We start from the raw sequence: 65,940 nt of genomic DNA on the forward strand, positions 1-65,940 counted from the left end.
ACAGGCTTTAGGAAAGGAAAATTGACACTTGCATGTTTTTTTCCCCCCATGTTCCTTAACAGTAACATGCAGCCATGGTTGGAGGAACTGTTGTAGAGTTACTAGCCATATCTCCATAAAATATCTCAAAATTTTTTTCAACTATTCTGGGTTGCAGCGGTGTACACTTGCAAACCTACCAACCCAGGAGGCTGAGGCAGGAGGACCACAAGTTCAAAGACATCCTTAGCAACTTAGTTGCTAAGTTGTGACCCTGTCTTAAAAAAAAATAAAAAGGACTGGGGATGTACTCAGTAAAGTCCCCCTCAGTTCAAAGCTCAGTATCAAAAAAAGAAAAAAAAAAGAGGAGGAGGAAGGAAAAAGAAAAATGTTTTCAACTATAATATTCTGTTCAGCTTTTCAAGAATGATTGATTTAATTCTCAGGCTCCTGGTTTTTTAACTCCCCTGGGAGTAAAGGTTACTAAACAGTTACTGTATCCAATACAGCATGTAAATCATTCCTTCCTGAGAGAGAACAGTTTGTTCATCTCTCCTCTTTTTGCCCAAGACAGAACCCCCAGTGTCTGACTGCCTGCCACAGAATAACACATCAGTATATATGTGTTGTATTATTTTGCTGTATGTTTTCATTTTTAAAAAAAAATTAGATATACAATTTCTTATTTAATTACTCCTGTGACAGAAACACAGGCTTATAAGATGATTTATTAGGGTAAAAGACATACTCAGTATTCATCAGGCAGAATTAAGTTAATTGGCCCCTAGAGAAGTTATTCCCCATAGCACTGTTTGCAAAAGAACAAGATTTTAACCTGCCGACTTATTAATGGAAACACTTATGATTCCACATCACATATAGAATAGCTTTACACAAAACGTCTTATAGTGAGAGATAGGGCTTTTCCTATGGGAGAAGACAAATTTAGGAGTACTTTGATGTTGAACTTCTGACCCAAGATTATCTAGTTTCTTTAGCACTTCTTGGGAAAATATCAGGAAGAAAGAACACATTAACATGAATAGCAAGGTGAATTTTTAAGTTACTGCAAAGTTGAGCTTCTGTAGATTATCACAGGTATATTAGGGAAATCAGAAAATCTACAAGGGATCTCTTTCAATTCCCAGACATCAGGTAGTTAAGTAAAAAAGAAGAATGCTAAAAAGTCAACAATGAAGTAAAATAAGCATTTGGTTTCTGCAACAAATACAAGTAACAACTCCTCTATGTGTCCATACATTGATATGAAAAAACAGCTGAATAAATCTGTGATCTACACTCAGTGTGGTTGCATTTTAACTTATGAAACAGACAATATGTCATTTAAGTGCTGTAACAAAAGACATGTACCAAAGGCTGTGAGAAGGAACCACAGAAAACTATTCTCAGGTTGAAGAAGTTGTTACAGGGATTAATTTGTAAACTAAGAAGCCATTAAGTCCCTTCTTATTTTTCCCTCAAACAGTACTCATCCCTGTTGATCATTAATTTCTATTTACCAACAATCAAAGTGGTTTTTAAATCTTCATGGATACAGACCCCATAATGATCCTGGGTCTGTGCCCATTCACTCTTTCAATGTTCCTGCAATGTTTAGGCCACTTACTCTAACTTCTTGCATGTTTTCCTCCCAGTCCATTTCTTCAGTACACAAACTTCCCAGATTTCTGTCCTTATATTTCTTTTTTACTCCACATTACCACTTGGACTTTTATGTCCTCTGCACCAACAAATATCTTACTCTACACCTCTATTCAACTACCAGATAAGCCTAAATGTGACTCAAGATATGTTTTTGCAAGATTCTTTACATGGAAGGATACAACTGTGTGCCACTTGGATAGATGAAAGGCAAAAATTTTATTACAGCTCCAAATTACAGAAGGCTGCCAGGTAGAACCACCTAGGGATTGCACCTGGGGTCAGGTCAGGTAATAGTAAGCTGGAGCTATAGGGGCAACTCATCCTTGGCAGGCAGAATGGCATTAGCAGTGTCCAAATGGGCTTCCTGTAGATTGGCTCATTTGAATAATTTCTTGAGCTCAGGGACAGTAGCTATCCTAGTTTCCCAGTACATGATCAATTAGGGCAGGTGGATAGTAGCTCAGAGTATGAGAATATGACAGGGAATTGGTTGGGGTACAGACTTAGTCAACTGTCTTAGAAGGGAAACTAGCCAGCCTCTATCAGGGACCTCAAAACATAATCAAGAGAATATTTAAAATTGGGTCATGAGTGGCTAGCAGTCTCCCCCTACCCCATTTAACTATTGCATTTCACGTGAAAGTTATCTCTGTTCTAAGCTATATTTTAAAAGGTTATTCTAACAATTTTGGGGGCTCCATATTTGTTGCTACCACTTCTCAGCACACAGTGTTGTGAAATTCATAATTTTAAAATATAGATCCCATCACAGTTAAACCCCAGCTCCAAAGCCTAGTGTCCCAACAAACTGGAGTGATCGAGGTTCAGCACCTGCCAGTCTGTTTTTCCCTTCTATCATCAGAACACCTCTCCACATTACACCCTGTCCTCTGCCCGGAATGACTCTCCACACACCTCATCTCCTCATGTAGCAAGATTGCCATTCTACCTCCAAATCCCAGCAGAAACCTAAATCAATCAAAACCCTTTTTCAGATTTTCCCACTCAAAAGTAACATTTTGTTTTGGTTTGCCCTGACAACATTTCTAAATTTCTAACATTGTTGAGAGCCACAGCCGAAGGGGCCCCAGCAAACTTCCAGCTGCCAGCAAACTTCCAGCTGCCGGCTGATGATTGGCTCACAGTGACCCCAGCAACATCTAGCTGATTGGCTCCTCTGCGGTGATGCTCATTGGGCTGTTTCCCTGCCCTTTCAGACCACGGAGCTGCTCATTGGGGGACTTTTTTTGTTCTTCTACAGCCTGACCAGTCAACAACACTTCTTCAATTTTGGCAATGATCTGTTCTGCACATGCCCTCTCCTTCTCTAAAATTACCTGGTCCTTGTCTCGCTCTGCATCAAGTTTAGTCAGCTCACTTTCAGCCAAGGTCAGTCCCATACTACGTTTCTGCTGAAAATCTTCCAAATGCCTCTGACATTCTGGGTGGACTCTTTTCTTGCATAGTTTGGATATAGTGGCGATGTAGATCCTCAGGAATAATTCGGGTCTCCTCTTTTCTAGATCTACAGATATTTCATCAGGAACAGAAACCTTCAGGTGTGCAGATGGATCCAGGAAGAACTGATGAAACTCAAGAAAGATGCGATGAGTTTCTTTGGAATTGGTCTGTTTGTACAGGTCTGAATAGGGATAACATAGCAATGTTGCTGGGTCAAACTGTGAAACTACATGGTGTAAGAAAACAGTCAAGTGAGCAGGGCGAGATTTTAGCAACTCAGTGCTCTGGAAACAGCTGCACTGCCCATTGATCTTTTCATGTTCAGTACCAAAATCATCATCCTCTGCTCCAATTATATGAGGTGCAACATGGGTTGAGGGACTCCCAACAAGTGACTGCGTGTCAGTGTCCTGAATTGCTTTTCTCTGGGCTTTCCTCTAGATAAATCCTCTCTTTCATGCCACTCTTGGGACTATCTGCATTGTCACTACTAGGCCGAGATGCATCTCCACTGCTCCAGTCAGTCCTGCCCAGTCCATTTCCAGGTTCCATTTCTGCCTCACTGCCTGTTAAGGCATCACCTAAAGGCCTGGAGGGAGTAACTACAGCTCCATCCTGAGCAGAGCTTGTGGCTTTGGATAACTGCTCTTCAGCTGAGTAATGTGTTTCTTGGCTTCTTGTATCTCTTTTAGCAATCTTTGGGCAGGTGTTCGGCTGTAATCTTCCTGCAATAACTGTAGCCGTTCCTGTTCTTTCTGCAACATTTTTCTGGTTATGAACCACATTACTTTCTTCCCCCATGAGCATAGGAATAGTGATTTGCTCCATAGTCCCAGATGCTCCAGGTGAGTGAGGGGATGTCATGATGGGAGTCTTATGTCCAATGACTGATGGTTCTACTTCAGATTCAGCAAGTGGAATCTGGGGCGACCCAGGAGGGCATCCCTGAACAGTGAGAGCTACATAAGAACCAGATTTGATTAGTTTCACCACCTCCAAATGGTTCGAATGAGTCACCAGAGTTCCATTCACCTTGATGATTCGATCACCTGTCTGTACTCCTGGCCGCATGGCTGCTCCATCTTCTTTCACAGACTGAATGATTGTCTCCACTGACTGTCAGCCCAAATCTACTGTCACCTTTCTGGATGATTACACAACGCTGAACAAGACCTGTGATGCACCGCCTTCAACTTTCTGCTTCTTATCTGTTGGTGACTCTCTGTTCAAAATACTTCCGTGCCTTATAGGTTTTTTGAGGGGAAATCTGTCCGTGATAGTCGACTGTGTGCCACTCATCGGGACCCTTAGCGAGAGGTCCTCCTTTTATCCAACTTGCATTTTACAGTAACACCTCCACCCGACCCCCAGTGCTCTAGGATCAAGCCCCATTCCGGCGGGGACACAAAAGTCCAACTCAAAACTCCAGTCATCTAGAACATCCGATTGATGATGGTCAAGGAAAGGGAATGCGGATTGGAGCAAAACAAGTTATCTCCCAAAGCAAACCTAGAGAGTTAGCGGAAGGCAGTTCTAGAGCTAGGGATAAAATCCTCCAGAAAGCACAAGGGGAAAACAGAGGGAATTCTGCGAGCTGTGGGGAGGGGACCTGAGAATCCCTCCAGGGCTGGGGTGGAACTGGCTCAGGGACCTGCGTTGCCTACTGCTCCTGAGTCGCCGGGCCTCGAACTGCCAGCTGCACCAGGACGGGACCCTCTGGCCCAGGCTCTCTATCTGGGGCAGCCGGCGGCTCGCGGTCGCACTCTTGGCTGAGTCTTGGGCCAGTCTCGCGCAGCCCCATGTCCTCGGGCCCAGGGCCCCTCCGGTCTTCCTCGCCGCCCTCACCAGGCTCCAAAGCGCTGGGTCTAGCCGCGGGTGCTGACGGGAAGGGGGTCCCGCAGCCCCAAGGACCGGGTCTCTCAGCGCCACACGCTGCTCCCCATCCCTTTAAAGCCCAGAATCTTCTGCAGTCTGCACAGGAAGCGGCGGCTCCTCCCAGACGATGTTGAGAGCCACAGCCAAAGGGGCCCCAGCAAACTTCCAGCTGCCAGCAAACTTCCAGCTGCCGGCTGATGATTGGCTCACAGTGGCCCCAGCAACATCTAGCTGATTGGCTCCTCTGCGGTGATGCTCATTGGGCTGTTTCCCTGCCCTTTCAGACCACGGAGCTGCTCATTGGGGGACTTTTTTGGCTCCGCCCACGTGACCCAGCCAATCGGCCTCAAGAGCAGGAGGATTGTGGGAGGTGGAGAGAAGCTTGTGTGGGAGAGAGAGGCTTGTGGAAAGCCGGTGGTGGCAGTTGAGGCTCTGAGGGTTTTTCCTGAGAGGCTGTTTTGTTTGGCGTGTGTGGTTCTAAAAATAAAGTTAGTTTCTTTTGACAAGTGGCTCCTGATTGTGCCCAGCCAGACTGCGGCAAACATAGTATTTATTTATCTATTCAACAACTACAGATATAAAGATATGAACAGTGGTGAAGAAAACAGATAATTCTTAACTTCCCAATAGCCTTAAAACAAATGTTACCGATATTACTAAAATTTTGGCCCAATGGCATCTGAAAGTGAGTGGCTTAAGTTCTTGTCTTTGCACATTGTTTTCTTTTTATCAAAGTGGTCTTACTCTAAGCCTTATTTAGTATATTTGTACTGAGGGTCTGAGAATACATTTTTTAAATGATATTAACTTATACAATTTTCCTAAGGAAAAAAGAGAATATAAATGTATTATACTCACTTCTGTTCTTGTAGTAGGAATGCAAATGATTTATTAAATTGAAAGTATAAAGGATATCAAATAATTTTAATTTCATAACAGGGCAAAGATAAGTTAATTTGCCTATTATTCACTGAGAGTCTTTAAAGATTTTAAGAAATCTCTAAAAATGACATTCTTATATATAGCTTTACCAATCTGAATTATGTTTTAATGATACCTGAATTCATATATAGATACCATTAACTTCCTGAACTGTATCAATCAGAGCATACTTGGCAAAAGAAAACATATGATAGCATACAAGTGTAATGTCAAAAAAGGTTTAGGAATCTACTGTTGGCCTCTACCCTCTTCATAAAATTCATTAGTCAGTGTCACACCTTTCAAGTCCCAGGCCCTGGAAAGACATTGGTAAATAATTGTCTTTTCCTTATGGAATTCACATAAATTTTTGCTTTCTCAACTAGTCTATAATTTCTATTCCTAAAACTACATATACTCAATGCAAAACAAAGTTAAAAATTCATTTAACTTCCAAAAACCATTATGTACAAGAGAAACTAACTCACGGAATATAGCATATAGCTCTTTACAGTAAAATGTGACTTTCACTGTTTTTACAATTCTATGAGGGCAATTTTAAGGATTTGATCAAATACACAAAGTTAAGAAAAATACTTAAAGTCATATTGATATAAGGCCACCTAACTTGCATGTATTTAAAAATTTAGTCAGTATAAGGCAAAACGAGGCACTGTGGAGCCATAACTGATGACATAATTAAAAAGAAACTCTAAATTCACAAAATTATTGTACATAGTAATCAGTTTAATATATTTATGAGGTCATACTATATTTAAAATAAAAGAAATTTAAAACATATATACATACATATGTGTGTATGTATACACACACACACGCACATATAAAAGAACATGGTAGACAACTGGCACAATAAAACTTCATAGTCAGGAGAAATCACTAAAAACCTAGAGAGGGTTTTATAATGTAGTAACACTCAGGCTGGTTTCAATGACTATTCAAAAGTAAGCTGGTCAAGTTCTTTTAGCCAAAGAGATGTAGGACAAAGAGAAATGAGAATTTAGAAAAGGTTTAATAGAAAGATGAGGCAGAAGTTTCTGGATCAGTGCTTAAAGACATCTGTATGTTGTAGGTTCAGGCCAGATTATGAAGAAACTTATTTTGGAGAGGTTTTCAAAGTTCACTGAGAAGAGTAGGGCAATGACAAAAAGGGTTTCAGGAAAGACTTGGCAGTTTCCTGTAATCTGGGTGAAAACCAGGATGATAGGCCAGGTAGATAAAGAGTGACGGATTCCCTAGAGGGTCAAAATGCTTTAGAAAGCTACGATAGTGGAAGAAATGGAGGAGGAGAATATAATAGGGTTGGGGGATTAACATAGTGGTAAAGTGCTTCCCTACCATGCCAGAGGTCCTGGGTTCCATCACCAGCACCACTTAGAGAAAAGGAAAAAGAACACAGAGAAATAGCAGAATCTAGAGAACCATTTCTAGTATTTGTCTAATTAATTAGAGTTATGAAGCCTAGACTATTAATAATAACAATTAAATAAATTTCTGCTTACTACTTTTTTTCTAAACATACATATGAAATGAGCATTATTTACTCCATTTTACAGTTGAAGAAACTGAGACTCATAGTAGCTAGGTCACTTCCCCTTGGTCCCATGCCTCTTAAGTGGTCAAGACATATTTTTTCATCTCAGTCAGCTTTCAGAGTCAATGATAACTCTACTTCTATGACACCAATATTTTTTAAAAAGTTTAAGTTACCTGGAAACTAAAATGCACTTATCAGAAACAGCAATGCTGAAAATACCATTAGTTCCTCTTGACAGATGAATAAAAGGGCTTGTGTGAAGATAGAGGACTGTTAAACTCTCAGAGCTGGCAGGTGGGAAAAGCCGAAGTCAATTCTGTGTGATGCTAAACCGTATTCTCAGTTCACTACTGCATGCTGCTTCTCCTTGTCTCCGTTCCTTTTTAAGTCTAAGATAGTAGCAAAAATTAAAAGATTTCACTATAAATTAAGAAACCATCAGATAAAATTTGAAGCAACTCAGGGAAATCCCAATAAAAGTGCTTTAATTTTGCCATGTTGAACACTATAAAGCAGAGGCAATATTGCCATGTATAGAACTGAAGTAGTTCTCTCCTAGAATCACATTATTTCTAGTTACAATACAGACAGCCACAGAACATAAATCTAATCTCTCGTCCTTATGACAACCCTTCAGATTTTGGAGATACGTAGCATATTTTTGGCAAGCTTCCTTTCTTTATTGTAAAGGTCCTCTGTTCCTTTAATTCCTCTTCCTCCTTATCACCCCTCTTTGCTCTTCTCTGAATGCATTAAAGTCAATCAATATCCTTTGAAGTGTGGAGCAAAGAACAGAATCTAATATTACAGTTATGGTCAGATTTGAGAAAAATACAGCAAACCTTTGCAGTTTTCATTCTGGATGCCATATATTCATTATAAAAGCTTAAATTTATACGTGGTGTATATACAGTAAAGTGTGATAGAATTCTCACACTATGAATTCATAACAAATTTAATTTATCTAACTCTCCAAATCATTCTCATATTAATTTTACCCTGCAGTTTTTCAAAGAAGAGGTATCAAGTATTCAAAGTAATCTATGAACCCATGGAAAGACTATGAAGGTTGAGTGTTTTCTATTTATTTTTTAAAACAATGTAATTTTTAGGACATTACTATACAGTTCTATTTGTGATTTTTTTTTTTCAAATTGAAAAGAGATTTCATGTCAAATTGAGCATGACTGGAATTATTTAAGTGTGAATATATGCTTGTATATAGTACAAATCACTAAAATTATTATTTTTTTATTGGTTGTTCAAAACATTACAAAGCTCTTGACATATCATATTTCATACATTTGATTCAAGTGGGGTTTGAACTCCCAATTTTACCCCAAATACAGATTGCAGAATCACATCGGTTACACATCCACATTTTTACATAATGCCCTATTAGTAACTGTTGTATATAACTAAAATTATTTTGAAATTTACTGGTTCAGATATAAAATTTGTATAATATATATGTAAAAAAATCTTCTTAACAACAGTCTATATTCACAACATATAAATGTTTAAAATTTGCACACCTATAGTGAATTTTAAATAGTAAAACTATGTTATCTTAAGTACTCCATTATTGAGGTAATTTACTAATATTTTATATTTCAGTTTTATAAGAAATCAAAAAATGCAAAAATCCATTAAGAAATATTTTACTACATATTTCTTATGAATTCTCACATGCAACCATGTATTATCATTTACATGAATTCACATTTTATAAACTATTTGCTTTAAAGAATCCATTAAAATTTATGACATGAATGGAACTCAATATAGAAAAAGTGCCTAAATGCTATGTATTGATTCAATGGGTAAATTTATATGACAAAATAAACTATTCAGTTCATGCTTTCTGGAAATATTGGATTCTCCTATCACTTTTTTAAAAAACACAGTTTTAAAATCAAACATACTACATAATATATTCATTCTAGCATAAAGTATTGCTTAAGACTTTTTCCATTTCATACATATTTCACTGTCAAAATGTTCTAATAATAGCACCATTAAACAAAAAAAATGGAAAAATATAAAATTTCATTGGAATTAGAATTTCAGATTAAAACCCACAGCTTTCAGTTTGCTCTGGAGCCCAGTCCCCTCATCTCCTCAAATGTTCTGTCTCTTGTGTGCTCTCTTCTGAGTCATCTATTTCTCTCCACTTGTTCAATCTCATCAGAAGACAGCAATCCCCCATTATTGTCAGCTTCCCATTTTTCATAGTTTCAATTACCTGTGGCCCATCATAGTTTTAAAATATTAAGTGGAAAAATTCCATAATTTAACAATTTATAAACTTTAGGTTGTATGCCATTCTGAGTACCATGATGCAAAGCCCCACTCTGCCCCACTTGGGACATGAATCATCTCTTTGTCCATAGTATCATTACACCCTCCCCTGGATCACTCTGCAGACATCTTTGTTATCAGAAGGATGGTCACAGTAAGACAGTGCTTGTGATCAAGTAAACTTTACTTTATTATAGCTTCAGAGTATAAGAATTATCCATATAATCATCCAAGGATTACAATCAGCAGCAACACTTTAATGAGTTAAAATGAAAGGAATGACTTTCAATTACAATATTTATGGCAAAAAAAAAATCTTCAAATGCTGAAAGTTTCCAATCATCGACATCATCTTCTTCTGCCCTCCAACCACACACATTGTCCCAGCTCAGTTCCAGACTCACCTGAAGCAGATGGTCCTCCTTCACATGTGGCATAACAAGGTTAATGGCACCCTATCACTGCATCACAAGGCATATGTCATCCACCTCATTTCACCTCATCACATAGGCACTGCATCCTCTCACATCATCACAGGAAGAAAGGTGAATATAGTGAAAGATGATATTTTGAGACCGAGAGAGCTCACTTCATATAACTTTCATGACCATATATTGCTTAATTGTTCTGTTTCATTTTTAGGAGTTGTTAATCCATTACCGTTCCTAATTTCTAAACTAATTTATCCACAAATATATATGTGTGTGTATGTGTGTGTATCAGAGTATTATAGGGTTCTGTACTATCTACAGGCATCCAAGGGAGAGGCTTTCAACACACTTCCATTAGATAACGAAGAATACTACTGTAATTTAGTGTCACCCTCTCATTCCCATTCTTCTGATTCCAGTATTGAACTTCTCAAAAAACAATCTATACTCACCTTCTTACCTTCCACAGCTCATTTTTACTCATTTTTGTGTTCTTGTATACCACCTTTAGCCACCTCCTTTCCACTGAACTGGTTCAATCAAGGTTCATGATGATATCAGTGAGTCCAGATCTTGATCATTTTCAGTCTCTATTTTAACACAATGACAGAGTAACATATCGGTTCAAACAATAAAAATAGATTATCTCCTATTCATCAGTTATCTCCTCTGAGCTCCAGAAACATTTTCAACAGCCTGCACTATGTTTGTGTGACATATTAACATATATATATATATATATATATATATATATATATATATATATACTGCATCATATTCATTACAAATAAATCATATACATAAATATTTGAAATGTCCCTTCCTTAGTCTTCCTTGTCTTAGCGAATGACACCATCATTCCACCTATTCCGCAAGTACAACCTGCTCATTCTCCTTGATTTTAGCTTTTCCCTCACATTTAAGCTATCAGCAAATGCTAGCTGCTGTACCAAGGAAATATATCCTGAATCTCTCCTTCTGCTCTCTTCCTAGTACAAGATACTAGGCTCTCTAATTTATACTTCTCCAATGGTTTCTTTTGTCTACTCTTGCATCTAACTCATTTCCTACATAGCAGCCAGAGAGATGATCTTTTTAGCACTAATCAGACCATGGAAAGGGTTCTCATTATGTTATAATAAAACTCCAATTTCTTATCATGTCTGACAAAGCCTCTCAAAATCAGGAATGTGGTCACATTTCCTGTCTCCTACCTCCATCAGTCTCATTCAGTTACCCAGGTTGCCTTTGAATTCTTGAAAAAAAGATGTTTACAACCTTAGTGCTCTATTCCAGTTATCAGTATCTTGAATATATATTTCTCCTTCTCATAATTTAGATGCAAGCTAAAGGAAGAAAATCATTTAAAAGAAAATCACCCAGCAAATGAGGTTAACCCTGCCCACCCAATGTCAACTACAGCCTAATCCTGACACTTTCATCAAACTGATTTATTTCCTGTTTAGAAACACTTAGTATATGACTGCATTAATATTATTATTTATTTATTTCCTTGATTCTAACACTACTCCTTTCCCCATCCTATGCTGCTAAATGTACTTCAGAATGTAAATATTAAATGCAATTAGACTATAATATGGTCCTGTGCTTCATGGATCTGAGATTTGGTGTCTGTCATTAATTTCAAATATTATTCATCATTCTCTATTCAAATATTTTTTTCTGTTTGCTTTAGGTCCCCTCTGTCCATCTTGCCCTTCCTTCTTTCTCTCCCCACTTTTTGCATTCCAATTAGGTGTATACAAACTTTCAAAATTGTCCTTCAATCCTGGTTCTCTATGGATATGAGAAAGGGCGTTAGTTTCCCATTTATTCATTTTCTTTGTTTTAGGGATGGAAGTGACAATTTTGAAGTCCCTTACATGTCTAAGCTAAAACCAGAGGTTCTATTTACTTATGTTTATCTTCTTTAAAATAATGATTATTATATTTTTGTTACATAAACTGATATATGCCTAGAATAAAAAATACATAAAATTCATGTATATATAAAATAATATTTTTATTTTCAGGAAAATTAGAAATTACACAAAGTTCAGTAATATCCTGAGATAATTGTTAACACTGATATGCTTCTGCTATTAAAAAACAAATGTGGGGCTAGGGTTGTGGCTCAGTGGTAAGAACACTTGTCTAGCACATGTGAGGCACTGGGTTTGATCCTTATCATCAAATATAATAAATAAAATAAAGGTTCATTGACAACTAAAAATATTTTTAAAAACAAATGCATGATATTATATATGTTTAATAACTGAGTCATACTGAATATACAGCTCAATGTACTTCTTTGCTTTATATCACAGACATTTCCCTGTATCATTAAGTAATCTTCAATAATTTGATGTTTTGTGGTGTTTTGCAGTTTGGAGTTTTTTAATTTCACATAATGTAAAAAATAATTATTTTAAAGAGGCATTTGATCATAGTTCCTCTTATGACAAGATCTAAAACATTGCATCGCCCCAAAAGAAAATTCCATACCTATTAATCATTTTTAGTCCCCACTTTCCTGAAACCCTGGCAGCTGCCAATCTGCTTTGTGTCTCCATGGACTTACCTATTTGGTATATTTCATGTAAAAGGAATCATGCAATGTTTTCCTTTTGTGTCTGGGTTAATTTAATTTGCATAATGTTTCAAGGTTTATTTATATTGTAACATGAATCATTGCTTCATTACTTTGTATGATTGAATTTTATGTATATGTGGCCATCCCTCAGTGTATGTGGGGTATGATTTCCAGTACACATCCAGATACTGAAATCTGTGAATGTTAAAGTTTCTTATACAAAATGACATAATTTTTGCAATTGTCTGTGTACATTCTCTTGTATACTTGAAATCATCTAGATTATTTGTGCTACTCAATATAATATACTAAATGCTGATAAATAGTTGAGTTCTTCAGGGAATAATAAATGAAACAAAAAGTCTATATATGCTCAATACACACAGCATTTTTTCAATTATTTTCTATTCATATTTTATTTAATCCATAGATGCAGAATCCACAGATACAGAGTATTTCCTGTACCACATTTTGCTTATCCATTCTACTTTAATGAATATTTTCATTGTTTTTGAGTATTGTGAATAGTGGTGCAATGAACTTTCATGTACAAGTATATGAATGCCTTTTTTTCAATTCCTTTGAGTAATACCTAGGAGAGAAATTGCTAGGTCATTTGGTAATTGTGTTTAATTTTTGAAGAACTGCAGCAGCTGTACCATTTTACCATCAATGTATAAGGGTTCCAATTTTCCCACATACTCAGTAACATTGAGTTATTGTTATTTTATGCACAGCTTTTTTTGAATTTTATGAAATACAACTGTTTTCAGTTTCTTGTAGTTGGTTGTCATAACTAACAAAATATTGTCATATCTAAGAATGAAATCCAAGTTCATGATTCACACTTAATATTTTTCTAAGAGTTTTGTCATTTTGGTTCTTGCCCTTGGATCGCTAAAACACTTAGATTTAATTTTAATATACATGTGGTGAGGTAAGAGTCTGAGTTCCTTCTTTCATATGTGGATATTCAGGTGTCCCAACAGTATTGGTTGAAGACAACTTATTCCGCCAATAAATGGTCTTGGCACCAGCATTGAAAATGCACTTTTCGTAGAGGAATGGATTTGTGGATGTTCTCATGCTCTATGTCTCTCCTTAAACCATTACCACATTATTTTGATCATTGTAGTTTTATAGTGTTTTAAAATCAAGAAACATGAGTTTTCTAATTTTGTTCTTATTATCAATATTGGTTTGACTACTTGAGGACCTTAGTAATTCCATATAAATCTCAGGATCAGTTTTATCATTTGGACAAATAAGGACATTGGAATTTTACTAGGATGGCATTGGTTCTGCAGAACACTTGAGCAGTATTATCATCTAACACTATTAATTTGTTCCTATAGGGTCAATAGCAATATTCCCACTTTCATTTTTAATTTTAGTAGTTTAAGTCTTCTTTTTATTTACTTGTCAATTTAGCTATTTTTTCCAACTTCATTAATTTTTTTTTCAAATAACAAACTTTGAGGTTTTTATTCTATGATTTAGCTTTCCTTTAATTTTTTCCAGTGATATCCTGAAGTTTTAGTATGCAAGTCTTTGTACTTCCTTGGTTAAACTTATTGCTAGCTATTTTATTCTTTTTGAGGCTATTAGAAACAGATTTTTTTTCTTAATTTTCTTTCAGATTGTTCATTGCTAGTATATTTTATTTTTGTATATTGATTCTTTGTCCTTTACTTTTGTTGAATTTTTCATTAGTTTTAATAATGTATGTGTGTGTTTTAGAATTCTGCATATGGGAGAACATGTCATCTCTGAATTAAGATATTTTCTTTCCTATTTAGATTATTTTTATTTCTTTTTCTTCTCTAAATTGACTAGGTTTTCCAGTAAACTATTGAATAGAAGTAGCAAAACAAGTGCAATGGTTTGAATAAGTGTTTCCCAAAGGTCAGTGTACCAAAGATTGGGTCCCTGGTCTGTGGCATTATTATGAGGTTGATGGAAACATTGGGAGGTGGGGCTTAGAAGAAGGCAGCTAGGTTAAGGGAATGTTCTTTAAAGAGACCACTGGGACCCAACTTCTTCCTGTTTCTCTTTCTTTTCTTTTCCAACACATTTAGTAGCCTCCTCTGCCATGCACTCCTACTGTGGTGTACTGTGCCACCACAGGCCCAAAGTAACAAGCCCAAGTGATCTTGAATGAAATCTTTACTCCTTTTAAGTTGTTTGTCTCAAGTATTTTGTCATAGAAGATAAAGGCTAACACAGCTGCCAACCTTGTTAGTGACTTAAATTTAGGGAGAAGGCTATTATTGATATTTCATCATTGAACCTGATGTTAGTTATGGGATGCGCTTGAATACCCTTTACATGTAGTGACTTCTATCCCAAGAGATATAAAAATTTATTTTATTCTCTGATACATTTTTTTTATTTCTTTGCATGTACTTTGACATAAGAAACATGAGATATATGGATACTTAGCACCTGAAAGAGCAACTGAAAAATATTACAAAAACTTAATGGTTGTTGGGTAAACAAGGACATAAATTTAGTTAATATCAAGTAGCAAAGGGCTTAAGTTTATGAAGTCTAAAAAGATATTGGACTGTATATTTGTGCCTAGATAATTAGGGAAGTTTTAATTATGTGATAACCAACAGATCAGATAAAAATGTCAATGTAGAACTTAGAAATATTAAGAATTATACATAAATAATAAGTACCAAGAATTATATATAGAATCAAATTAATGCACATTATTTCCATCACATTTTTGATTCTTTGAAATTAACAAATTTATTCTTAGTGAAAATTTTGTTTGGAAGCCAAGAAAGAGAGGATGGAGATATTAGAATAATTTACTGCCAAATAACAAAATAGAAATGGAAACAAAAAAAAATGTATAATTAAAAATAACAATTACTGGCCAGTGAATAAAAAATAGCCAAACATTAGCATTTCAATTACGATATGTGAATTATAACATCATCCCACCGTAAGTATAAACATATAAATAAAAATTAAACCTAGATTTGCAAAGTATTTTATGTTAAAGCAAGTATAAAGGCAGCCACTGTAAATCCATTGCTGGTTGCCTTTGTGCTTCCTGATAATGATCAACAATCCACTGGGCACTGATGCTCACAATTTCAACTGCTTTTGAAGTATTTCAGAAAAGTCAAACCCATTGAACTAGAGAATAGAGTAGTGGTTACCAGAAGCTGGGAATAGGGATTTATAGTAAAAGGAAAGGCTTTGGTCAACAGATGCAAAGTTTCAATTAGATAGAACAGATGAGTTCCTGGTTTTATATGGTATAGCATGGTGACTCTAGTTAATAATAATACATTCTACCCTGTATTTCAAAATAGCAAAATAAGATGATTCTAAATGTTCTCATTACAATGAAATGATAAATACTGGAGGAGGTGGATATGTTAGTTCCCTGATTTGCTCATTACACAACATATGCATGCCTAGAAATTTTGCACATCACCCATGAGTATATACAATTATTATTTGCCAGCTGAAAATAATACATAAAAAACTTAATTAAGTTCAATATGAATAATGTTCCCATTTGTCTCCTTTGAACCAAGACAACATTTTGTTTATCATGTTTTGGGGTTTCTTTGTGCACATTATCAGTGACCTCTACAATCTATTAATAATGGTTCTATACCATATGACCCAGTTATCCCACTCCTTGACATTTAGCCAAAAGATATAAAATCTGCATATTATAGTGATAAATACACACCAATGTTTATAGTAGTGCAATTTATAATACTGATATTTTAGAACTGTCCTACTACTCATCAACAGACAAATGGGTAAAGAAAATGTGGTGTGCATATACAAAGAAGTTTTACTCAGTCACAAAGAAGAATGAAATTATATCATTTCTAGGTAAATGAATGGAAATAGAGAACATGATGCTAAGTGAAATAAACCAGATTCACAAAAGTTGAATGACTTCTCTCATATGTTGAAGCTAGTGAAAGAGGAAAAAAGAAAGAAATATAAAAGGACGATATCACAAATATAGAAATGAGACCAATAGAATAGAGGAAGGGAATCTAGAGGAAGAAAAAGGGAGGGGATGGGGAAGTACTAGGGAATGAAATCTGCTGAATTATGCTTTGTTCATGCACAAACAGACCACAATGAATCATTCATGTACATATATGTATATACACATATATATGTATGCATATATGTGTACAGACATATATACACATATATGAGTATATAAGTTTGTATACATGTATGTTTATGTGTATATATGTATATATACATATATTTTTATACATAATTACAATGTACTAATTAAAATAATAATATCAGTAATAATAATTATAGATGGGAGATCAGTAAAGCAGAGCAAATAGATCGGGAGGAAGTAGAAGGGGAGGAAAAGGGCATGTACTAGGGAATGTGAGTGCTTATGTTATGGTATATGAATAATTAATCCCACTGTTATATAAAATTATAATGTACCAATAATATTTTTAATAATAGTTCAGACATTTTATTAAGTTTTAAGGCAATATTTTGAATAAATACAATAATACTGCATATTAAACTACCTTTTTCCTATTATGAATGTACTATAAATATGTTTAAGATAAATGTTATTTGGGGGAACACTGGGGATTGAAACTAAGGGCACTTAACCACTGAGCTACATTCCCACTGCTTTTTATTTCATTTTTATTTTGAGACAAGTTCTCACTAATCTCACTAAGTTGCTTAGGGCCTTACTAAGTTGCTGAGGCTGACCTCAAACTTGCAATCCTTCTATATCAGCCTCCTGGGTCACTGGGATTATAGGTGTGCATCACTGCACCTGGCTAAAATAAATGTTCAAAGCAAAAAAAAAAAAGAAAGAAAAAAAAGGAAGAATGAAAAAATGAATCTGAATCTATCCACATATTCACATATTAATAATTGTAAGCCTATCTCTAATCTTCCAGCAAATAATGAAGAAAATTATATTTTTCAGAATTGTTTTTAAAAGAATAGCAAATGATTGAAAAGAGTTATTCTGAGAATCTTCTTGAGATAAGAATTCTCATATTACCAAAGGGGATTACTATATAGCTATACATGATAAAAGAAAATTTTCTTTTATTCTCCAAAGAATAAGAAAAGAAAAGGTGTAAGGGTGTCAAAGGTGAGATAAAAGTAGGGAATAAGAGAAATGCCAGAGTGTAATAAGCTCAGAGATGGAAAAGTATGACCACAATCGTCTACATTCTTGACTTGAATGGATTTTGAGCATATAGAAACTTATAAGCATTAGATTTCACATCCAAATTGACATCAAAGAAGTAGAAATGAAACAGGTGGACATAAAATAGCACAGGCAAAGAGGCTGGTAAAAAAAGTAAGCACCACAGTAAGTCAAAGACATCCAAGGAAGGAATTTAGATTTTTCAGGCCATAGAATTGGGGTTCCTATCTGAGTTTATCTATATTATCCAAAAAATGAAATGTCACTGCTAAAATTAAGGTTAGTAACGAAACAATGAAATAGGTATCTTATGAAATAGGCAACCAGCATTCACACCTGCCTTCCCCAAATATGATCAGTTCACAAGAATAAAGTTGTGTCAACACAAATAGAAACCTGGTTTTATCTATGTTAGTAAGAGAAAAAATAAATATTATTTTTGTCTGTACATTTCTTTATTTTTTTCTAAGTCCCTTAGACTTCCAGTGGGCACATCAGGACAATGAAGTAATGGTTAATGCATTGGTTTCTTTTGCATACTATATGGGGGTTTAAGGACAAATAAAGATATATGCTCAAAACTACACTTTAAAATCTTAAGGATCTTCAGATTGACTTTGCTTAACTAACCTGGACTCAAGTCTTTCTGGACTTAGGGCTTCCAGCACTAATTGCATCTTTTTCAAATTTGTTCCCTTTGAAGTCCAGGTTGAAGGAGTGGTGTCAACCTAGATCGTGTTGTGTTCTTCTAATGGCAGATTACATGAGTAGGAGAGAGCAAGCCAAATCCCCCAACTACTATAAAGCTGCTGGTGACACAGCTTCTAATATTGCAGAGGCTAAAATCATCATATAACCAAACCCAATGCCAATAGGGTGGATGAACAACTTGTGTCTGCTTTGTCAGGATGATAAGTTATCTGACATGGAAAATGAAGAATTGGGAAGGATAACTTAATCTACCACAGATCTTTAAGAACAAGGCCTCCACAACACTTTCCATTCTAATTTTTGTTTTGACTGTGAAGGACCATTAGCTTTCTAACAGGAGTGCCAGCAAAATTTAACAGGTGAATCCTGACTTATTCACAGTCTTCTCAATTTGAGCACAATTCTTCAGTCCCAGATGTTTTAAAAATATGTTAATGAAGATTTTACATTTAAAAAATTGAAACATAATATTTGTGTATATTTCTGGGGTACAATATCATAACTTGATTTCTGAAAGTGGGAGGAACTTTCAGTATTCTCGGCTATTTACCCTTATCAACAAGCAATCACTCTCCAACATAAAGACTAAGGAAGTGATTGATACCACCTTTCAGGCTATCACTTCAGAGGGCAAGCATGGGCAAATATGCACAAGTAGTTGCTCAATGGATTTCAACATCCTCTATTTGACAGCATTGGTTTGATGTATGAGATTTAACATATTTGCATATTAATTTGCATATTGATCTCATATTTTTAAATTTATTTTTTTTGAAGTATCACATTAATTTCGTAGGATGATTTGGGGGTTCTCAGGCTTATCTTTTTGTATTTCACTATTAATTTTTACATTTCTAAATGACTGCCAAGTGATCTATTTATTAAGTGCAGGAAATATATAAAGAGTTCACTATGCCTAGCTATTTGTATGAAGAATTAAAGAGCAAACATTTTCCACCTCAAGTCAACCTAAGTAAATGCCAAACTAAAGTTTTGGGGTTTAAAGAAATTCTAGTGATATCTCATGAAGGTTAAATTCAAAAGAATCACATAAAATATTTTTAACATCTGATTTTTTTTAAATTGTGTATATTTTAATGTACATCTATATTTTACATAGATAGTTTTTTATCAGACAGTGGGCATGAGGGATTAATTATTCCTCTCATTGATTCTCTCAGGGACACTACCTGAGAAATTCTTTCTAATCAGTGTCTTAGACATCTGCATTTACTCTGAGCTGAGAGTAAAGTGAAGAGGAAGATCTTCAAAATGAATGCTCTCATTTGTTTTGGGAAATAGATATATCAGCACTATTCACAGGATAAGTAGGAACTCTATTCAAGCTGATTCAACCAATGAAAGTAGTTGTTAGTCTCCTATAACCGAAAAGATCAATAGCAGGTAAGCTTTTAGGCATGAAAGCTGGACTTTGAGTTTCCTGTGCTAATTGCATTTTTTTCATATTTGTCCCCTGGTTCATATTGAATCCTGTTTTCATAGTAGCATCTGGTACACTGGTCTGAGAATCTCCTAACTACCTTTGCTATTAATTGGTTTTATCTTTAGTTTGCCTCTTTTCTTTCTTTCTTGTTTTTTTTTTTGCCATAAATATACTTTATTCTGTCCATTCTTACATTAATTAGGAATTCTCCTCATTGCATATAATAGAGATCCAAACTAATCCCTGTCATATAGAAGACTGGAATCTCAGCTTTAAAACGTTGCAATGAACCAAGTTTCCTTCTGGTTGCTGCGCCATCTCTAGGATATTAACCTTGGCATATGGGTCACTCCATTTCCTTATTTCAGCTAAAAATTTTAACAATATTTTATGATAAAAATTTAAAAGTAACAGGAGAGTAAAGAGAGGTGAACAGAGTCTTCACATTGCAATATTCAAGGAGACCTCATTCAAGTTATAGAGCAGTGAGGCTCAAAATCAATAGAATGCAAGCTACATATGGAATCTAAAATTTTCTATTAAGCACTTGAATATTAACAAGGTTAATTTAATAGATTTTGTTTGATTGGATTTTTGTAGAAAATCATCATCTTGACATATATATCAATTCAAAAATTTAAATATTTTACAGTTTTGTCCTAAGTCCTCAAGATCAGATGTGTATATTGCATTTTCATCATATCCCAAATTGAACACCAAATTTTCATCAAAATTACATTGTTTAATAATTTAATAGAGTTCATAGTTGAAAAATTAGATTTGCAGACCCATATTTCTTCCAAATAATCTTAAATAGTTTTCAATAACTGAATTAAATATCAATTTTTAAAATTAAAATTTCAACTCTTCAATTATACTACCACATTTCAAATCTCAAAAGCCACATCATCTAGGAGTTACTCTTTTGGACACTGCAGTTATGAAACACTGACAGTGAAAGCTGTGTTGTCTACATGCCACATGTGGAAATGCATATTGTTCCTGAACACATCTTTCATTTGCATTAAGTCACAGTCTAGAACTGGCCAGGACTCAGAACTTGGTTACATTTATATTAAAGTTTGTTCAGAAATTTTAGCTTCATTCTGGTCATTCATCCAAGATAAATATTCCCTTTATCACAAAAAAATTGAGAATAGTTATTAAAGGATTACTAGGAATTTCTGCCACATGTATGTCACCCAGATGTTCACGTATACCACTTCCTACCCAGAATTATGTATTGTTGCTGCATTTAGTTCATAGTTAGTGGTCTTAGGGCAATGTGCAGTTCTTTCAAAAGACCCAGTGGCTCTACTTAGTCCATTCACCTATGAATTTAACCTGTAATACAAAAATCAATCAATGTATTTTACCTCTACAAAAAAAAAAAATCAATGTATTTTACCTCTACAAAGTATATTTTTTTCAGTACAAAATGCCAAAATAGAATAACTGAATTTTTAAAAACTAAGAAATAAATTGAAAACATGAGCATTGATTGTTTTTATTTGTTTGTTGTCATTACTCTTCCCTGCAAACTGGACCTGTTTAGGATTCCCTGTTTTGTTTTTGTTTTTTTTTAAGAGAGAGAGAGAGAGAGAGAGAGAGAAGAGAGAATGTTAATATTTATTTTTTAGTTTTCGGCGGACACAACATCTTTGTTTGTATGTGGTGCTGAGGATCGAACCCGGGCCGCATGCATGCCAGGCCAGCACGCTACCGCTTGAGCCACATCCTCAGCCCAATTCCCTGTTTTTCTAACAGTAAATTCCTAGGTTAGTCCAACTGTCAGACCTTGGTCTGGGCTGTTGGAGGAACTCCCTAGCCCAGCATTCTTCCAGCCTATTCCTCTGTATGGTTCTTCATTTTCCTATACTTCATAGAGTCTCAGTTGAATTCCTAACTGAAAGTCATACTCTTATTGAGACCTGTTGAACTTTTTTTGCAGGTGCTGGATTAGATCTCAGCACTTAGGATCTGAAAACTATATATATTGATAGAGCTGGCTTGAGATTTACTTGGCAATATTTTATACTAAAATTTAGATGATTTTGCTTCTGTTTGTTTTAGTCAGCTTCTTAAGCAGCAACCACAGATAGTGATCTCATCTGGGCATAAATCTTATTCCTGAAAATAGCATTATGTTATTTTTGAGTCTCTCTGTGATGACTAACAACCACTCGCAACCTAATGCATGTTCCCTTGAGACCATCCTAACATAATAGGCTTAGACGCAAAGGGAGCACTTCAACATCTTTCACTCTGGGCTCCTTTCCAGTCAGATAGGTAGGAGAAGCTTGCAGCCATTGACTTAGCTCTTTCTAAGGCTTTTTCTTCAAAGTTATTTGATATCTGCATTCTTCTTTCCCTGTTGGGAATAGAAGTAGATGTACCTTTCAATGCCACAAGGTAGTAAATTACCTCAGTTTTATTCAGTTTTTATTTCAGTCTGAAATCAGAGAGAACATATGTTAAAGAACTATATTCCCTTCCATTTCTACTTACTGAAAATGTCAGGGAACAAGGAACACATGAAAACTTTGGGGCGTTTTCCAACTATGTCCCTGAGAGTTATGCACACAGCGAGCACACAGCATCAATGCATTTCACCATGCCATGAATGGGAGCCATCAACTCTCTGCAGTGCAGTATCACTGTACTCCTGCTAGAGCCTGACTGCGAGCCAATCCAACATAGCTTAAGACTTGTATGTGTGCATTTCACACATCACTTTTGATACTTAAATTCTGTGTTACTTCATCTCAGGCTACCATAACAGAGTTCTACAGACTAGGTAGCTTAAACAGCAATCATTTATTTTTTTCACAGTTCCGGAGACTGAAATTTCAAAATTAGCCTCTCTTCCTGACATGCCTGTGACCATCTTCTTCCTGTCTCCTTACCTGAACATTCTTCTATGTAAATTCAGTCAAAAAGAGAGAGGAGGGGAGGGGAGGGCAGGGGGGATAGTAGAGGATAGGAAAGGCAGCAGAATAAAACACAAGAGTCACTAGTATGGCACTATGTAAAAACGTGGATGTGTAACCGATGTGATTCTGCAATCTGTATATGGGGTATAAATGGGAGTTCATAACCCACTTGAATCAAATGTATGAAATATGATATGTCAAGAGCTTTGTAATGTTTTGAACAACCAATAATAAAAAAAATAGAGAGAGATAAGGAAAGAGGGTAGGAAGATAGAGAATGTGAGATCTTGTGTCTCTTTTTTATAACAACACTAAGCTTTTCAGAGAAAGCTTCAGTCACTTGGGGCATTAGGGTTTCTAACATATGAATTTTGAGGGGGATCAATCATTACATTATAACAGAAAACCATAAGAATATAGCTAAAATAAGATGAAAATTATATTTTCCTAGCATAATAAGTGCCCACAAAGTTACTATTGAAGAGAGTAGAAAGGAGCCAGAACAAAATTCGTTTTTGAGTTCACCCTCCCAGAAACTCAGGAGGCTGATGCAGGAGGAACAAAAAGTTTGAGGCCAGCCCCAGCAACTTAGTGAAACCCTGTCCCAAAAAGTAAAAATAAAAATGGCTGGGGATGTAGCTCAGGGTAACACTGAGTTCAATCACCAGTACTGTACCAAAAAAAAAAAAAAATTCTACCCAGATTTTTTTGTGTCCATTTTATTCATGATCCATTGGTCAAGACTATTTTACTTAAAGTTTAAATTAACATTTTTCCTGCAAACAATCTAGTATGCAAGCTTAAAGCACAAAATCAATGTTTAAGAAGAAGAAGAAGAAAAAAACATTAGCATCTTCCTGGTTAAATGACACGAACTAAAAGAGACTCCAAACTTTCCATTATGAATATTTATGAAGATATAGAATGATAGGACATCATTTAGAGTTTTATAAATCACATGGCAAGGAATTTATAAGCTAATATTCAAACTGAACTTCTGCCAATCGAATCATCAGTGGGAAAGCAGGAGGTTCCTAGCCCAGCTCATGGTAATTCATGCTCCACCTTCTCCTGGGAAATGCCGTCCTAAAAGCTAAATCTATTCTGGCCAAATCCTAAGAATAAATGATAAGAAAAAAAAAGTAAGAAAGAAGAATTGAAGTGTTTGTGTGTCATTTACTATTTCTACTTTCCAGCCTCAAAATGTCATTGCTGTCTTTCTCACTTCTATTCTATTTGTCCTTGACATTTTATGCCTTTTAAAATCTCTTTATTTACATTTCAGTGGAGTTTCAGAAAATAGTGAAGTAAACACATGTTCAATCCTACATGTTGAGTTTATACTACATTCAGAAAAATGTATTTATATAAAGAAAATAAGAACATCTATCACTAGGGGCCGAATATTACATGACCAGTTGCCAAATGGTGCATCAATCATTAGTTCCCAATGCTTTTCTATCAAATTTAAAAAGGCAGGAATACATAACAATAAATACGAGAGGTATCTAATCAGTCGGCTAACATATTCAAGAAAACGAGAACCTATTGTACATAAAAGAAGCCAGTAGCATCTGTTCTGCTTTTCTCTTTCTAGCAACCCAAGAAACAGTAAGTTAGAGCAGAGATTAGGAATTTGCATATTGAATAAACAACAAACAACAACAACAAAGCCATTGAAAAAAACCAAAGGAATCACTCTAAAAATCTATTTGCTTGAACTAGCAATTGCTCTATGAGAAAATAAATAATCCAGAATAGAAGTGATTGACAGCGAGCGTGGGTTACTTGGCTTCTTGCAAACATTAGACAACCAACATCTTAAGAAACAGAAAATGTGTCCTTTGAGGGTCATATAATGAGCAAGTCAGTGATAGAAGTGCGCTTTATTAAAGAGATTGAAAGTAGGCATACAGTTTGTTCTATGTCATCATTTATCTAAAGGTAATAAGGCTTTAAGACATTAGAATAAAATAATTATAGCTAGAATGTTGGATTTTCTATAAACACAGAAGGAAATGTGCTTTTTAGAAAAAAAAAATGATGTAAGCAGTTAGGTTTTTCTGATCAAAACTGGTGAAGTTAAAGTAATCAGTGTTATTTACCATAGAGAAAACATCTATTTTGGCACACCCTTCCTGTAGATCAGTGGATTGTCAATTAGATTATCTTCTTGACCTTAGCCAGATCCTCGACAGAATCAGCAGAAACTCTGTTCTGCAACCGAAGCCACAAGCCAAATAAAAGTCAGCTTCCAAATCCATTTGCTCAGCACAGACACAATTTATGTTTTTCCTTTTGCTTAGCCAGCAGTTGTACTAAGAATTTTATCTTGAGAATTTTGGTGGTAATGAAACATTGCTATAATTTAGGATGAGCCAAGCATGTATAAAAATGAGAGAGCAAAAATCTGTCTTTCTTGGCCCACTGAGGCATGTTTTAAAAAACCTACTTAAAATATGTATTATCTGTGCTTCTCTGAGCTCTCTGGTGCTATTCATCATTTTAAAAATCAATAGAGAATATTTTATTTTCAATTAGTAAACATTTATCTCCTAAGGAACTAGTCATTCTTGATTTCTCCAATACATTTAAGAAGGTTTTACAATACAAGTGTATGCAACTTTTTTATATAATGATATATTTTAAAATTTGTTAGCTAATACTCCTATACACATTTGAGCAAAGATGGATTTTTAGACCATCATACAGGCAAATAGTATATGGTCAATAAATATTCTGTTGCTTTTATCAGACTTTCTTCTAGTCGTATTTCAGATAAATATCTCATGAGGAAATATGAGCTGTTTCTATTTCAATATCAATATTTCCATATTTTACACATATAGAGAAATATTGCCTGAATGAAAATAACATCACAAAGAATAAATTGCTTCTTATTTCTTACATTTCATCTATGGATATAATGGTTTTTTTTAAGTGTGGGAAGAAATGGTAGTCAATAACATAAAACTATGAAAACATTAAAAAATAATATGAGGAAAATTTGAGATTTTTATTTTTTATATGATATCTTAGTATAGATAATCCTGAAGACACAATAACCTCAATCAAAAGTTAAAGAAAATACGTGAAAGTAATTATTAACACATTTCATCATCATTTTCTAAATACTTTGTTTTGACATTGACATAAAGTTCTTTATATGTGAATAAAGACAAAATAATAGAGATAAAAATCTGAGGAAATATATATAATAAATTCTGAGAAGCAAACATTGTGGGATTTATTTTTCAAGGGAAGCTTTCAAAGAATATTTTTAAAGTTATTCATGAAGCTGTATAAGCTTCGTAAGCTTTTTGAGGTTTTGAAGCTGTGTTTTCAACAAAATGTTTTTTCAGAGAGAATTAATGCCATTGGTCATTATATAATATACTGGCTTATCAAGAAGACTGTGGGATTTCTTGTAGAATCTGTCAAAAGATGATGAAACACTTTATATTCCACCAAGTCAGGAAGCACACATGCAATACTACGTATACAATGTGATGACAAAAAATACATAACAGAGACATAAGAATCAAGGATGTGTGGAAGAGGATGCAGTCATTCTAGGAGTCAAAGGTAAATGCATAAAGGGGTGTGTGTGTGTGTGTGTGTGTGTGTGCGCGAGAGAGAGAGAGATAGAGAGAGAGAGAGAGAGAGAGATAGAGAACATGCTTGTGATGTGTTTGCAAATGTTAAGCATGCACTTGACTACTGAATTACACCTCCAGCCCCCACAAAGTTTTTTGAAACATGATTCTGCAGTACCTAACATACCTAAAAAACTTTGTGCATATGATAGAAAAAATTTACATCTACAAATCTGTACCTTAGAGGTACTTATAGAAGTTCACAAAGCTTCTATGGGAAAGTTCATTGTATGTTCTTCTGGAACTACAAAATATTGCAAATGATCAAACTGCTGATGAAGAGATGATAAATTACAAAAATACAGTATGTGCTTACAAGCCAGCCTCATCAAATTAAGATGCCAAGCAACTCCATGAGAACCAGTCTCTAAATAAAATACAAAATAGGGCTGGGGATGTGGCTCAGTGGTTGAGTACTCCTGAGTTCAATCCCCAGTACCCCCCCAAAAAAAAAGTTGCCAAGAAGTACTTATACATAAATCTCTCACATAGGGGGAAAAGCACTCTATTTACATGTAAATGTATATAAATACACAGCAGAAGAATGTACACCAAACTGTGCTAAGAGTGGTAACCACCATGGCTGAAGGCAAGCCTGAGGAGAGGGAAAGAAAGGACACTTTCACCCACAAGCACACCACAAGTACCCACAATGAACTCATTATATGGCTATGCACTTCATATCTTTACAATGGAAACATACTGACCCTTTAAGTTGTGTAAGCAGGAGCTACCCTTTATTGTGTCAGGAATGAGCTAGTTGCATCAATAGGCTACATCTGCTAGACAGTTCCCACTAGGTCATTAAAATTATTTATTTGTTTTAGATATTTCTGCCTTCCTGCCATTTTTTGTCTATTTAATTCAAATCAAGAGACATTTATATAATTATATCTATGTCCTTTTAATCCATCTGTCATTTACCTAACTAGTTACCTACCTACCCACCCACCCACCTCTTTGGAGTTTAAATAATAACAAATCCTTGAAGGTAAGTGCTATGGTTTGGATTTTAAATGTTCACCAAAGGCCCATGGTCAAAGGCTTTTTTGCCAGCCTGTGGTGATTTAGGGGGGTGGTGGAGCCTAGAGGAAGAAAGCTAGGTCTCTGGGGGCATGCTCTTGAAGAGGATATTGGGACCCAGTCCTTCCATCTCTTTCCTTGCTTGCTGGTAATCATGAGGTGAAGAGTTGTCCACCACCATGTGCTCTCTACCATGATGTTCTGCCTTGCCATAGACCCAAAAGTAATGGGGCCAGTTGACCATGGCCTGAAATCTCTGATTCCATGAACAAGAATAAATCTTTCCTCCTTTTAAGTTGTACATCTAGGGTATTGTCACAGCAATGGAAAGATGAAAAACACAGTAGGTATTATAATCACCCTCACCACTTCTTTAAGCCAATAATCTCCATTTAAGATATTTAATACACACCATTTAAGGAAACATTAATCGTAAAAAAAATTTTCTTAAAATGGTTATTTTCCTTTCACTTACAAACTCCTTTAAATATATACAGGGTGAAAATTGTAGGTATCACCTCCTGACAAAGGTGCTGTACTTCTGACAAAATCTTCTCTGAATCAAAAATCCTAGAAATTTTCCTTTCCATTATAATCTAGTTATTCAGTTTGAACCTTGTCATTTCAGACACAGTAATGGGGAAATACTTTACCTGTCCTATCCATACTCCTCTGCCTTAAAAATCAGACATGATGGTGTCATCAGAGGCATTTTAGAATTAAATTCTTCAGTTTCATTTGAGTTTACTTGAGAATGCTTTCTGTCATTGACTCAGTTAAAGCAATATTCTTTTCATCTATTGCTTTATTACTAACATCTATGTCCCATACTTAAAGTTAAAAGCATAATTACCAATAAGAATCAACAACAGGGTGCTCATGGAAAGGGGCTTGCTTAGGTTTACATCCATAACATTCCACTTTCAATCTTTCACAAAATACTCTATTTAATTCATACCCTAACAAAAGTCTTTAACATCACCATTCCTTGGGTATACATGTTTGTAAGTTCCAATAATTTGAATGAGATGTTCTGCACACTAGGCTGAATCCTTACTAACTAATTCCCAGTGGACAACTGAAAATAACTTGTGTTCTCTAGGTAATTCTCCCTGCAAACCCATTCAATTCAAATTAAGAGCAGTCAAGACCTATATAAAAAAGGGTCACTCAAAGTGACTTCTTTTTCTAAAATGCTACTAAAAGCTACTCTTCCTCAACATATAAGATCAGCATTTTCTTCATACACACATTTGGTCAGATCAATAAATAATTATAGGACAAGACACATGTGATTTAACATTTTAAAACATCTGATAAAATGTAATATTCATTACAATATGATTAAAGTACAATTTTATTTACAACTGTCTCAGCCATTGAGATATATATATTTCAATATACATCTATATGTATTGTATATTTATTTTATGATATGTGCACATATTCTTCCATCTTTATGTTTGTTCATTTCCATAATTATCTAAGATGTTTTTAATTGAGTACTTAGCAACTCTTTAGAAAGATTTAAATCATATGTACCATCTGCCATCTCTAGCAGTATTCAAGAGCTTAGTGACAGAACTAAAGTTGTATAGATAATCACTATGACTCAGAACTATCTCATTTTTTTATTTGTGTCAATTTTCTCACCTACAAAATGACACATCCAAGTTTGACTTTATCTAAGACTGTATTTAGTTATAATAAGGTTTGTTCCTATTTTGTTTCCTATTTCATTTTAATTGATGAATAACATGTATGTATTTTTAGTGTACAACATAATGGTTTGGAATACATATTATAAGATGGTTAAATCAAACTAACATATATATTATTTCAGATACTTTTTTTAGCTAAGAACACCTAAAATCTACTATTTTCATGATTTTCAAGTACAGATGTTGATAATAACTGGTCATGTGGTATTGTCCAATGGAACTCTTAAACTTATTTCTTCTAACTGAAAGTTTGTGTCTCCTAACATCTAATCCCAACCTCTCCTTCACTGGCAACCACCATTCTACTCTTTGCTTCTTTGACTTCAACTTTTTTAGAGTCTCCATGTGGTACTTGTCTTTTTATATGCTTATAAACTTCCACAGTTTAGATAGTATGCATCTATTTGAGAAATATTGATTAAAACCAAGTGGTCGTATATACTGTATATGCAATATTTGGCAAGATTTTAGATAAGCCCCCAATTATTTGTTGAACTACAAATATCCCTTTCTTGTAAATATTAAAAATATCACAATAACCAATTTTTATGACAATTACATGATTATGACTCTTCAAGTCAAACAAGATCCTATATATTGTATTTCTTTGTGGTACTTGGCAGCAATTTATACATTGTGGTCTCTTAATAACTAATCAAGAAACACTTTATGGATATCTTAGTTATAAAAGTCCATTAAACAATAGCAAACCCTTCAAAGTTTTTAAGAGAATTACTTTGCCTTCCTTGTCAGAAATTGGTATAGCTAATTCAATGAAAGATGAATAGACAATAGATCTAAATAAAACAGGCCAGTATTCTTTTATCCTGGGTTTGATCAAATTTTACACAGGATTCCCCTGTTTCTAGGCCTTAGACTTCCTTTACTTAGAAATGTTACTTCAGAAATCTTATAGTTGTAAATTCTTTCTCTTTTCCTTTGAAATGTATTTAAGTTTCCCCCAAGACTTATGTCATTTTTATAACCTAATGAATGCCTCTCTTAAGGACTGTGAGCCAACTCCTTGAAATATAAAAAAATAAAAGTTTGTGTCTCTTTCGCTCAGTTTCTGTAGAAGGGTAGAAATGTAGGTTTTCCTGGTGCCTTCCTCCAAGTTCTAGAACTACTTCTTGTCATAAAAAATTCAGAAAACTAATTTCATTTTAAGTAAAGCAAATGCAGATCACCTAGGGTTTCCCAACCCAAGCTCTTAAAAACTCAGACTTCTATTTCATCAGAACTGCCTTCTGTCTCTTTTTCCTATTGCAATAGCCTTGATAAAGACTCCCTTGCCTGTTTAACTTGGAGTATACAATTTTTGCTGTGACACCTGAGAATTATAGATAAGTAAAGAAAAGATGAGTCCAATGTGTTTCATTTTAGAGCTTATAAAAATCAACTCCAAAAAATCATAATCGTGTTATGGCAAGTGTACTATAACTTTTATAAATCTTCTCCTTATAAGCTATTTGACTAGGCTTATCTTATAATAAATATTTCAAGTAATTTTGAATTAACTTTTGTTGCAGACAAATTTCACATTATACTTAAAATTATTTTTCTTTGTATTGAGGTGTCAGGCATTAGAATCACAATTCTGAGCTTATGTTCCATTGATTTAGACCCCACATTAAATGGTTTCTTACTTGTAAGATCTTGTATTTTAATAGAAAGGACAAATATTGATTTAGAGAGAATCACTAAAAGCCCATATGGAGAAAACCCGAGATGAGGCTGAAGGTGTGCTGACATGCAGGTTCAGTGCATTATGCATGTAACAAAGAACAAGAGAATGTGTCCATGAAATAGTGAAGACTGCTAATAAGAAATTTGCAATGCACTAATCTTGAGTACAGTTTCATAAATGTAACAGTATTTAGTGTTTTTGAACTTCACATCAGATTGCTTGTTCTCTAAACAATGGTTGGAGTTATCTTTTAAGGGCTAAAGATAAAAGAAGCTCCCATGCAAAAGAGAAGAGCTTGAAAAGCTAAGGAAACACAATAGCCACTTCAGATGGGAATGATGTAATTGGAATGTTCTTAAATGTTAGTGAGGAGACAATGAGAATGAAGAATAAAAGAATCCTCAGATTTCTTTTTACATTTTTTTAATCTCCAATGATTTCATCTTCACGCATTTCACAGAACTGGTGGGCATCTTTTTTATCTCTTAGCTTCTTATATCTTTATAACTTTTTCTTTCCTGAGAGAAAGAAATTTTTATTTCCTTTTGTATATATTGTTAGTTAACAAAACACAAATTACTTTTATTACTTTAGATCAAAATTAACATAAACCATTGAGATGTAGAAAGCCAGTGACCATCATCCAACATCTCTGTACTTTTTGGACCACAATTAACTACATCAAATGGTTGTTTAGGTGTTACATGAATTTAATATGAGGCAAAGTTTCATTGAAATAAATAATATGTTTATTCATAATATCATTCCCTATTTCCTATTTCCTACCTCTTTTTAGATGCATATGAAAATTCTATTCTTCACTAGAAAACTGAAAAATAATGAAGGATTTAAAACATCACAGGTATAAGATCACTAAGTCCTTCATCCTGGAGGAAACAGGGCAAGAAATGGTGGTCACCTAGGTCATGTTGACCTCATCAGCAGATTTCTATGGATTCTCTAATGTCATCAGGATCACAAGTAACCCCAGGCTTTTCCTGGGGTCACAAGTAACCCCAGGAAAAGCCTCTTCCTGCATAAAGCACTTCTTTCCTGAAATATATCAGAGGCCTATTATAATCAATGTCATATGATGTTATTCTTGTTAACCAGCATAATTTTAATAACCAGTGCTGTTACCTCCTTCTTGTTCTTTTCTTTTTTTTTTTTCAGTCTATAAAATCCAGACCCATTGGATATCATTTCAGGAGAACTTACTCTGGGGAACTAGAAATTTTGTTTTGCCTCAGGTTGCCATTCTCATTTTTACTCAAAAAAAGCCCTTTATTCCTAGACTGAATGTGCCCCAATTTGCCCTTTCAATTGACAGAAAGAAATCCACAAAACAGAATAATGATTGTGGAAACTAAACTAATGAAATAGACTTCATTAAAAAAGTGGTTCAAAAAATTAATTCATAAAAATTAACTGGCACAAGTAAATTTGAATCAATTTATTTCTGTTTTAACAAAATTCCATGTGCAGTTTTATTATTATTTAGGCCTGAGCAGATTGTGTTTGGATAAATGCTGCCACCAAATAAAATACCAATAAAATTTCCTTCCAAAAGCCATTGGTCGACAGGAATCTTCAGAGTTGGACTAAAACAAAACAAAACAAAACAAAACAAAACCTTAAAGAACTAACTTAGTGATGGTTATGACTGCCATTGTTTTTAAATGTATCTTACATTGTTTCCTATCTGAGGCAGTAAAACTAACAAATTACAAAGAGACAGAACTCAACACTTGAGGAGAATTCAAAGGACATTTTGCCTAACAACCTCTCCAGTGCTTTAACCTATTCCATAGCACTGATTTTTCATGGCTTGGCTCACTTCCTAGAAACTCAACACTTACCAAATAGCCTCATCATTCAAGAGGTCTTAAGTTTATGCTGACCTTTAATCCATCTGATTGCTATTTACATTTATTTTAGTCCTACCTATAGAAACCAAATACAGAAAATGTCTAATTCTCCTGCTACATAACAGCTCCCTAAACACTTTAAAAGAGGTCTTATGTGATAAATAAATACAATTTTAAAAAATTTATATGCCATTTAAAATACATCAGTTTTCATTTCCATGTATGATGTCAAAAATAACCAAATTTCATCATTTTTATGGCTCAATAGTGTTCCATTGAATACACTTACCACACTTAATTTTAACCATTAATATGTTGATTAATACTTAGGTTGTTTCTACTTCTTGGCTACTGTGAGTAGTGCCACAATGTACATGGAAGTACAGATTTTATTTCAACATACTGATTTTATTGTCTTCAGAAATACAAACAGTAGTAAGGTTAACATACATTATTTTTAGTTTTTTTTTTTTTGAAAAAAAACCACATATTATTTTTCATAATTGCTAAACTTTCTCTCCACATCCTCATCAGCTCATTCTATCTTTTGCTTTGATAAGTGCCATTTTTACTGGAGTAAGGTGATAACTGTGTTTTGATTTGCATTTCCCTGATGATGAATTATATGAATATTTTGTCATATACCCATTGGCCATTTCTATGTCTTTTTTAGGCAGATGTCTATTTAGGCTTATTGCCCATTTTTAAATTACATCATTGGCTTTTATTTTTGCTATTAATTTATTTGAGTTCCTTATATTCTGCAGGACATTATGCTAAGTGAATTAAACCAGGCACACAAAAAAAGACAAATTCTGAAAGACATCACTGATATTTGGAGTCTAAAATAGTTGATCTTATAGTACTTGAGAGTGGAATAGTAGTTACCAGATGGTAGGGATAAGAAAGGAAAGGGATGGATGGGCACAGATTGATCAATGGGTATTAATCCACATTGCAAAATAAGGTTCTTTAGTCAGCTTTTTCACTGCTATGACTGAAAGACCTGACAAGAATAATTTTAGAGGAGGAAGTTTATTTGGTGCTTCTGGTTTCAGAGGTCTCAGTCTATAGGTGGCTGACTCCCTTGCTCTGGGCCGGAGGTGAGGAGGAATATGGGGCAGAACAGCTTGATGAAGACAGGCAGCTCAGGACATGACAATCAAGAAGCAGAGAGCTCACCAGGGACAAAATATACATCCCAAAGGCATACCCCCAATGTCCTACCTCCTTCAACTATCCCCAACCTGCCAACAGTGACCACCCAGTTAATCCATTAAAGTGGATCAATGTACTTGTTATGTTAAGGTTCTCATAACACAATCATTTCATTTCTAATCCTTCTTGCATTGTCTCACACATGAGCTTTCAGGGGAATACTTCATATCTAAACCATAACACAGGGCGACTATAGAAAATAACAACTCTATATCATAAAAAGCTAGAAAGGATTTTGAATATTTTTACACACACAAAAGAAAGTATTTGAGGAAATAGATTTGCTTGTTCTGTTCAAACTTCAAAAAGTATGCTATGATTATATATATAATTTTTACATGTCAAATATTAATTTCTCTTCCTAGATAACTTTGGCTTAATAATCTAATTGCTTTTAGACAATTATGTTCAAGATCCCTAAGTCTCTTTCAGGGTCTCTGTGGGCAAAACAATTTCTATAACAATATTAAAATGCCATTTCCCCTTTTATGCTGATAGTTCAAAAGCAATAGTGACCTGCAACCTGAGCACAAATTGAGCCAGTGTCACCAAACGTATTGTGGTCATTGAATTATGTTTTTACTCATTGTTTGTCATACATTTTTATATACTTTTTTCCCTCTTCTGACTCGTGTAAAATCTAAACCAGTTAATCTTTTTGAAGTAGAGCAGAGTAGTGGTTACCACAATCTGGAGAGGGAAGGGAAGGGGTGTTGTTTGGCAGATACAAAATTACAGATAAATTGGAATAAGTTGTGTGGTCTACAGCATGGTGGAGTAACTAGAGTTAGAAATAGCTTATTATGTATTTCAAAATAGCTATAAGAAAAGATTTTGAATGTTCCCAACAGGTAAATGATTAATTTTTGAGGTATTGAGCATGCTAATTATCCTGATTTGATCTTTATACATTGTATATGCACACATAACAACATGTCACACTATATCCCATAAATATGCACAACTTGTCAACTAAAACTTTATAAATAAGACACTTTCACTAAAAATAATCTTGTTGAAGAAATAAGACCTATTAATGTTGTTATACCTTGACCTTTGTGGGATTGTTATTTTAATATTCTGTGTCATGAAGTGGGAAGTATACAAAAAATACTCCAAAACACTTGGCAATTGTTTGATTTTTCACTCTTATTTGAAAGAATAACCAAAAATAAACTTTACTTTTTCAGAATTGGGTATTGGCTAGACATTTTCTCAAAAAAGTGGAGCAAAAAATCTGTTTTATTTTGTTTTAAAGAAAGAACACTATTTTTTAACCAATAGTAAGATATATTGCTTTCAAATGAAAATTAGAAAATAGTACTTAACAATAATGAGTTTGTTATCTGCCAATAGTTAAAATTCTTTTCCAAAGGGACCAGTATGAGATAAAATAGTGAACTAATGCCTGACAAATACAGAATCCTACATGGATAAAAGTGACTTTCAAAGTATAAAGTGGACCAATGAATCCTGATGTGGCTGCATTTGAAACTGTTGATGTGGGGTCAGATCCCATATTGCAACTGACCTGCACATCATTTTAGTTCCTGGAAGTGCATCTCTTTCTTTCTTCTGACTTCTTCTTTCATTCTACAATATGCCATATCCTCCCTTGGCCCTCTGCTAAATTTTATATTTTCTTTGGATCTAAAGTAAATATTTAGGATATTGTTCAAGATGCCTCTTTTGTATTATGACACATCCTTTTTTTCACTTACAAGAAAACCTATTCCACTGTATTTTAATTACATGTTAAATTATCTCCATGCAAGATGTCTTGTGCATTGAGCCTTGAGTCCCTGGAGTCCAAATATAACTAACATTTGTGGATCACTCTGCCCTAAACACTACTTGACATTTGGTATGTATTATTTCATTTAATCTTAGCATGAAGCTTGTTAGACAAGTATTTCTAATATCCTTTAAATAGCAGAGAAGTTTATAATAAATAATCTTAGTCACATTTTCAGCAAATATCAAAGCTGAGACTCAGCTGCATTCACTGACCTGTTACTTCAAGATTTACTTCAGTATAAGGCACCTGGTAAGTATTCAATAATCCTTTGTTAAGTAGAATTGTCTCTTAAAGATGTATCCGGTCCTCTATTTAATTGGTTGGGTAGCACAAGGTCATATATTTTTTCAACATCATTATTTAAATAACAATTGCTACTAAAGAGAAAAGACAAACCCTATATATGAATATATTTAAAATATCTATACATACTCTGTTGGCTTTTTTCAGTAAAATATTTTCTAGCTTTAAGATGGAGAAGAAAAATTGAAATTATTGTACTACTGGAGAAGTCTTCCTGGGGTGGTATTTAGAAAAGAATATCAAGAAACATACTCAATTTTATTATCCCTAGAGTCACATAATACTACAAGTGGAATTGTGAAACACATCATAAATTTCTTTTAATCTCATTCTAAAGAACAGTTTTCAAATAAATGACTGTAAAGGCAACTGACCATAAACTAAGCTAAAGAATAATGAAATTGAAAGTTTGGTCATAGCTATTCTGTTAGGAATAAAATTGCCAACTCTAAATAAGATAGCTGCCCATTTGATATCTCCCAATTCAACCTTCTTTGAGGGTGCAAACATTATTTAATATTTCAAATTGAGATTGAAAGATACCCAGAGGCAGATACACATTCTTTCTCACACTTTCTCATATAAATTTATTTTGCTGTAGCATCTATTACATTTTCAGCATCAGCATAATATGGAGACAAAAGAGATGAAATTTAAGTTACATTAAAGTAACCGAGTCTAAAGCCAAGTTTATAATATAAATAGATTTGTTGTCTGGAAGTAGAAACCATACCAAAAATCATACACATCCTGGAGTGGAGAAACTTAAATTTTGTTAAGAAATGTCAGACAATGAACCACTTGGACCAAAATCAAATGAAATGAAATGTATTAGGTAAATATTCTTGTGGATTGCCATCCTACTTTACATCTGCATGTGGCCACATATAGCATAATGAGACTGTGAAATTTGCCTAGACAATCCTGCCTTAATTCTTTTATGCTTATATTTTAATAACTTTGTAATTTTAAATAGAGAAAAGAACATGAGGCATGAAAAGCAAAATGTCAATAAAAGTATTCCTAATTAACTGATGACCTCTGTGGAAAATTAAGGCTCCATGTCACTGGGGAAACTATGAGAAAACACACAGATTGCACCTCAGAATTGACCCACTTCCCAAAAGGATAAAGGGGCTGGTTCAACTCTACACCAAATCCCATTTTTTGTTTGTTGAGAATTGATCCTGGAGACTTTAACTACTGATAGTTCTCCTTACCCACGATTTCACTTCCTAACAGTTTCAGTTACCCACAGTCAACTACAGTCCAAAAATATTACTATAGTGTAATGAGAAATTAAGACTTGAAAGACTATCCACATTCAAATAAAAATTTTGTAGTATACTGTTATAATTGTTCTATTTTCTTGTTGTTTTTAATCTCTTACTGTGCATAATTTAAAATTTTAATATTCTCATAGTTATGTATTTATTGGAAAAAGAATAGTATCTGTGTGGGAGACCAACCTCGCATGTGACTGAGTTAACTCCCCTGCTGGATGATGTGGCATCAGGCACACATGTTTGTTAGACTGCCCCACTCTTCTAGGGTTCCAGTGACTGTGTCATTCTGGGCGGGGCTTCCTACAGCCCCATGGGTGGAGCTATGCTCACATGTTCCTTTGTAATATTACCTCTTGCCCTTTTTAGGATAGAATCTTCCATGGAAGTGCCTTGTGTGTGTCCCCTTCTCTTACTGTGCCCTTGGGTGTGGCCTACCTAGATGTCAGTCAACCTGCTGACAGTGAACATCATGAAGATAGACTCAGCCACCTGAAACCTGACCCCTTGCCTCATTTGAATAGTTTCTCCTCAATAAAAGAGGTCAGCATGTGCTCTCTCTCGCTCTCTCTCTTTCTATGGACCCTTAAGTTCAGAGAAGCCATCACAGTGATCCCAAAGAAAAAGGTATTTGTGTCTCTTGTGTGGTTATTTTGCACAGCCCAGTCAGCCCAATTTTCCTGGAGTAACCCCTGAGCCTTTTAGTCACAAACAGAAACCCGGCATATCTGTCAGATTTATTACTATTTATAGTTTTAGGTGTCCCCTGGGGATCTTGAAACATATCCTCCTTGGACAGGGTTAAAAGAAACTACAAGTCAACAAAACAAAGAGATTGCACTGCATGTAGTTGAGGGGACAGCCTGATCAGGAGAATGAACAGTAGCCACAGCTCTGTTTAAGTCAGGCAGACTAAGATTTAGCATAGTGCATCACAAGTATAGATTATCAACTGTATCACTTGAATCTGGATACGTCCAGATTTACCCAAGGCTTATTTGACCTTTAACTGGGAAGTACACTCTGTTGCTGAGTTTGATGTTGCAATCACTAAAGGTAAGATGTTTCTCACATCATAATTAAGAAAACAAGTTAAACTTCCTACTTGTAGCTAGTGCCAGTGAAATATACAAATTTTGAATATACCCATCCCTGACTCTATTACATATTACTTACACAGTTTTCTCATGAAAAGTAGAGCTGATTATCTCCATTAAGGTACTAACTCCTTTCTGCATGTTTTTATCTTTTACATGAGGACTCCAAAGTGATCAGGCAGCAAGAATGGTTTTCTTTCAACAGAACTCCTGCAGTATATCCTAATGGAGTTATGACCTTCAGTGACAAGTGCTTCTAACCAGCAAAGTGTAGACTTAAATAGGCATAAAACTCAAAATTTTCAAGGTGGCTAAGAACAATAACAGGCAGTAATCTTACTTTTCCTCCTTGGTTTTGGAATGTATTTATTTTATCTTTGGGGAAAGTTGCACTGTGTGTGTGTGTGTGTGTGTGTGTGTGTGTGTGTGTGTTTTGGTCCAATGCCTATACAGTTTCCTGGAAGGCAGGATCCCTATAGAGTTTCACACCAGAGATGTCCTATGATATAACATGTGTTTTATGCAAGATCCTATGTTAGTAAGTCAAATTTGCTATCAACAATCACATAGTTATTCTGGCCTTAGTACTGCAGACAAAAAAAGCAAACACATATCCAGAATAGATGAATATTCCAATGAAACCAAAACTATTCACCTCAATAGTAAAATAATTTTGATATAACCAATTAGCCAATTGTCTGCCTAGATTACTTGATTGATGGTACTATATCTGGGACTCTGCATTTATGTCTCCTCTTCAACTTCAGAACTTTACAAGCAGTAAAGTCAGCAGAGGTGAGAAGGAGCCCCTAGTCATGGGATTGATACTTAACTGCTACTCACACTTCCATAGCTGCTCTATGAAAAGGAGTGTTCACCCTTCTCTTAACACCTAAAACTACCACAGCAAAACTGAAAATGAAACTCATCATCTTTCTTGCAAATATTACATTTAGTTTTAGCAATTAAATTTTATGTGACTAAAAAGGGTTTTATGAATAAAATGTGATAAAATAAGGATTTACCCAAGACTTATTTGACCTTTAAATTGGAAAAATAACTTATGAAAGCAGGTACATTTCCATCTACTTTCTAAATATTTGAAATTAAAATTATTCTTTTTACCTTAGCCAGAATTCACAAGGAAGACTAAAGATCATCATGCAAGAAAAGACGTAAGTTCATGTGTATTTTAAAAATTCAATTATAAACTAAAATTAGAATCATTCTCTGTAAAGTATTAGAGATTCAGGGATGTTTTAAATGTCAAATCTGAAAGTTTTTCACATGCAGAGACCGTATTTATACATGTCATATATTCTATACACTTTAAGTACAGGTTTTAAAAAATTCTCATTATCATCCAATACTATTTTCTAGCATAGTGGCTTCTAATGTATAATTTCCAAAGTATTTTTCTCACAATACAGCTGAAATTTGTCAAAGATGTGGAAGTTTTGAAACCGGGAGCACTTCACCACTGAACTGCATCCCCTGCCCTTTTTATTTTTTATAAGTTGCTAAAACTGGTCTTGAACTTGCAGCCCTGTTGCCTCAGCATCCAAAATCATGGGGATTACAGGTGTGAGTCATCGAGCCCAGTTTAATAACGTATTTTTAAACTACTCACTGTTCAAAATATGAAGTAAGATGATATTATGAAAATAGGGAATTTATATCAATAAATAGTTACATTAGTTCACCTGGGCTGCTATAAAAAATACCATAAAGTGGGTAGCTTTTTAAACATAAATTTATTTCTCACATTTCTAAAGGGTACAAAGTGCAAGATTTAGTCACCAACTGTCTGTGTCTAGAGAGGGCCCCCTTTCTAATTCATCAATGGTGACTTTGTTCTACGCCTTCATATGGTAGAAAGTGCAAGGCAGCTTTCTGCAATCTCTTTTATATAGCTACTAATCATATTCACAAGGCCTCCATCCTCATGATCCTACCTCCCAAAATCTGAAAATACTAAAACCATCTTATTGACAATTAAGTTTCAATATATGATTTTGCCAGGGACAGAGGTGGGAACATTCTGAATGTAGCAACAATGGAAACACAAACAGGAATTAAATGCCAAGAGACAAATGAAGATGCAGAGAAGTGTTCTCTTTAGTATAATCAGATGTTGTACTTTAAAACTCATTGTCAAAGTCACAAAACATCATATAGATTTATTCACTCATTAAAACCTTGAGCTAAGTAATGTAGAGATTTATGTAGCCAATTATAAGTTATGTAAGTTAGGACCCATGTTGATCTATCATTGCACATCCATAGATTAGCAATGCCTGTTCCAGAAAAGTTTATTTAAGTACACACAGCCTGAATGAACATGTCTAAATGAAAATGAATTGCCTCAGATTAACTATGGTTCCTTTATACAAATCAAAGCAATACAAATCTTTGGACCTATGGGAAATTATAATGTGCTTTCTGCCCTGTACTGATTTTACCACCATAGGACATTCCATCATGTGTTTAGTACACTTGGGGTCAAAAATCTAGACACACTTTCATAAAATCATTTTAGTGGTCTTGACACAAGTAGATCCAGATTTCCAAAATTCATAGCTCTGTACCCTACCATGCCATAGATAGGAACCCAAATGGACCCAACTTAGTATTGTGATGAGATTTTTTTTAACATTTCACTCAGTCAATCTCAGGAAGTTGAATGAAAAATTGTAGTTACATTGTTTATAAAAAGCATTCCCATAAAGTACCTAATTTCCTTCTCAAATAATCTTTAAAACAGGCACAGTAGAGAATATTGTAAATAGTTTCTAATGAAGCTTTGGGAGATAAATTCATATGTATAAGTTTGTATAGTTACTGATTGGTATTGTACTCTGACAATATAAGACAAAGCATATAGTCTATCCACTATACAACATAAACTTTTCTATTTTTTATTAATAGAGAAAAGCAGAAGAAACTTTATAGAGAGAAAATTTCTTAGATGGGAATGTGGTGGTTGGGTAGGAGAAAAGAGGCTATGACATTTTAAAAGAACATATAAGCTAAAGCAAACTGTTGCTATTTTTTTCTACCAGCAAGATCAACGCTAAGCTAAAGTAAATAAAGAAAACATTTTACTTACAGAAAGAACAAAAATATGATTTGGGATCTCTTCATGAACAGAAGTTCAGAGCTTGCACAGTGATGACAGCTTGTCTTTGTAAAATGATACCTTCTGGCTCAGAAAACTGTTAGTCAGATTTCCATTTCTATAACAAATACTTCAGATAATCAAGGAATAAACAGAAAAGTTTTCTTGGGCTCACAGTTTTGGTTCAACTTCAGGATCAATTGACCTCATAGCTTTTGAGCCTGTGGTGAGGCAGCACTCATGGTAGGACTGCTTGGCAGAGCAAAACTGCTCACCTCATGGCCAGGAAGCAAAAATAAAAGGAAAGGGCCAGTCTCACAATCCCCATCAAGGACATGCACTCAATGACCTAAAGACTTCCCATTAGGTTCCACCTTTAAAGACTCCACCACCTCCCAATAGTGCCACACTGAGGACTAAACTATACCCGTAGGCTTTTGGGGATAAAGATTCAAATGCAAGATCCAAACTATACCACATCTACTATTATGAAAAATGTAGCATCTCCACAAATTTGGAAACCATTTCAAAAACTGTGGTGAAAACAGGAACAGAAAGAGATAATAAGGAAAATAAAATTGAACCAAGTTCTTACTGGTAACAGACTTGGAAACTTAGTTGCTAACAACTGTTCTTCTGTAACTGAGCAAATGCCTTGACCCATATGAGTGTCAAATGAATCATCAACACCTCGAATTGATGATTCCTAAGGTTACAAGTAATTCTACCTGTCAGGGACTTCAACTTATAGAAAGTACTTATTGAGTCACTGTGAAAATGTAGTTTTAATGTTCTTATTTATTTCCTGTTATCATTGTTTTGCAGAACAGCCTATAATGAGTCTTAAATGCTTTTAGACTTAATGAATTTCAATCTGGTCTTTCAGAACATTTCAGAAATCAAAGCATAGAGTATAAATGTTTGCACACGAAAACCTTTAAATCTGATTAGAAATAATTTAGAGATGATTGTATTCCAAAACTTACAGTTATGAAGCTTGAGCATCTTCAGTGCAACTCCTTAAAAAGATACTGGGAGAATAAAGAAATGTAAGGTGATATTTAAAGTTGAAACATAGAAAATTTAGTTTACTACAATTTCATATAGAATCTCATTTCAGCTTATATTCATTCTGAGTCTATAAAAAGTGAGTGGACACTTGTCTTGATGGAATGCACCAAGCTGTCATGTAGAAAAGATGTCAGTGCTGCCCCCAAAGAAGACACATACACCCATCACTTCTCTTGGATGAGTTTTCATTATTTTTTCTTAATTTTCTCCTTTGAATACATTTATATATATATATATATATATATATATATATTCTGAACTAAATGAAGACTCTAAAGGTCATAAATTTATACATGAATCTTCTCAACAGTTTATTTCACTAAAAACTGGAAGCAGCACAAACATCCATCAACAGAAGAATGTATATTCTAGCTGTGATGTATTCTTACAGGAGCATAATACTGAGGAAAGAAAAAAGGAGAGCGTTGAACCAGTGAGACACACAACTGAAAGTAAATATGCTGAACAGAAAAAAAATCAAAGCAAAAAATGATATATAATCTATAATTCCACTTAGTGAAATTACAAACTGCAAAACAGACTACGGTAACAGAATGTATAGCAGCAGTCACTTAGATGTAGGAATTAAGAAGAGGAGAGAGGGATTCAAAATAGCAGAAGAAAAATTAGAAGTGATGGATATGCTTATAATCTTAATTTGGTGTTGGTATTAAAAGTGTATAGAATTGTTGAAACCCACCAAAATACACTATAAATACATCCAATTTATTGTATATTCTTATTTGTTTCCCATTTTCATTATAATGTATATGTGTATATATATTCAACTTCACATACACATATACATATATATGTATGTGTGTATCTGTGTCATCTATATATATCAATATTATATATAGGTATAATACACTATAAATCAATAAAGCTTTAAAAACTATGGTAGAATAAAATGATACAGATAAAATAATATCCAAATATGTTTATGTTATCATGAGGTTTATCCCATCTAGGGAAAAATTTAAGATGGAGTTCTAATATTTGCTCTCATTTTTGGCAGATAATTTGTATGGTAATTTCAAGGTTTTGAATTTAACTCCTTTATACAAACCAAAGGGCTGCATGCTCTCTGTGATTATCATTTTCGAATATGAGATTTTATTTTATTTTTTGCTTTGAGGTACACTAATCAAATTACTTTAGTTGGAATTATTGCATAAGAAATTCAGTACTACCCAGTCCTACCTAAGAGGATTTAATAGACTATTAGGGAGTAGGTTGGGTGTTTAACTTAACTTTCTCCACAAGGATATGCCTTTTATCTCAATTTTTGTACTTGTTTTAATATGTGAATATACCCTCAATTTAATCTCAGTTCCAGTAAATAGTGTTCTATTTTTTGTGTTCCTTTACAAAAGTATAAATCCACATCTTGTGGATACAAATCTCTGACATTCTTTTAAGAGTCTAGCATCCTTTCTCTGAATCACCTGTGACTAACCAATCACCTTACTGTTTCTTTGTTGCTTTGGAGTGTTTTCACATTTTTAGGGTCACTGTCTAAGTGTTGAACATCACTGTTTCTAAATTTCCACATCTCTGGGTATGGCCAAACTGCTGAACAAGCACTCGTCTGGGCAATATAAAACATGAAAATAATAGTGTTATATAGTTTCCTCGTCACAAAGCAGAAATTTCTAATTAGATTCTACAATACTGTGTGTGAAAGGAGCAATATTTCTCTTGCCAGGCATTATCTTAATCTCAGAGCAAATAATTTCCAAACATCCCTAATTCCTGATATTGATAATCCATCATTTTTTCAGAGTATCCAATAGAGGCCCAGTTAGGATCAAGTGAATCATTGTTAATGTAGTGATGCTTTCTTCTCTTCTGACATTTCTGTTACTGATAGGCAATATCCCAGTTGCTTCCACTTCTTCAAATTCTGCGAACCAGTTGCACTTATTTGCCTACACTCAATTGAAGGATTATGATGCCCTGCCTCTGAGCATGAGGCCTGGCTTGAGAAAAACTTCTTGAACAAAAACTGAATTTAATTATTCTGATTCCAATTCACATAAAAGATCCAAACTCGTTCATCTCTCAAAATTCTTTATCCCCTCATTCACTCTTTCAGTTTTGCAAGTTCATCCAAGTCCATCTAGCCCTTGATTGCCCACCACACACTGCCATCCTGCCCATGAAACTGATATGCCAATTGATATTCTGATTCACTCTTTGGTCATGAACAACTTGGGAACACTCTTCTAATAGTAACTTATTCTGTAGAGCTCAGTCTTCATGTCACCGTTTTGCTTTGGAGAGTCACAAGTTCAGTTCCCTGAGTTTGATGCCTATAACATCCAAAAGGTGGCACTGAAAAAAAAAACAAATTAATAAACAAACTAACAAAACACTAATAATCTAAAATTGCAAAGCAAATCTCAAAGAATTGGTTCCAAAATGGATACCAAGTATACTATAATTTCTAGATTCAAACCTAACATGAAAATTCAAGTTCAGCACTCACTTAATTAATATGGAAACTGAATACCCAAAGAAGTTCTCTGTGTTTGGATCAGTCTGAATTTCAGCTGCCCATATTAATTATATGGAAAATATTTTATGCCTGCACTCTTGGAATGGACCCACCATATGACCCAGCTATCTCATTCCTTAGTATCTATCCATGAATTACAATAATAATAACCAAGTTATGAAACCAGCTTAGGTATCTATTGATATACTATTGAATACATAAAATATGGTGTATGCACACGATTTTATTTGGTCAAAAGAAGAGTGAAATTATGTCATTGGCTGGTAAATGGATTGCATGGAATTGGAGAACATCATGCTAACTGAAATAAGCCAGACTCAGAGAGTGAAGGGTTAAATGTTTTCTCTTATATGCAAAAGCTAAGAAGAAATAATGAATTAAAAATGGGGGGAGGAGCTCATGAAAATGGAATGAGAACAGTGAAGTAGAAGGGAAATGATGTAGAGGGAGAAGGAATGGGAAAGGGGAGGAACAGCAGAATGAAATTAAGCAAACAATGCCATGTGCATGTATTAACATTATCACAAGGAATTCCCCTTGATCATACTCTATATTTTTTGTATAAATTTAAAAAAATAATAAATGGGTACATGACATATTATTTAGGAATGCTTCCTTTGTGAAATCCTGTCCACTTGTTCCCATGGGGAGATAGTTTGGATACCTGAGGAACTTCCTTCCTTACTAGAAAGACCAGCATTTTGCTTTCTTTCCCCTGATTACCTTCCTTGTGTCTTAGTTTTCCGAAACCATAAAAATGCCTTCTAATTTGCAGTCACTCTCATTCTCAAACTTTCATACTAAAGTTGCAGCCCCATAAAGGAAAAGAAAAGGAGAGTGAATACTAGGAAGAGAAAGAGAAAAAGAGAGGAAAGATGAAGTACAAACAAAGGAAATTGGTATACAGTTATTTATTTTGATATATTCTTCATTTGAGATGGATCAATTCACTTCAGAGATTTGAGCGATATGTGAGTAGATGGCCAAAAAACACCATCCAAGTGTGAATAAGTTTACCTTTTTCCATTACTTTAATTTTATATTTTACAATAATGGGCTAAAAGGGTACTGCATAATAGAAAAAGCAGGTGTCATTAATTTTTAAGTGGAACTTCCTAGACCTAGTTTGACAAACATATCTACTATCAAGTTCCAAAGTTCCAAATGAACCTTTATTCTCTTCCTATCAATACATGACTTTGGGTCATTTGTTACTGGGAAGTCCAAAGCTCTTCAGTATGTATTTACTTAGTTTTCTATTCCTCCCACTTAAGCTTAGTTTGGTGTCTTGATAGCATTTTTTCTCTCTCTTCTATGGCTCATATGTGATTGATTCTGGTCCTTCCTTCACTCACCACAGTCCTGCTAATCTCTTTCTTTAATTTTCACTTTATTTTGTTTTCTTAATATTTAACTATAAGGGCAATTTAGACTCATATAACCTAATTTGAACTTAGTACAACATGAGTAAGTATAGTGTGATCACTCAACTTGTAATCACTACAATGGTGGAACAAAACACCAAGTGATATTTCTGTCCAAGATTTAGGAACTGTAGTTCTCAATATGAAACTTAAAAATGAAAATAATGTAACTTGAATCTCTAAAAATTCTTATGATTTGCAGAGATCAGAACAATATAAGATCTATTGAAAGAGCTTGCATCCTTCTAATCCCTTCTCCTACTTTGAGAAAATAGTGAATAAATTAGTAGAAGAAACAATCATGAAATGGACCCTATTCAAACATGCCCACTGTTCTGCCTCAAGGTGTGTCATTAGAAGCATCCAACTGAATGGCATCAAATAAATTCTCAAATGGATGAAAGGAGAGCGGTTATGGAGTGAGTAACCATAAGAAAAGTCTGGTAGATGAATCTCAATAAAATAAAATAAACCATGAAATTAGGGTTCAGTTTGTAGCAGGATATTAAGTTATTGAGAAATAACTTCCAGTTCATCTGGAAGAATCAAAAACAATCTATGTTAATCTCCCCTTAAGATGTACCCTGAATTTAGCATTCAAAATCATATATTAGAAACAGTATAGGCATAAGGGAAGTATATTTAGCAGTAATTACTAAGATCTATTGCATTCTTATAATATGAGTAATACTTTTAAAAATAATTTTAGTGTATTAAGTCATCTCAAGTTACCTTGTGAGTAAGTATCATTGACTTTGTGTTATAAATAAGCAAACGGAAAGAGAGGAGTTAACTAAATTGTTCAAACTATTTTAGCTAGGAAGAGAAGACTTGAAATTCTTCAAGTTCTTCTTGGCCATTGCCCAAACCCCTTTTATCCCAGTCCTTGCTTCTAAACAGAACACTCTGCAGTTGCAGGTCCTCTGCATTTGGATTACTGAGGTCCTGCTTTTTTCATGGCTTGATTGTTTTGAATCCTGGCCAATGCACATGACCAATGAGAATCAAAAACCTGGTGGATCTCACTGAAGACCTGAAAAAGGAAGGTGTTCCAATTACCATCTTCACTATCAAGAGGAACTTGGGTCTTTTCAGCAAGCTCTCCACTTGTTTGCATTAAAGCAAGACAAGTTTCTTACTTCACCATCTTTCCTAAAAATACTTCAGCTGAAATCAGAGGCTGAGTTCCCATTAGTTATTTTTCCCCTAAAGACACAAAAAGTGAGGTATTAACCAAAGTATTACATTGAAGTGAAAATGATTAATATATTTCTAGGATTCCAAAAGATTTGTGCTCGGATCAATGAGGAAACTTTTTTCTCTGAATTACATTGTTAGAATTTTAAAGTCCCTTTTTTTCTATAGAATTTTAGATTCTTAGCCAAATTATGGAGTAAAATTGCATTTATCCTGAAAATATGCTACTCACAAATAAATCTCTGTAAAATATGTAATATATTAACACACCTAAGTGACTTTTTATTATTTGAAAATTATGAAAGACATCATTAATCTAATTTTCTTAATAAACCTTCCATTATATTAAAACATGAATATATCTTAATACATCTTCCATTCCAATTGAATGACAACATTCAAAAGGATCATTTATTACCACAGCAGAAACAGATGTAATTAAGCACATCTCCAAGTTATTTCACAAACACTCTCAGTTACACAAAATAAAATAAGAAAAGGTTTTAATCTTCTAGGTCATTTTACCAACTCAAATATTTTCCACTCTTGTATAATCTAATCACAAATTAAATAACTCTAGTGAAATCTCATTAAAGAAATTGCTCTTCTGTATAATTATACATGTCTAATTGCTATTACCTCTAGAAAATATTTTCTGTTTCAAGTACATTGAATAGATATTAAGTACTTCCATCTCACCTTCTGAATTACTTTTAAAAGAAGGAAATTAAAAACAAGATTATCTACCTGTTGAAATTAAAATGAAATAGCAATTAATGGATTCCTTCTTTGTAATCTTAATAATATTATTTGAGTTGTTTCACTAACAAAGAAGTTTCAAGAATTGTAACTATAATTATTTCATTTTTGTTATTTAATATGAAGTATTTCTAAAGTATGCTCAAGACTACAATATCAAAATGTACAGGGTATAGGTATAGATAAACTTTTTAAATGGATTTATTTTTCTAAAAGAGAATTTATAAAAATTACAAAATTTTTATACTGATCCATGTGAAGTTTCTGACATTTGACATCTGACATTTTATTATCTATAAACCATCACTCTCATGATTCAACCCAACATGATAAAAACTTATTATTGTTATTTATGTAACATTTTATAATTTCATGATTCTTTCCTATATCTTTAATTTTCTCTTCTGTTACAATACCTGTGTTTCCTTTGTTTTTATTACTCTTATAATTAATTTTTCTAACAACTTAATAAGAGTATACAATAGAATAAGTACTTTGCATACATTAACCTGTTTAAAATTATGTATAGTCCTATAGTCAGAAATTTTTATCTCCACTTAACAGATGTGAAAACTGAGGCAAAGAGGATTAAGTATATCCCCGATTCACACAACTCCTCAATAGTAAATTCTTGATATAAACTAATTATCTAGCCTCACAGACATTTTTTTTAGTCATTCCCATCTGTTGACTTCATTTTTTAAGATACTCCTCTAAATTGTAGTGATTTCTCAATGTGTCTTTTGCAAGGATATCAATTATTCCTTTTAGCACTATTTTAATTTCTGCTCTGACATTTACTCGCTTGCTCAATTGCTATTTCTCAGAGTCAGACTTTCATATGTAGTTTTCTATTCATCTTGTCTTGACTTAAGGTATATGTACACTGTGTCTATCTGGGCCTCTTTGTTGTTTGTGTTATTTATTTTAGTAAAAAGACATCTACCACAGTGGAAGAGGTTTTGAACCCATGAAATATTGCACAAGTTTTCTTTTATGGATTTAGCAGTGTCAGCTCTTGCATGGCCCATTTCAGCCAGCTTCCAAATCATTGACCGCATAACTCTCATAGCCCTTCTTTACTTCTAAAACTAGTTTTGCCAATGATCAGTGTATAAATGAAATTGTCAAAACTTCTTCTAATTTTTCATAGTCCTTATTGTTTTCTCAGAAATGGTTGTTAATGTTGATCCTCATAATTGCTTCAGTTTGCTGGCTATCTAATATAATATTGACTATATTTCTAGTAGTGATAGAGATGCTTACTGTTATTTTTTATATTTCCTGTGATTACTTAGCTTCTGAAAAGGGGTTGGTGTACTAGTTGTCCGATATTTGATAACTGTGGGAAGAATGGTCTACTAGATGATGTTACCAGAACACCTGTCATTCTTCCCTGCATAGTGTATAAGACACTTGGATGTTCCTGCTTCCCAGATTATTCCATTTAGCCTGATATAAACCACTAACTCAAGGTCACCATTTCCTTCCATATATGTTCATCCAGACCATTTATCCTGCATGACTCCAATCATCTCTAAAGCACAGTTCTTCTCATATACTGCATGATTTTATTCAGAAGACTCAATTAAATTCCCTAGATTTGGAGGTGTGGTACAAAAAATATGCTCATATAATTTTGTGTTGCCATATAAAGGCTTATAAAATGTAATAATATCAGTTCCAACTTACCCTGGTTTTTTAAACTAACATAGAGAGGTGAACAGAAATGATATGGTCTTATTATCCAATAAAATTCTTACAACAATAACTGCATTTATGAAGCACCTGCTATAAGAAAAAAAAGACTATGTTAAGTGTTTTTAACATAAATTTTTGCATTACATTTTTCAACAAACTAAGGTATAGGTCCTGTATTTTTTTCCCTGTAGTTAGATGAAGAAACTGCACAAAGCTAGAACAGGGACAGATCTTAGTAGAAACATAACATAAACCTAAGATGTCCTGTTTCATAATGCACAGCTTTTCTACTCTGCTATCTGTTAAATAAATTTTATTTATAGAAATAATAAGAAAGTGATGTTTGCCTATGACACTAATCATAAAAATTGTAGCCATTAGATAAGAAGCTAGAGGCAAATGCTTTGAGGCAGGGCTGACTTACATTCACTTTGGCTCCAATTTATATATTGTGTAATATGTTCTTGGGCAACTGACCTCACCTTTGTATGGTGGAGGACAAGGTTGGTTCTTCAACCTCCACTTTGTTTTGAAGACTAAATAAAGAAAAGAAAATAAATTCTAGCATAATATCTAACACATAGTAGCTACTCAATTTAAGATAATTTAATAGGTTAGTGCTTATAACTTAGTAGTATTCATTCCTTATTTCCTTTATGTAGATGACCCAGGCTGGACATCTACATTTTTAGGAACATGTAGTACTCCAATTCTATTTTAAATCATTAAGAAATTACAAATCAAGTAAGTAAGTGGTCATTAGTGTCAATATAAGTAAAATTTTGTCAATAGAATAACTAAAGGATGGCAAGAAGTATTTGCAATGGCAAAAATATCCTATAAAAATAAATACACAAGATTTTTACTTAAGTATTTTACTAAGTTACACCATTGATGCAACAATTTTCCTATCCTGCCAATAAATTCTATTTACCTGTAATATTAGTATTGCATACTTAATAACTCATAAAATATTTTAGAAATTTATCAGCACAACAGATTCTTGTGATGTCAAAATAAACAGGAGCAGAAAATCTTTTTGGACAATACATCCTGAATTCATAACCTTCAGGTAAAATGTACATACCTGACAGGACTCTCAGTGATAAGCAATCTGGGAAACTTGGCTGCTTTCTCTTTTTGGAATAAAGATGAAGAGAAGTAAGGTAGAATAATAATAAGCAATATATCTGGAAGTGAACTTTGTGTCACATCCTCCTATCCTAGCTCTGAAAGCATGCATCTGTAAGATCCTATCCTAGACTAATGGAATCAGAATTCCAGATATGTGTTCTTGTACCTATAATTTCTTTTAAGCTCCAAATGCAATTTTCCTGGTAACCTGGATTAAGAACCTGTTACTGAAATCTCTGTGGTGTTCTGTGATTCATTCCTAATTTTGCCATTTCTATGTAACATGGTATATTGAAAACTGACAGCATTAACTCTTGCTTCAAAGGGTTGTTATAATAATTAATACACCTAAAATTGACTGGAGTGTGACAGACCCTTAATTAAAAAATCCATCATGTCCCTATAGAGAGAAAGATATATAGATGTAGAAGTAGCTATATATAGAAGATATATATATATATATATATATATAGATAGATAGATAGATAGATAGATAGATATAGATATAGATATATATATAGATATATAGATATATAGATATAGATATATAGATAGATAGATACATATATAGACCTATTTCTCTCTTGAATACTTACAATGAAGGCACCCCTTTGTTGTGGGTCCTAGGGAAATCAGTTGGAACATCTAACAAGATTGACCATTTACCTTTTGTGTTCTATCTGTCACCACATACAATGCTGCCATATTTTTGTCTGCATGTGTTGCCAGTAAAGAACAAATAGTGATCTAACAGTGATAGGTCAAAAATAATCAGTTATTGTGCACAGTTTCATAGTTATTTCTTACCACAAGTTATGAGGTGATCCTGCAGTAGTAAATGCATGGTTCCTGCCTCTTATTCCCCCCTGTCTCATTCAGCTCACAAGATTGCAGTGGCCAATGAAGAACATCATGGACCAGATCATTTCAGTGTCTCATAAGCTCAGAGGGAAGAGTTTATTGTAAGGCTATATAATTCACTGGATAACAATACTGGAGAAAGCTGTAACTAGGATATGGACAGGTTAACATAAATCTTTTAACTCTTGAGAAATCGATAGTGGTTTCATTTCAGGCATCTAGGCATCAAATTAATTCCTGTTAGATTAAGAACATGAATGAACCTGAATGAATGGAGCCATGCACTCATCTAGTAAGAGATTTTCAAACATGGATAGATTCTATTATTATAGAATTGGCATTTATGTGTATCTCTAAAGCACAGAGATTGAAATACATCAAAAGAAAAATTCCTAAGGAATATGCCAATATAAAACTATGCCTGATAATATGTTTGTTACAATATAATGATAGAATAATGAAGAAAACATTTGAAAATAGAAAAATTATTAATTAAATGTATGACTAAATGATGATGTAAGTCTTTCAATGGAAATTATTTCTCATTTACCCAATAGTGCTGAGACTTCTTATTAGAGAACTCAGGTGACATATGATACCCCCAACACACACTCTATTCTAGCTTTATTTCATTGTGCATAGCTGCTCCAATTGCCTTATGACCTCTTCTAGAGGTAGCATTCATTCTCTTAGCAGCTGGGAATGCTGACAGATGCATGTTCTCTGATGAATCTCACACGGGAGATTCCTTACAGAATCTTGAGGATGGTAGTGTAAAAGGTGGCTCTTTTGCCCCAGTGCAGAACAATTCTGAAAAGTAATCTCCTCTCCAGAGTTTCTCATAGGATTTGTTGAGGTGTGATAATGGCTTCTCACTTAAGTTGTTTCTGTGCCCACCCAGCTCCCCAATGTATTTGGCATTCCCCAATAGATTTCTGAAAAACAAATTTCTCTCTCTCTCTCTCTCAGACTCTGCTACTCACAGGACAGATGACCACCTTGCCTGCAGCTGACACCTAAAACCTCCTGCACCAATGCAACTTCCACTCCTTTGTTCCTCTAACTTTGGGATCCAGCCACTGGAACTTGGAGATCATGGCCTAAGTATTTTTTCAAGTATATATTTCAAAGCAAATTTGAATTTAAGTTTTATAGGGCCAATAATTTAGGAGGATCTTTAATTAGAAACCAAAATTGGTTTATCTTAGTTGGATAGATAAACTTCAAGTTCAGGCCCTAAAATCAGTTCATCTAGTCAATTTTAATGAGTTGTAATTGATCTTTCTACCTCAATTATTTTCCCTTTTCAATCAATCTAATGCTGTGCTGAAATATAATAATCTTTTAATACAAAACTTGGTAGCTCAAAAACTTGCAATGATCCCAAGTTGTCCCAGAAGTAAAAATTAAGAAAACTTTTTATTATTGGACCCAACTAAACTTCTCTAGACTCATATCTATTTTGTTTTATATTTTTTTCTTACTAATAACTCTTCTCTATTTCTAATTTTATGTTTTTTGTTTCTTCAAAATGTTTCCCCCATCTTCAAATGTGTAAATGTAACTTAACTATCTGCTAAGTGCAGAGCAAATGATATTGTAATTTTGCAAACTTGCTGTATCTCTCTGGCCGTGGTGAACTTTTACTTTAAGTAACGTATTTCATATTTATGTTTTCCTTATTATCACATTCTGCCTTTTATCATGACAATAGGAGCCATGGCTATTATCTTTGCATCTTCTACTATGACTTCTCATAAAATCCATTCAAAAGCATTTGTAAATAAATCATGGAAAGTGTGCAGACAAAGAACAAAATATCCTGCTTCACATAATTTTTTCTACTTATGAAACACTCTTGAATATTACCAAATTGTTTCAACAAGTCATTATATATATTTTATCCTTATTAACAAAAGCTGTTTTACTTTTGCTGACTAAACTCCACGTACTGAGTACAAATTAATAATAGTTCTCTTCAATATACCACAGCAAGCATCCCATAAGGGAATAGTCCTAACAATATCTATGGCTATGTCCTATCACATGAGCTAAGATAGAGATGTCACATTGCTGATGTTAAAACAAATCAATCAAATTTATTTATGGACTTGGAGTTTACTTTGGCATACAAACAATCCAACTTCAGTTGGGCCTGATTAGGAAACATACAATGGCTTGACAGAGTACATTTTAACTTCAAGAATATAAGATTTATATTTAATGACTTCTATTTTCAGTTTTGTAAAGGAAAAATGAAAGCTATTTTCACAGTTGTTGCTTCTGTGAAAACTGCAGAAACAAGGAAAAAAAGTGAAATTCAGCACTTTTTTTGTTAGCCAGTTATTTTCATTTGAACTTTTATAATTGTTATTATTACTATTACTGTTGTTTTCATAAGGAAACTCTTGCTTAGCATTTTTTTCATATCATCTTATACTATTTAACCATAATGTGATAGCTGGAGAGGAGAAAGAGTGCTTACATTTTAAAAGGATAATAATAATTATTATATATACTGTAGATATAGATCCCTTAAATTTTGCCTCCAAAAATAAAGTGATCTTTTGCATTAACTTTAAAAAAGAGAATAATTTATGGTAAAGTAGGCATGGCCCTAACCATCAGGTTTTTTCATGATGATCTTCCTTAAGTTTCACAAGTAACTTAGAAAATAGGTATATAGGACCAAGTTAATACCACTGGTATGAAGTATACATAAGCTTTTGTTTTAATCAGCTTTTGCATTGCTATAACCAAAAGACATGCCAAGAAAAATTAAAAGGAGAAAAAGTTTATTTTGGCTCATGGTTTCAAAGGTCTTAGTTTATAAACAGCTGACTCCTTTGCTCTGGGTTCACAGTGAGGCAGACCATCATGGCAGAAGGGTGTGGCAGAGGAAAGCAACTTAGAATATGGGCAATCAGGAAGAAGAGAGAGACCTCTGCTCAGCAGGAACAAAATATAAATCTTGAAGTCATGCCCCAATGACTCAGCTTTCCCAACCACACCTTACCTGCCTACAGTTACCACTCAGTTAATCCATATCAGTGAATTAATCCAGTGGTTAGGTTGAAGCTTTCATAATCTAATCATTTCACGTCTGAACATTTTTCATTGTCTCACTCATGAGATTTTTTAGATACTTCATATCTAGACCATAACAATTTTATAACCATAGCAAATTTATTTCAGGGTATATATGCACAATCTCTATGCATGTTGTCTTTTGGAAAGCTAAATATTGAAGGAAAATCTGATTTATACCCATGGTTTTTGAAATCTAGATAACAAATAATCAATGGTATTGATTATGATTTAATCAATGATATTATTTTGATGCATTCTTAAATGAAAAAAAATTATATATCAACATACATGTTTATCTTACAAATAAGAAATGGACTGCCACTTAAATAAAGGAAAAGTTGATTTGTTTTGTACTATATAAATAAATCAATTACACATTTTCTAGAGCAAGAAAAAAAAGGATTTCTGAATGCAAAACAAACCATTTGTAGATATTCAATTTTGATCATTTATGTCATTAATACCTGAAATATTCATACAACCATATATGGAAATGAAAATGCATAGTAGGGAAACTTAATTAAGTGGTTACACATATTTAAGAGTTCGGCTATAGAGCAATCTGATATTCACTATTTTTGACTTACAGTGAGATACAGAAACAAGTTAAACTCAGGCCACAATAAGGTGAGATTTAAACAATATTTGTCACTGACCATCATTTTCTCATCCCTAGGCTGACCTCTAACATAGGGGATACACAGTGCTATCAATGTCTTCGTAATGCTCTTTTCTTATCTGGACGATTTCCATAGCCTCCTAATTCTTTTCAATTGTACCCTTGCTCCCTATTTTTACCCAATATTCACAGTGGTATTCTAAACTATAACTCAAGTCATATAATTCTACTCTGCTCAAAGTCCCCTGAAGGATTGCTTGTAGCTATAAAGGAGTAGTTTACATTGGACTAATATTTCTACTAATAACATAAATAAAATGTTTCCAAGAAAAGAAAAATATGTTGTGGTGAGTCCTCTGTTTGCCATACATTTTTTTTTCTACTTAAAATAATTTTCTAATTCTACTGTGAGGCATAAGAGCCAATCAGCAGCACCCCACACTTGTGGCAGCCTCACTGGGAAAGAAAGACAAAAATTGGAGTTTAGAGTCACCAACTCAAGAATAATGGATAAAGGTGTTGAATAAGATCCTCATAAAGTTTGTCAAACATTGTGTATGTAATTTCCCATTTCTGATTCCTAAGCTGTACATGCAGGTGGTGAGAGATTTTTATGCTTATTAAAGAAGTTGAATCTATCACCAAGGGAAAACAAGTCTTGCAAAGCAAACTGTAGGCCCAGATGGCTTCACCACGGAAATACTCGTTACTGTGATGCTCTCTTCCATGCAGTAGAGTTGTCACCGAGAAGTGTCTGAGGAGCTAAGGATGATGTCTTCCAGAGCTGTTTCTGGGACGTGTTGCCATGTGAGTGTGAATGTTACCCGATGGAACAGAAGCAACCATCCCATTCCACTCCTTTCCTCCTCCTTTGCATGTCCTGTCCCATAAGTACTATGCAGTTCAAAGTCAATTTTGGATGTCATGAGCTTTGGCTGCCTGAAACTCTGTCAGCTAAGCATCTGAATATGTTTGTGGAGAAGATACATATCTATTCTTCCTGTTATGGTTTGATATGAGGTGTCTCTAAATAAGCTCATGTGATAAACAATACAGGAATATTCAGGGTTGAAATGATTAGATTATGAGAGCTGTGACCAGATCAGTGGACTAATCCATCTGATGGATTAATGATTTTAATTGATTATTGAGTGGTAACTGTAGGCAGGTTGTTATGGCTGGAGGAAGTAGGTAACTGGTGTGCCCTTAAAGATTATCATTTGTCATTGACTTCTTGCTCATTCTCTCTCTCTCTCTCTCTCTCTCTCTCTCTCTCTCTCTCTCTCTCTCTCTCTCTCTCTCTTGTTCCTGGTTGCATGAGCTGAGAAGCCTTCATCTGCCACAGCCACACCCTTCTGCCATGATGTTCTGCTTCATCTTAGGTCCAGAACAATGGCTCAGCTGACCATGAACTAAACCTCTGAAACTGTGAGTCCCTAATGAATGTTTCTTCCTGCAAAACATTCTGATTAGATTTTTTTTGGTCACAGCTGCAGAAAGCTGATCAGCACCTTGCCCTTCTGGAGTCATCTCAGAACATTATGTGAGCTATAATTAAAATTTCATCACCTTATCTACTGAAATTAAAATACATATTATGATTAATTTTACCCTTATCAATATAGAAAGATTCAATTGACAAGAAGGCAAATGACCAGTGAAATAATGATTGAAGTTATGATAATTGCTAGGAGACAACTACAGAAACTGATAGAGGTATGAATAGATTGGTGACCTAAAGAGGTGAGGTGACAACCAGTCAATAAATGAGACAAAACATACAGAACAACATGTAGGGTCTTGATATAAATAGTTGAGTCAAAAAATAACTGATTAACCAAATACCTGTGTTAATTGCTTTGAAAATAACAGAAGTATGTCAGGGATGGGCCTGAGCATAATCTTAAGCACAGGAAGGAAAGATGAAAATAGTATTCATCCATGACTCAAGATTTCCTGAAAGGACAGGGAGTCACGAGACGGGCAGGCATCAGTGAAGGATGAGTCTCAAGGAGCAGAAACAGATGGAGAGTTACAGAGGAAGTCAGAGTCAGGGAGAAAGGAAATGAAGGACATCAAGCTTTGCAATATAGTAGGAGATGTCGTTAGCTAAAGCCAGGAAGCTAGGGAGACTGAGAAGCCCAATGAAGACCAGAAACAGATACAAGATGGTATATAGAGAGATAAGTGATAGAGCAATGAATAACAATATATGAACCTAAAAGACAACACCTACTAAAGCTAAAGACCAGTGATGAAGCCAAATAATCAAGAGTAAAAAGTAAGCAGAGACAGCAATTCAAAATCAGTGAAGCAACAGAGGTAGGAGGAGAGGGAATTTTGAACTTTTTGGAACATTGACTGTATAAGAATATTAAGCACATACGTTACACAGCAGGAAGAGAATCTGCAATACTACTGGCTTGTGAGGGATTTAAAAAATCAAGTTAGGGATTTAGACACATTATATTAAAAGAAAAGTTCAAGGAAAAAAATATATATACACATATGAATAAAGATTCATGTTGTGGATTCCAAACAGAATACTTTGAGGGATAATTAGAGTACATGACTGTAAGAAGATATTTTTGGAGAAGGAAAGTTTCATACAGAGGATTATGGTATGGATCTGAAACACACACCCCTTCCCATCCCCACCCCCACCTTGCCAAATCTCAAGTGCCCAGAAATGGGACTTTTAGAAAATAATTGAATGGTGAGGACTTTAATCAATTATTTAATCCATTTGAAGGATTATAATTTGAAGGGATATTGGAAGGCGGGGCCTAGTCATCACAGGAAGTAGGTTGTTGAAGGTGTGCCCTGCTAGGGCTATACTGTCCCTCCTTCTTCACTGTCATGAGCTGAGCAGATTTCCTCTGCAACATCTTTTCACCATGATGTTTCTGCCTTGAATACTGCTGACCATACACTGAACCTCTGAAACCATAAGCCAAAATAAATCTTTCCTCCTCTACATTGTTCTTATTAGGTATTTTGGTCACAGTCACATAAAGCTAACACAGAGATTTGGAAAAGAGGAAAGGAGTAGACAGAAGAAATTTCCAGAGATAAAAGTGAACTTTCTGAGAGCAGAAGAAAATACATCACAGTTCTGGGAAAGTATTTCTTCAAGCTTCCTTGAAATGCCCTGATTGCAGCCCTCTCTGCCTGTCCAAGACTACACAGGGTCAAGTAGGAAGAGAAGTAGAAATAGAAGGTCAGTGTCTTCTTTACATTCCCAGGTGTACCTTGACTGGCATTCTCATTGGAAAGGATGAGAAAGATAATCTACATTAAAAAGAAATCACTGTTGTCTGATAAATGCCTCATCTGCTTGTACAAAATGGTTTATCCTTGTCAAAATGGGTGCTGGTTTCCTGCAGCCATGGAATCTAAAAGCAGCACAAACCAAACAACTTTTTTGTCCCACCCAACTCCCACAATGAAAAAAAAAAAAACAGAAGAAAAGGAAACTGTCAATATTTGTTCATTTTGTAAAAGCTCTACAAGCCCTGTCCTCTCAGAAGCCAGAGGACAGCATCCATCCACCCCTCCAAATCAGCAACTTTAAATACATTTCAGTCATTGCCTGTAATTGAGTTTAGCTGCAGAAAATCCTTCAGGTGACCTACACTCCATCTTTTACTTTTTCTTTAATACAATTGGTGAGAAGTAAACTATTCCTTCTGAATTGCCAGAATAAGAAGAAAGTTTTTTTAAAAAATCAAAGCACAAACAAGCAAAAAAAAAAGTGTCAAAGCCATCTGTTTGGGGAATATAAGAACTGATGCAGGTAAATAATTAAAACAGTTTAAGTGGCCTTTTTTTCCATACGAAAAGAAAATTTCAGGACCACATGGTATAAAAATATCACATATGGAAACTAATTAAAACCTTGTCAGAGGAAGCTTGTCATCTCTTATACTTCAGTAAATGAACAAGAAAATCAGACAAGATTGCTATAGAAATGGGTAAAATATAATTTGCTTTGAAATTTGTCATTATTAAAAAAATTATATTGGGAACTCAAATTGCATATTATAGAAATGTTTCTGTTGTTGGGGTCACAAATAATTTCAAATTTGGACTAAGCTCATCCAAAATTTTCTAAATTGAAAAATTTCAATGTGCTGTCATGTGACATCTCATCAAAAAATAAAAATAAAGGTTCATGCCATGAAATAATCAGTATAAGAACTTAAAGCAAAGTCTCACAAGCAAAAAAAGAAGAAGAAGAAGAAGAAGAAAGAAAAGGATTTTCATCCCAGAGATGTGGAAAAAGGGACAAGGTGCCTCTGAGCTGAGAATCAGGTAATCTACACTCCACTTGGCTGATTTAGTCTTTCTATTTTATGGTCAGCCAAGATTTGCCATTGTCACTACACCAACCATGAGCCTAGTGTGATATTTTACTTGTTCATTCCATTCCGCTTCCATACACATTGTTAAATCTATTCCATAAGACTGATTTAGCAAGATGCAAATTTTTATTACCCATCCTGTCTGTATCACACATGAAAAAACACCCTCAACATATATATGTGCTTTCTTCCTCCTTTGCATTGTTGAATTTAGATGTATTTCATGTATTCTTAAAGACAAGCCTGTAAATAATTATTCTCACCTTTCTACCTGGGCATTCTTTAGTCAAAGTCAATTGGAGAACATGATTACTAAATACTTTATATAGAAAATCACATATATAACTAAAAGTAAGACTTAGAAATATGAAATACCATTATCCTAATTTAATCAATCATATGTGATGATTGGGAAAAAAGTTACTCAGCTGACATGGAAATCTTAGTGTCTTTCTCAAATGTCTAGAGAAGTATGCCTGATGCTCTCCTGTCCAACATAAAAGGAAACAACCTCATATAAATGGGAGGGTACTGCATAGTAAGATCAATAAACTTGGTCCTAATAGAGAAGATTCTTTAAGACATCTGAATTCAGAATTAGAAGCTGTATTTTCTTTTCAAAGCAATTATTTTTGACCAGAAATGGTAATATTTATTATGGAAAGAAGATTTGTAAAAAATAAATAAATAAAAAAGAAGAAGAATGTATAGCTAATAAAAGCATCTGGATAATTAGCTACCAAGTTAATCAGTTGGTGTGTTAAGAGATAAAAAAGTACAATATTGCTTTAATGCAATATAGTGGATATTTCACATATTGTACTGGTATAAAAGCATCTTTATACTTTTGGATTAATCAGAAATGAGATGATAGGAAATCATGATACACACTTCTTCTTAGGTCTGTCACAGTGCAAATATCTCCATAAAAACTTACTTTCACACTCTAATTTGATAATCTATTTCTCTTGAGAATTAGTCTACAAAAATAATTTTGCTTTCTACTTGTTTCAAAATACAAATCTGTACAATCAATCTGATTACAGTATTTACTTAGCACACTGATAATTTTTTAAAAATTTATAAATTGAAAGCATATGCAGTTCCTTTCCTCCCTCTTTTGATTCTACATTCTGTGGATATTTCCCCCTCAAAGATTCAGACTGAAAAATGTCATAGGGCAAGACACTAAGATTTCATTATATGATTATGTACAGATCCTAGGAAGGCTGATACCTACATGCATGAGCTCATCACAGTCATAACAATTCAGAGGTGACCTTTTGGTCCAAGTGTCTAGCACTGATAAGCTTCAGGGCATCAGGTCTGAGCATTCCCTTACTTTTGATCTTTCATAATGTTTTCCATAATGCTCTGCTCATTCAGAAATGATTTATATATTTAATGAATAAAATAATGCATTCTTTAGGAGAGCTAAGAGTTTTGCAAACACCAGTAGCTTTTCCTTTCCATCCTCAATGAGGACATGCTGGAGTTCAGGAATTTTCTCCTCACTAAGGAGAAAAGTAAGTCTAACAAAGATTATAAGAGATGCATTTCAGCTTTCGAACTTTAAGGAGTAGATGGCTAGCACCTTCTGATTGTGAAAGGGATCTTAAAACACATTCAATTTCCTCTTAACCTGTTATCTAAATAGCCTTCTTTCTCAGTGGGTATCAGCTTCTTTACACAATAGTTGGAGGAAGCTCAGATTCAGATAGACAAACAAAAGCATCAAGTAGAGAAGGCAATGGAAACCAACCAGGCAAGGAAACTGGGGAATCAGTGAACTCAATGAAATAAGCAAAAACGAAGTGGTCAGCAGCAAAAATAATGGAAATCATAACCAGAGTGAAAGCCAAGAGTAGAAGGTTGGAGTTAGGTTTCATGGCCACGTTCATTAAACTAGACCTCAGATAAGAAGCGCATCACAACTCTGACTTCTACATTGAATGCAACAGCATAGAACAGGAAGACCACTTACTTAATTGGGGGAGAACACCTCACCACCTTTATATTCTCCTTCACCTAACTCTCTCAACATTCAGTATCCTAGTATCTAATCCATTTGCTCAGTGTGTGAATCTTCACTCTGATTTTTAAGTTGTTCCTTTTGGATTTAAATATTTGTTTTGTTCATCCATTTTGCTTCTGTTGTTTTCAGAACTACTCTCTTAGATAGCTTTTCACAAAAGAAATAGTAGAAAAAAATAACACTGACTATTTTGGGTTGAAAATCTCTTTTAAGTAGTTCTTTTTGATCTCCATCAAGGATCTCATTAAACACTTACAGTGAGCTTCTATAGGACCTTCACTGCAAACTTCTTTAACTAAGACATGACTATCTTGCTTTTGATCTCTTTTCTGTGACTTTAGGAACTGAATGTATTAGCTTAAATAAATGAATTTGTCATTTTCTCTCTCACTTCACTTGACCATTGGTATGATAGATATCAAAATAGAATCCCTTTTTCAATTTCTACATTATGCTGATAAAGAGGAAAGCAAGTTAATACTGTCTCCAGAAGGAATCCAATGTCTCATGAGTATTCAGGACTTAGAGCAGCTGACACTGGCAAAGATTAGAGTGAAGAGTGCTGATGATTGGTCCACAATACTAATTAATGTGGGTTTATCAGAGGAGACATTCTGCTTGCTTTGCTCCCTTTATCTGACATCTAGTCAACCTGGAGCCAGATTATAACAGGAAAAATTATATTTGTAACACTGGGCACCATCCATTTCTACAGCCTGAAAGTGGCCATGATTCCTAGGCAACCACAGCTTTTTCTTCACAGGGTAAATTATCCCACTACAACATATCTTCTAGGAAATTAACACCATAAATAATACTTGCTTGTATGACTTTTGTCCAAGTAATGATTAAGAACTACAATTTTCCATTTACTTGAAGATTATATAAAGGTCAAGAAAAGAAAACAGTTTCCCTTTGTTGAGAGTGTAAACTATACAGAGGGCCTAAAAATACATGATATATTTCCTATACATGTCTCATTTGTTGCTTTATTTTTCAAAAGCCATGTTAGCATGAAAAACAGATTTAATGTACTGAGACCTTATTAGCTCTACTTCCAATGAAAATAGTACTAACAATTTATATTTTGATATTTCTGAGTTTATAGATATTTCTCCATTCAGATCTCACAAAAACTTTATGAAATAGACTGCTTTTTAAAGGGAGAAAAAATGATAACATTTATTGAATGCTTATTTTTTGTTGACATATTTTGAATATTTGCAAATATATTACCTTGAATTTTTAAAGCTATTTAAAATAATCGACAAATTACTGTCCTCTCCTGCTTTAATTTACCTCTTAGTATTTTATCAACCTTATGAATGTATCTTTTTGTCAGTCTCCTGTTAGTAAACTGGCATGCCTGAGAGAGCAATGACTTCATTTGGTCTCACTGCTATATTATTTAATGCATAAACAGTGTCTGGAACATAGCAGACATTCAATGAATATTATTTTAAATATTCACACATCCAACACGTATTTACTAAGTAGTAAAAATATAGTGGGCATTATCTTCCAAAAGATTTCAAGCTGGCATAAATAAATAAATAAATAAATAAATCATTGATCTAGTAGTTGTAATATCACTGAACAAAAAAATAAAAATAAAAATTTTCACAGTGGTATGGGAGTATGTAACAAAGTGGACATAACTTAGATTGGGATTCATGGGAACGTCTCCTGTACAAAGTATGGGTATAACTTACACACAAAAGGGACATGACAAGGCAAGAAATTTTGAAAAAATTAGAATGGTATGTGTTAAGGCTCTCACATATGAAAAAAGTAAGCAGAGTTCATTTGAAAAACTAAATAAATAAAGTACTTTTAAATGGAACCTCTAGAGCACCCAAGCAAAATAAGTAGTAGAAAATAAAACTGAAGAAGATTTGCTTTAGGCTTTAATCTTTTTCCTAAACACAATGGGATGTTGATAGTCTAGACCTTTTTAAAATGTCAGTCCAAAATATGAAGAATGGATTGTAATATGAAGCAACAATATACATGGCAAAAAATCAATGAATTCTAAAAAACATACTCTTGATTCAGACAACAGTTTTGGGGCTGAGGATATACCTCAGTAGTGGAAGACTTGCCTATCACACAGGGCCCTGGGTTTAATCCCCAATATTAAAAAAAAAAACAGTTTTTATTCAAAACTTTCTGGAAATGAGTAGTGGCAATTGTTGCATAATATCTGTACTAATGATTTCCATCTTTTAGTCCAGCATAAGTAAAAGAGCACCATTAATAATCATTGACTCTAAAATTTAGCATGATATTTTAAGACAGAATCTAGAAACCAACTGCTTAGGTTCAAATTCTAGCTCTGCCTATTATTTTATGAGATTCCATAAGGGTTTCTAATTTTTCTTTGCTTTTGTTGCCTCATCTGTAAAATAGGAAGAATAATTTACTGCCTCAAGGGGTAGCTGAGAGAATTGAATGAATATTGCCAGTTATACAGTAAGCATTCAGTACACATGAGTTATCTCTGTCACTATAATCTCTCAGCCTGTAGTTTTTAACTCTTGAGAACTTTGCTTAAAACTTCTTGGTTTGATGGTAGCACTTCTTAGTAACAGAAAATAAATACTAAACAAAACATAAAAACAAAATAAATAAGTCTGCACAAAAATAATATTGGGGAAAATATAATTTCAATATAAATATAATTGTATACAAGCAATCTTTGGAATAATGGTTGACACAGTAATGGTGATAGAATAGGTATGTCTGACACTATAATGTTGTTAGAGAATTATATGATATCTTTGAATTTAAATTTCTACTACACTAAATTATAAATTATTTATCTCTGACATTTTTCACATATATGCTATATTATTAGTCAATTATCATAGACTTCCAGATAGAAAACAAAACATTCAATTTGTTTTTCTTTCTCAAGGAACATAACAAAGTGAGCATTTATCATCTGTAGTATTATATATGTATCTCAATTACCTGAAGGAAGGAAAGGGGATTGAACAAACACTGGATACTCATTCCAAGTAGCTAGAAATAGAAAGCAGAAAAATAAAAATAATATGAGTTTTTAATTTTTGGAAAATTCTTAGTCATCTTTCAAAAATTTGGTGGCGAATTATTTTTTCTTTGTGACATTAGAAATTAGCATAATAATTAACATTCTTGAAAATGCACACTGGTCAAGGCATACTTCTAGTGACTTTATATTAATTATCTTTTCTAATCTTCTTTATAACAACATTAAGTGGTGCTATTGTTATACTCACTGAATTAATGAAGCACTCAAGTTCAGGAAAGCCACGAGACTTGGTCAAGATTATTCAACT

The 65,940-nt window shown here is 34.1% G+C and overlaps 1 long non-coding RNA gene and 1 pseudogene across 1 annotated transcript; both read right to left on the reverse strand.

Annotated features, from left to right (window-relative positions):
- Positions 1 to 2,886: 2,886 nt before the first annotated feature.
- LOC124103999 (rho guanine nucleotide exchange factor 12-like) lies at positions 2,887 to 5,012 on the reverse strand (annotated as a pseudogene).
- A 44,260-nt stretch (positions 5,013 to 49,272) lies between these two features.
- On the reverse strand, positions 49,273 to 55,846 carry LOC131424807 (uncharacterized). The gene is made up of 4 exons (XR_009228337.1): positions 52,456 to 55,846; positions 51,602 to 51,650; positions 50,997 to 51,050; positions 49,273 to 50,604 (listed from the first exon to the last, which is right to left on the reverse strand). It is a non-coding gene; the product is annotated as an uncharacterized LOC131424807 (long non-coding RNA).
- Between the last annotated feature and the right edge of the window lie 10,094 nt (positions 55,847 to 65,940).

This window comes from Marmota monax, unplaced genomic scaffold, assembly GCF_021218885.2.
Source record: "Marmota monax isolate L192 unplaced genomic scaffold, Marmota_monax_Labrador192_F-V1.1 WCK01_AAM20220418_F8-fsc00676, whole genome shotgun sequence".
NCBI classification, from domain to species: domain Eukaryota; kingdom Metazoa; phylum Chordata; class Mammalia; order Rodentia; family Sciuridae; genus Marmota; species Marmota monax.